The following is a 72,089-nucleotide window of genomic DNA, read 5'->3' as shown; positions in this document are numbered from 1 at the left end:
CAATAATTATTTATTTATCAACAATTATACATGAATTTGCAAAATTTTCAAGGCGGAAGTACCTCCTACACTAAAATTTTGCATGAAACAAGTTTGAAAGTTGTTAGTTTGAGCTATTTCTTGACATTGTATTTTACATTGTAATATTAAGGCGCAATTTTATTTCCTGCCATTATTTTGGCATATTTTTTAGGAGATTTCATTCGCTTATAGGTGTACCATACAAGAAAGTAACCGAAGAAACATCCTAGCCGCCCCACATTTTCATTTATTAGGCTCTCATCATAGAAATTATGTCAGATTTTTGCATTTCATAGGAAATTGATGAATTTTGGACAATTTTGTGATATTTGCAAATCCAAATCGCCATCGGTACAGTGATGTTGCAAGAAAATGGTCGAGTTTTTACCTCATTTTTAACCATTTTTTCAAATTAATCAATCTCATGTATTCTCGTATAATTTTTTATTTAATTAATTTTAAATGTCACACTTCAGTGATCATTTTGTGCAATATAATAAGGGTTTTTTCTTTCAATTAGTTACACGGATAATATTATTTCTTTGTTAGTTTTATTTCATCTCATAATAATTTTTTATATACAAAAATTTTTTACAATTTTGAGGATAATTGTTAAATTATAGTATCATTTAATAATTTTCCTGTATTATAATTGTCAAAAAATAAATTTCTCTTACGAGCGCATCGAACCGGCCGACACCCTTGGAAAAGGAGTTTCGCGCGGCTCGTTGGCTAAACTTAGGTGAAATAGAGAGCGAAAGAGAGGTCCGAGAAAAGTATATTCATCCCTCTCGTACTCATACCTCACCGGAGCTAACCGAACTTCAACGGCGAAAGCCGAGACACGCACGTATCGATGTAGCTGTGTGCGTGACCAGCGAGCGGCGACAGTAGTGGGGTTGGCTCACCGATGTACCGCTGGCACTGTGTGCGTGCTAGCTAGTGGCGGCGTGGTGGGGATACCGAATTCCCACAAGTTAACATCTCTGCACTTATTGAATAAGTGAATATTCACTTTTTCAAAAGTGAAGAATGCCTTCACTTATGGAATAAGTGAAATTTTCACTTATTCGGGTTTAGAGAGTATACAAATATTTTTAGCACTATTGCCGAATCTGATAATATAATAGCGATTAATAATATCGTAAGAAAATATTAATTATACAATTAAAAAACTCTTAAATATTTGCACTTACATATACAAAGTGAAAATAACACCCTTTAACTTCGCACGTAGAAAATACTTCTTTTATTGAAGATTGTATTGCGACTTCATAATCCGACATAAATTTTGCTGGTGACATTTGCGGGGCAAAATGCCGTTTTATCATTTCCAAAGTTTTCACGTACAATCTTCTCGTTTTTTTGGACATGATTGCCCATGCAACGGGTATAAGCTAGAAGAACCATTAATGATCAATGAAGAAATTTGTATGTCTACAATTATTAATTATTAATTAAAATATCAAGATTTGCCAAATAATATTTAATATTAATACAACAAATATGTATATAAAATAGTGTATTTGTTGCATTATGTAATTCAGCATTGTTTAAAACTATATATTATATTAAATACAAAAAATTTAAATCAGAATAATATTTTCAATATTAATTTAAAGTATATACCCTATCCCACAAAAAACAGACTTCGCCTGTATAAAAAGGCGGCAAGTACATAAACAATTTAGCATAAATAATATAGTAAAATTATCCAATTAAAAAAAGTAGTGAAATCCAAATATTAGGCAAGTGTATTTTTTCACCTTAGCAAAAGTTAAATTTTTGAAAAAAAAGGAACAACAAAATTACTTGCCGGGCCCGTAATGTCCATGCACAGTGAGAAATAGAATCGTCTGTGGTTCGGCTAACTTCACTCTGTATTTTAACATGAAATTTGGGTACATACTAGATTGTCCGAAAACTTTTGTAGAAGTGAGTCGACTACCTATATGACTAGTGAATATGGCCGAAATCTAGTAATATATTGCTATAATGTCGTAAGGCATTTATTGTAGTATTCATTTAGATATCAAGAATCAAGATGAGAAAAAGATAATTGAATAATCTTCAAGATAACGTCAATTTAAAGAAGCAGAAGAAAAAACTGCAAAATAAATGTAATTAAGAAAAACTATGGATCTTAGATAAGTAAAAACGTTTGAATAATTTAAAGTATTTATATATTGAATTTACTAGTGTTACTTTGTGGAAATATATTTTGTACAAATATGATTTAGGTGTTTGTGGCTTTCGCAAAGGATTAAAGAAATGCAGCATAAATGTTTATCAGAATAATAATGAGAGATGAGACAAAAATGACTGATAAGTGTAATTAAAATATTCATGCGTACTTTATTGACATATATGTCATCTGGTATAACTTTTACTGCTACGATGTTCATATTAATTATGATTTTATGATGAGAAACGCATGGGTCAAAGAAGGCAATACTTCTTACAAGGTAAATGTAAACAATTTGCAAATGTATTATACTTTCAATTTCAAATATAAAACTGTGTCTTAACTGTTTAGTTGATTAATTATTTAGATATTACTTTTATCGCTGGAATGATATCTTGCTCATATCTACGATGAGCAGAAATAAGAAGATATGAAGGACTTTCGACTAATCCCATCCATGTAAATTGCTTCTTTTGGCACAGAGTTTATGGTTAGTAATCGCAAGGTATATGTAATTTTTATTACAGTGTTTATTAATTCAAAGTTACTTTTAATTTGTTTAGCTTAATGAGTTTATATATTAAATATGGTCTGCTTTGGTTTTTCAGATATTACTGAGCGACTGAAGTGGAACTTTTATCAAATAACCTATTCAAGGATTATAATAAATATATAGAGTATGGATATATATATAATTATTAATAATCATACGCTGCAAGATTTGTACAGATGACAAGTGTCTTTATAACAGTGATTTTGCAATACTTAATTAGAACAAGTTCAAGCAAAGTTAAATTATACAAGTTAATATTGAAATTTTATCATTTTCACTATTATTAAATATATTTAATAGATATACAATATGCAGGGCGTACCACTTAAAATGCTCCAGAACATAGATACAAAAAGACGCGTACCTCTTCAACTATAAGAGATATTCAATGTTTGCACAGGACTTTTTCGAAACCTTTTGTTATTTGCTTCCAAAAGGGTCATATGAAAAAATTGAATATCTCTTATAATTAACGCAATACACGCTTTTTGTATCTATGCTCTGGGGCATTTAAGTGGTACGCCCTGCATATTGTATATCTATTAAATATATTTAATAATAGTGAAAATGATAAAATTTCAATATTAACTTGTATAATTTAACTTTGCTTGAACTTGTTCTAATTAAGTATTGCAAAATCACTGTTATAAAGACACTTGTCATCTGTACAAATCTTGCAGCGTATGATTATTAATAATTATATATATATCCATACTCTATATATTTATTATAATCCTTGAATAGGTTATTTGATAAAAGTTCCACTTCAGTCGCTCAGTAATATCTGAAAAACCAAAGCAGACCATATTTAATATATAAACTCATTAAGCTAAGCAAATTAAAAGTAACTTTGAATTAATAAACACTGTAATAAAAATTACATATACCTTGCGATTACTAACCATAAACTCTGTGCCAAAGGAAGCAATTTACATGGATGGGATTAGTCGAAAGTCCTTCATATCTTCTTATTTCTGCTCATCGTAGATATGAGCAAGATATCATTCCAGCGATAAAAGTAATATCTAAATAATTAATCAACTAAACAGTTAAGACACAGTTTTATATTTGAAATTGAAAGTATAATACATTTGCAAATTGTTTACATTTACCTTGTAAGAAGTATTGCCTTCTTTGACCCATGCGTTTCTCATCATAAAATCATAATTAATATGAACATTGTAGCAGTAAAAGTTATACCAGATGACATATATGTCAATAAAGTACGCATGAATATTTTAATTACACTTATCAGTCATTTTTGTCTCGTCTCTCATTATTATTCTGATAAACATTTATGCTGCATTTCTTTAATCCTTTGCGAAAGCCACAAACACCTAAATCATATTTGTACAAAATATATTTCCACAAAGTAACACTAGTAAATTCAATATATAAATACTTTAAATTATTCAAACGTTTTTACTTATCTAAGATCCATAGTTTTTCTTAATTACATTTATTTTGCAGTTTTTTCTTCTGCTTCTTTAAATTGACGTTATCTTGAAGATTATTCAATTATCTTTTTCTCATCTTGATATCTAAATGAATACTACAATAAATGCCTTACGACATTATAGCAATATATTACTAGATTTCGGCCATATTCACTAGTCATATAGGTAGTCGACTCACTTCTACAAAAGTTTTCGGACAATCTAGTATGTACCGAAATTTGCTGTACTACGCTATAGCTGAATCTCACACATGATTCAATTTCCCACTGTGCATGGACATTACGGGCCCGGTAAGTAATTTTGTTGTTCCTTTTTTTTCAAAAATTTAACTTTTGCTAAGGTGAAAAAATACACTTGCCTAATATTTGGATTTCACTACTTTTTTTAATTGGATAATTTTACTATATTATTTATGCTAAATGGTTTATGTACTTGCCGCCTTTTTATACAGGCGAAGTCTGTTTTTTGTGGGATTTCATAACGTTTTGTAAGAGTATAATATTTAAAAAATTAAATAATTCTTTTAATTTTTCTACAGAATTTAAAGAAAATTTCCACACTTCTCGTTTTTTGAAACAGCAGAGCTTAACTAATAAAATAATATATATTAATATTGAAAAAATATCACAGTCAACGCATTGAATTTATTGATATTTGTAATGCATTCTGCATAAATGAACTTCATAATTAATGCCCCGGCTACTTGTTTAATGTTTTCAGTTTCACTATAATAAAAGTTTGATTAAATTTTTCATAATCAATAAACATACTTTCAACATAAAAATAATTAAGTAAAATGTATGTTTTAATTCATTTACATTTTCTGTTTATCAACATTTGACTTTTACCACCATCTGACCTTGCTAGACTTCACTAGTTTCATCAACTACTTGAGTTGATACTGGGGCAAGACTAGACAAGCAATTCGCAAAGCTTTAAATAAGCTACAATCAAGCATATATTCAAAGCTGACTATGTCGTTTTGCATACCACGTTTCTTTTTAGCACCAGTTACTATCACATTTATGCTGCTAATTCTTGACAAAGGTGATATAGGAGATATATTAGCGAGTCGTCCTTATAACATTTCCTGTGCCAGAGTCCTCAAATGTGTGTTCGTTTCGCTAATTTCTATACACTGTTGAAACTGGTCGGATTTCTGGTGCTGCAAAATGGAGTGGAAACCATTAATTTTTGGACTGAGTTTCAATTGAGAATAAACGTGCATTTTTTCATCCATACCAATGACTAGTATACTGCCTTTGGCCTAGAATACTAGCATAGGTAACAGAGGAAAACAATCAACAGTTATTAACTCAATTTTACAGAATTTCATCCAATGAATCTCATCCTTAAATTATGGCTGAGCAATGGATGACGATTATCGGAATATTGGCTTATTCTTACTTTGCCAATCTTTCAATGCTTTCATCCTTGCCTGTTTCAAATACCAGAATGCAGGAATGAAAAGCCCAATGTTTGATTCAACTCCAATAGTCAGTATGTGAGCGAACCTTCTTCCTTGGTTTTCTAATTCAATTTTACCAAATGTATTTAAGTCAAAGCACAAGTATTACTATTTGCTATAATAAACTTGCACAGTGACTGTAAAATACTAAATGATAACACTATGCGTAAGCCTGAAATCAAATTCATCATTTAACAATCTTAATCTTCAAAGAAAATAAATATTTGAAGGAACATGAAACATCTCAGTTACTTACCAGTATTTGATTTTGCCCCATCTCCATTTTCTTTATTGCTTGTTGACCTAACTTCTGTAATATTTGGTTGTCTTCGCATCTTTTGTAAACATCTACTATCGTATAATTTGTTCAAATCCAAATACTGGTCAACTTTTATTTTACGTAAATAAAGATTTTTTGGAATGTTTCATATCTTTCAAATTAGCATTGCCATAATTTAATCTAAAATATTTGTTTATATATATATGATATAACCTATCGGATAATTACAATCAATATCAGTTTAAAGAAAACAAAAAGCAAAACATGTATTTGATTAATGATTTCAATACCTGAAAGTTTAGCATATGATTATTAAGTACCTTAACAATTTCTTTCAATTAATATCCTCCTGATAATGACCGATGCACATTATTGTTGAAAGTATATTTCTCATTGGCACAGACTTGTAAATATTAATTTTATTTAATCCAGTCAGCTCTATCCTCATCAATGAATATGAAAATATTCTGTCTTAATTTATCTGCAAAAAGAAATACCACAAAGTACCACAAAGTATATACTACATCCTGTATTGTAAAATATAATATTATACTTATCTAATTCGCGAATCCTTCAGTCACTGTTAATTGAATTATTTGTGATTGTAGAAATTAACAAATGCAATATCGCAACACGATGAATAACCTCACTGCATTAAATAAAAATAACCTCACATTACAATTTACACAGTTCAATATAGTCGCCGAATTGACAGTTCACAACCATACATAGTTTGATCGTTGAGTATATTATGTTGGAAGCGTTGTGAAAATGACGTCATTTTTCTTAGCGACCAACTTCAGCCCGAGACATACACTCTGGCTGGAGAAGAAGAAGATGACGGAAAGAAATTAAATTCGTTATATATATAGCTAACAGATTATGAGATCTCTGGATTGCGTGAACCAATTTTGATGTTTATGGGCTCAAATAAAAGCTTGTTCTAATCCATTTCAAGAAAAGCTTTACTGAAATCATGACAGTGTTTCATTTACGGAAAAAAATCGATTTAAAAATTGAGACGGCCAATCTTGCTGTATAAGATACAGTAGTGCCTGGACGGCGGTATAGACACGTCTATACCTACTTTTATGTACTTGCCGTCGAGACATTACCGTGTCTCTTGATAGAGCACCTAGAGACAAATACATCTTTTAGGTGTCTTTTAGTCAATTAGATGATGAAGACAAATTTCAGTAAAATGTACCACATGGAAAAGTTCAATTTTTTTAAAGTATGTGTGAAAATAATTTTATAATAAGTATAAAATAATAAAAATTATCTCTTATGATTTAAAACAATACGGCTTATGTTTTAAATACAATTTTTCTTTTTATATTAAATATAAAATGAAGCTTATTACCTTTTCATGGTAGGGGGTCAAGTGTCAGAAAAAATCTAGTAACAAAATGGCGGCAGTTGCACTTGTTTTCACAAGGTGTACACCCATCTATGACTATCGATGTTTTCTGTAAGAAAATTGAATGACGTAATTTCCGGTGAGTACAGTGTAGGAAACAAACGTCTGACAATTTTCAGGTTGTGAATTGATTTATCACACTTAGCCATTTGTCCGCATTCTGCTAGCAAATTGTGGCCAAGCTGAAGCAGACTCTGTACACAACTTGAATACAATAAATACGTCTGCATATGACTGCATATTTATTGACAAAGCCCGCGCAGCATTATCTGTAGTAGATTGAAACCAAACATAGAACAGAATCTGTCGAACATAATTCAGCAGCAATTATAATGCATAACACATAGAAAAGCCTAATTTACAGAATCTGTCAGCGGATTGCAGGGTATATAGAGAAATAAATCTGATGCACTACGCCTTTTTAAATTTCTTAATGACTTGATGCTATTGCATTAACATCTTTTATTTAATATTAATTAAATAACAATATACTGAATGAAAATCCATTTTATTAAACTTGTATAGAGTATTTATATATATATAATCTTTTCTATATTGAAACAAACAACGAAATTTTGCACAATATTATCGCTTGAATAATAAAGATCAACTGTAGCAAAGTAATACTTAATCTAGGCTTAGAAATAATAAAGATAATATAATATAATAAATATGATTATTTTACCACTATTTTTATGAATGTATTTTACGTCAAATATTGTACTCCATCATAACTTTTATTCAATGAGAACTTCGTGATATTTTTTATAAAACTCAATTCACTTCGTTCTGTAGAACATATGTATAATATTAATATGAATAAGAAGTATTTGCCATAATTTTTTCGTAGAGAGAGAATCCATCTAATAATACAGAAATGATTTTGTAATTGATGGTAACTAATTAGTTATAATATTCATTTACATGAAGTATTGCATCTGGTTGCCATTCCTTTATTTATATATCGCTTCTTTCGCATGCAGAAACTAAAAACACATTAAACAGGATTTATATTAGAAAACTCAAATTTTGATAACTGTTAAATTTGTAATAAAATATTAAGTACCTTCAATTTTAATGTTTGACTTAATTTGAATTTAATAATATATCCAAGGAATACATAAATTAAAATTTTTAATAGGGTTTCCAAATTGTTAAATGTTAAGCCGTCATTCTGTGAGTTATCCATCACAAAGAAAAAGAGATAACAGATCTGCATTCGCTAGCTGCTTTGCTTCAGTTTGCAATGGTGACCCACTGGAAAATTGAAATATTTCTTAAAACAAATTTTATATATTAATACTTAAGAAAAGGTCAGCCTATAAACAATAAAGAATAAGGAACAAAATATTTAATTTGTTGTTTCGAATTATGTTAAAAACATTAAAGATTGCAAATAACAAAGTGTGTATTACTATTTTTGGTTAAAGTGGGAAAATTTTGTCTTTCCCTAATGGATCTGATCGAGTCCACCTATATTTTGGTGTAATTACGGTTACAGTTTAGTGTATCCGCAATAATATCTGACGTTATACCAAAATTGCATGGTGTATTTGTAATCTTTTTGTACCAAAAACTAATACTTAATACACTTTAAATACACTAATATAAATCCAAGAAACACCCAAAGATGCATTATATATGTACTAGAAAAAATTTTCATCTTTACAATTAGTATAAATATATTGTAATATGAGTGTGAATTCGGTTTAGGTGCAATTACAGTATAAATAAGGACTAAATATCCCACAAATATACCTAATCGTGGGGTAATTTCAGTATAAAATCAGTATATAGACTCGAATTCGCGAGGGTAGATAAGAGAACGCTAAGCTTAAGTTCAATTTAAAGGTACGGGCATCAGATTACTATTAAAGAACCTTCAATAATATTACTGCGAAAATGTCTTACCTTAATTACTAAGAATCCATCGTCTGGTCTTTTACTAAGTCGTTCTTGATTTATAACTTTAAACGAGCTGATATCTGTAAAAAGCCATATAATATTTAATTGCAACATTTAATTATATTAAGTGAAAAGTGAAAATAAATATTTTCTCCAACTTTTCAACTACAAGTGTGAGTTAGCTTTCGTTTTCATCTTCATTTTTATATGAAGATTTAAGATGGTATAAATTTTAAGGTCTTAAATATGCATTTTATTTAGGAATAACCGTGGAAAAAAGTGGCAGCCGTAGCTTCATTACGGCATTTAATACAGACCAGTAAAGCAAAATAAAAGATAATTTTTGTTACCACACATTTCAATAAAATAATGGTATTATTCAGTATTTCTACCAAGATTTTTAATATTTAAAATATACAAAGAATGCTGCGTTTGTTTATACATTTGCAATAAAAGCCATAAGATATAAATACACGAACAATACTTCTTGCATATGTATTTGCATCTTAACAAGTTAAATTAGAATTTTAATAGTTTGGCAATATATGATTTCTTCATAAGATTTAGCCCTTCATAATAAATATCTACGTTAATTTCACTCCCGTCATCGAGAGTTCATTTAAATAGCAAGTTCTTTCCATAAGAAAACCAAAAATGTTAAAGATAACATTAAACAACTGCTTTACACATGATAAAAAATATCAATACACTAAACCCATGGTATGATAATTAAGTAGTTACATAACTAAAACGTGGCGATTATGTATTGAAACTGAAACAATGTTTCCATTCTATAAAGGTGGAATGGAAACTATATAATTTGTGCTTACCAATATTTTGAACAATTTTTTTAATTTGGTTCATAAAATTCCAATTTTTATACACGGCCATCGCCATAAATTCTATAATATCCTTTTCTCTCCTTTGCTCGTCAAATAATTTCCATCCTTCATTTAGCCATATATCATATTCAATGTCATACCTTCTCCGGTTGCACTGGGCTACTTTTAAATTATTTTCTACTTGTCTAATTTCTCTCGTAGAAACTTTTATCAATTCTTGTAAGTTTACTGAAACATAAATATATATATGAATTATATTATTATATGTTAGCGTTAGTAAGGGTAAAAAATAGTAATGTAAAGAAAAAAAAACGATAGAGACGATACTTACAAATAAATTTAAATAAAGTAGGTCTTTTACTTAGACATTTATTTAAACTTTTATGGTATCTTTCCTGACCATTATTTGTTTTGTTTTTCTCTTTAAAAACACTAACAGTTTTGCCATCAATTTTCTTCAGCCAAAAAGATTTTATATATTTTAAAAGCCTTTTAAACTGTTTTATATCTTTCAAACTACTATTATTAAACTCGTCCTCTATTATCGAAAATCCCCTTACAATCAAATCTGGTGGTAACAAGGGCAAATTGTATAATTTTCTTAAAATAACTAGTGCATTTATATAAGTTATCGGGTTATCATCTTTTATCATTTTAAATAGTTTCAATTTTCTTGCGTATTTTCTTATGCTCTGGAAAAAGGTGTTTTTATCATATACACTGTTTAGCAATAGGAATTGCGTAGTTTACTTAAAGCATTGGTTAGAGGATACAATTAAATGGAGTTAAAAATTATAACTTAAACAACCATCCTAATTTATACTCAGTATTTAAGTGATAAATCGCTCCAGCTCTTCAAATATGCATCAAAAGTATTGTACGAAGTATAGACATTTGTCACGTTACAAACATAAATATTTACTCTTGTGTTCATGATCTGAATTAATTTATCAGTTGTGACCCGCATTATAGTATTAAATGACGGAAATAACAATAAATACAGGGTTAGAGATTATAGAGTGACAACCCGAAAAATCTGAAAAGAGGAGACGATTTTAAGAAAAAAATTCAAATACAACTTTTAAATATGATTAATATTTACAGAGTTACATAACAATTTGTTTGGGCGAAGGGCTAGTATAAATTTTTATTCAGCTCGGAAAATATTAACAATACGAAGAAATTCCATTAAAATTTTTATAGAAGTAATAATAAGGAAGAAATAAGTCTAATAACTTTTTACTATATTATTGAAATTTTTTCAGTTATAGAGCAAAATGTTTGGATCTAAATTGGCTACTCAGATAAACTATATAAATTGTTATGTAACTCGTTAAAAATGAACAATTTCAAAAAATCTATAGAATAGCTTTTTTAAGATTTTGTAATTGGCAAGAAAAAACTCATTCGAAATCTTTTCGTATCATTACCACTTATCGAATTACTTAACAATATGTTTGGACTACATATACTGTTGTGTTACTCAATAAATATTAATAATACGAAAAAATTTCGTATGAGTTTTTTGTTGCAAATTACAATATCTTTAAAAAGGTATTCTATACATTTTTTGAAATTGTTTATTTTTAACGAGTTATATAACAATTTATGTAGTTTATCTGAGAAGCCAATTTAGATCCAAACATTTTGTTCTATAACTGGAAAAATGTCAATAATATAGTAAAAAGTTATTAGACTTATTTCTTCCTTATTATTACTTCTATAAAAAATTTTAATGAAATTTCTTCATATTGTTAATATTTTCCGAGCTGAATAAAAATTTATACTGCCCCTTCGCCCAAACAAATTGTTATGTAACTCTGTAAATATTAATCATATTAAAAAGTTGTATTTGAATTTTTTTCTTAAAATTGTCTCCTCTTTTCAAATTTTTCGGGTTGTCACCCTATAATCTCTAACCCTGAAGCAGCCTTTCAACTTCGAGTTTGGGTATACCAATTTAACCGCATTATGCAGTGCCAATTCAAAATCACACGTAATCTTTTCAACTATTAATTTTGACATTATTGACCCTTTGATAAATTTTAATATTTGAACGCACAAATGTTCTGTTTTGCCCGACATAAGAACCCAACAAAATGGATAAAACTGTAAAAAGAATTGATAAAGATTTATTTACACATGATAATTAAAAAGATAGTACTGCTAAAAATTAACACAATTTATAAAAAGTTTGGAATTTCTGAAAATTCGACAATGATGATGTCTTGTGCAAATTTGTTCATTGAATTTTAATCATATCCTAAATTGTTTTGTCTTTCAGATCTAGTTTCTAAGATATATTTGAGGTGTTAGGCGCAAAAGCTTGTTTTGATTATTATCAACGATCTACATTATTAACAGCATTAGTTGGGCAGCACATTCTATAATTTATCAAATAGTAAGAGCTTAGATGTTTACCCAACTATAGTATTCGGAGATATCATATCTCGTCGCTAGGATGCATCAATTTGATTGTTTAATATTCTAGAGCTATTATCAAACACGATAAAATATAAAAATTAAGAAAACCCCCCTGACCTAAAGTAGCATATTTAATGGGATATTGTCGTCTACCTTAACTATCTAAAGCATACCAATTCTGGAAACTGTGATCCAGTAGAGCAAACTGATCAATTCTGAAATTGATAGGCTGAAGTTAAAGACAATTATCGGTTCGTGTAATGGTAAATTTATATCATTTTCGGTTCTTATCGATACTGAACATTTACATTAAAATGACAATAATACGAGGCCAAATTTCGTATGCGAATATCTACTATTTATATTACATTCCTACAGATATGCGCATATATAAGATTTAGGGTTAGTTTTACCAAATCTACTTAAGTAAAATCTGACTTGAAGTGGTATAATACATGCAACAAGAACTATATTCGTTTACATCTGACTGCTTAAATCATAACTTGTTGAAACTTATCCTTAGGATTCCTAGAATTGGTATCCAAGTCACCGCACTTTAACCTTTTGAGTGCCGAAGGCCGATATATCGGCTCTTGCTGCACTGGCGAGTAGTGCCAGAGTCGATATATCAGCCCGCGCCTTGTAGCGCTTTACTATGTGGATTGCGGAAGAACTCTATTTCATCCATAATACGCAGCTTTTTGAATCATGTAAATATGGTTTCTCGTTTGGTTTTTACAAGCATTTTCCCGAATCCTTGTAAAACTGTGAAATTCGGCCGGTTTTTCTCGCATAGGCATCTCTATTTCGCCCGGCACTAAAAGGGTTAAACATCAAAAATCATAAAACTGATGATACTGTTTATTTATTATTCCACAGACGATAAGCTGGACTTTATAATTTTTGAAAGGCAATTACTTACAAAACACTCTTGAAATTTTGGTAACATTGAAGGCTTATATACACAATAATATCAACGGAAGCCTTTCGATACAGATTTGTTCTTACTATTATCATACTTTGACGGGAATGTTATTGGTTTCATTTTCCATTTTATAAATTCATATTGAAGCATCTTGGTGAAGAAAAATAACATCTTCATTAGTAAAATAGTTTTTCAATTTCTACATCAGCAGTATTAAGGAAACATTTGCGCTGCATAATTAATGCTACACTGTGTTACAACTATTGTGTAGATCACTACTCGAAAACTTTTGCAAGCGGGTTAGTTTACGAAGCGTTTCCTCCTCCCATCTATTTCACCCCTTTAAAACTACTATAGATTAATCCAGTTTCCGAAGGGTCTACCTATCTTATGCTTGATTTGTCTACAAGTGCCGTGGAGACGTGAAATTCATGGAAGGATAAAGAGCTTAAACATTTGATTCTTGTAAGCAGAAATTGCTGAGAATTGGTGCAGATCGTTAATATCATTAAAAGTAGCTTATTTATAACCTAATAACAGAAATATCGAGGAAACGGTTTCTGATACAGCAATTCTACAACATTATTCTGTTTCAGCCTGATAAATTAGGAAAGAAGCAATTGTAAAACACTAAGCAATAATAAATTTCTTAATAACATAATAAATGTTAAAAATATAACATTACTTTTTCTCCAACTCTACCCATTATCGTTAGCAGTTGGTAAACATCATCTATTTTCGGCATCGAATAATAGGTCGCATCTAAACTATAATCTTCAGTCTTTAAATGTTCTAATTGCATTAATAACTTCTTCTCATAAAATATAACTTGCACGGATGTTTCCACTTTCATTTCTCGAAGAGATATTTGGTGCACGCTGTTATTTATATGAAATTTTAATATTTCTTGCCACACTTCATGGTTAGAAAAGGGTTTAATTTGGCTTAAGGTTTTAGGCGAATATGCACATGATTTATTTTTTCGTCGTTTTAGTGTACTTTTTACATTTTGAAATGTAAGCAGCTCAACTGCTTCTTCGTGTCTGAAATTTGTATACATAACTGTATCTTAAATCTCGTTGTGATAACAAAAATACTAATCAAACTGCTTACTTATTAGCTATATGATCATACACATTTTTTAGGGACATTGGAGTACTTTCAACTGTATGAAGCAGCTCTTTTCTGAATGAAGCCATTTTTAAATATTGATCTTCTTTCTCATAATTCTGAATTTTTACATTTGTAAACCTTTCGTTGATTAATTTTGCTGTACCGCCGCATTCTTTCCGTTTACATTTCAAATATCTGCAACAAATTAACGCTATTATGCTTAAAGCATTAAAAAAGAGTTTACATCCTTCTATTTTCGTTAAATTCATAATACGTACGTTACTTGAAGACCAGCTTTATTTTTCTTGTTGGAACTTCTGTAATAACAAAAGCCATCATCGTAAATGATTTTCGTGCTATTTATAAAGTTCATGGTGTTTTTTTCTCGTAACGCGAATAAATTAATACAGGAAACTTTCTACCAGTATTCAGAGAGAAATTACGAAGAGAAAGAGAGAGAGAAAGGTTATGATATAAAAAATAAAATACGTGTTAACGGGTAACAATAATAATCTTAGCAGGTGTATTATACGGCTATTTTCAAATTGCTTGACATCGAATGGTACCAATTCTCTAATTTATCTAAGAAATTTCAAATATTTTATATATTTTTTTTAATATTTCACACTGTACGTGAATAAAAACCCATAAACCTCAAAATGTATAAAAATTAAATGTATAATGGTTTTTGTTACTATAAATGTTCCAAGGAAAGAAATAAGCTTGGAATTAAAGCAAATACATATTTGAAGAATCAAACGGATAATTTTGATTACTTTTTCAATTTTATAAGAATAATGTTATTAATTTGGTGCATATATCATAAGTGAAAACAAACCAAGTATTGGCACATCTAAATTACACGAAAAACTTAAATGCCAAAATACAAAATCGAGATAAACAAAGAAATATTTTTAAAAGGATTCAGTGACATAAAAAGTTGCTTCATATGTAAAAAAAATTGCAATGTTCTGAAAAACCATTTCGATCATGAATAAAATAAGTTGCTACACTTTATTTTTCTTCTCGTTAAAATTGACGCTAATGAGTAAGTAACAATATTTAAAACTGGTGTCACCTCAAAACAGACCAGCCTCATGTACAACATAACAAACAAAAATCTGAAAGATCAATCTTAATTGGCAGTTTTTCATATTATTGCATATATCGTACATGAGGCTTGATTAATTTAAGGTGATGTCAGCCATTAGTATCATATCTTTCTAACTATTACTTGCTATACTAATAATTCTAATGGAAAACTTTATGATTTTAAAAAAGGTTTATGTAAAACATAACTATCTATCTCTAAAATTTTCGAAGTTTTGGTTTTTTCTTTCATTGCTATCACCTATTAAAACTGGATTAATAATATTTATAACCAGCTTTCACCACAAATTTTCCATAATTATCAACTGCTCTGTTTATCAGGAAACATATATAGATTAACTGTTACTTTGGTACAGTTGACTTTTATCATCCAAGGAATAATATGATACAAAATTTCGTTGTTTGTTTCAATATAGAAAAGATTATATATATATATAAATACTCTATACAAGTTTAATAAAATGGATTTTCATTCAGTATATTGTTATTTAATTAATATTAAATAAAAGATGTTAATGCAATAGCATCAAGTCATTAAGAAATTTAAAAAGGCGTAGTGCATCAGATTTATTTCTCTATATACCCTGCAATCCGCTGACAGGTTCTGTAAATTAGGCTTTTCTATATGTTAGGCATTATAATTGCTGCTGAATTATGTTCGACAGATTCTGTGCTATGTTTGGTTTCAGTCTACTACAGATAATGCTGCGCGGTCTTTGTCAATAAATATGCAGTCATATGCAGACGTATTTATTGTATACAAGTTGTGTACAGAGTCTGCTTCAGCTTGGCCACAATTTGCTAGCAGAATGCGGACAAATGGCTAAGTGTGATAAATCAATTCACAACCTGAAAATTGTCAGACGTTTGTTTCCTACACTGTACTCACCGGAAATTACGTCATTCAATTTTCTTACAGAAAACATCGATTGTCATAGATGGGTGTACACCGTTGTGAAAACAAGTGCAACTGCCGCCATTTTGTTATTAGATTTTTTCTGACACTTGACCCCCTACCCTTTTCATAGCATTTGGTCATGACTGTCAGCAACTGATAAGCATCATCTACTTGTGGCTTCGTCTTATATGTTGCATCAATAAAGAAGCACGTTGCATCCTCTAAAATATGCTCATTGAATTTTTTGGAGCCAAATATAATTTCATTGAATGATAAATATTGCATTTCATTCTGAAAGCTGAAATACAAAAAGGATATAGTTATTATGCGATGGATCAATTAAAAGAACATACTGATTATGCGATGGCTCAATTCTACAGAGGTATGTATTTCTTGCGGTATACATTGTAACCTATCGCGGATATTCACTAAGGGAAAGGCGAGTGAACGCCAGACAGGCACAATGCACACGGACTTTATAATTTAATACTTTTAAATTTTTGGGCGCCAGGCCTATTTTATTATAGACCAGTCCGCGGCCTTCCCGGCTTGAGTTCTCTTAGATTTGAGTCCTGCCCACGCATTTAACAAGTACAATTCTATTAGAGTAAATATTAAATTCCAACTTTTACTATCTATTATACAGTTCCTTTATATTCAAATTACAGTCCCCTCTCAAGCATACTACTTTACACTAATAAGGCTAGTTATAATCATTATATACATTTGAACATCTTACAACTTCCCATTTTATGGATCACTAATAGATCCTTAACATTCATATAATTACTCTAGAGGCCTAATTTACATGAGGCTAAATTATAAAATTCTATACTAAGAGCTTAAAGAGACTGATTGTATGCTCAATGTCCTCCAGGACATTATAGTTAATTTAGGCTGGTGGTTTAGCCTCATCAGAGTCCTAAAAGATTCGTCGCAGTCTATTTTCCTCTTCGCACTGCCCTTTTATCCTTTGGTAGGCACTGCGTAAGCCCTCCAATGCTCATTCCTCTGATGGGTATCCCTTTCGACTAATGCTCCTGTGGTATATTTTCCTTACTACTGACTGGCTTGTCAGTTAATACTATTTCTTATACTGGATTATTTGCACATAATCTTTCAAGACCTGCTGGGAAGAATATTTGGGCTTCGCTTGCCCCAGGTACTTGACTTGTACCTCTCTTTTCCTTTGCCTGACAGGCTACGTAGCCTATTGCTGATGGGAGAGGGTCCCACTAGGTGATTATTTCCTATAGCATGCTAGCTAATTCACTGCCAGATTTCTCAATCATAATTCACCTTCACTAAATAGGCATCAGCAGCATGAATTCATATTTTACCATCTATATGGTTCACATGCTACTCTGCACCCCCAACAAAACCTCTCTGCCATCAGCAACAGCCCTCACCATGCCCCGCCAAGAGAAGAGGTTTTCATATAAATTACAGAAAAGCAAACAAGCCAAAGGAGTAATCCTGGCGCCTATAGGTTAGGTTATAAATACACGTGTTATCACTTACCTTGGCTTTTCTCCTTTGTCCTTTATTTCTATTTATCCTTTTATTTCCTTCTCTATTTCCTTTATTTTACCCCTTTTTCCTTTTGTCTCTTTCCTCTATTTATTCCTTGCCTGGACCTACTGGCATATTTCAATGAGTGAAGTGTCAAAATGTGCAACTTAACCTCTGTAATTTGTATTAATTTATTAAAATAACTTGTAAGTGATGAACTTTTAATAAAATCATATTAAGTGTTATAAATTTGTATAAAAAATATGTATTTTAGTTTTAACCTATTATTGTGTAACATATGGTGTATAAAAATAACTGAAAATATATATTTTAAATTAAATTTATGTTGTTGATATTTTGTCAAGAATAACACATCATTAACTTTTATATTAATAATAAGGAGCTATATTCTTGAGTCGTAAAGTCCATTGGAGCTTGCAAGTCAACTATGGATCCCAAGCTTACAGCAATAAGATTCTACGAATAAAGAAGATGCAATTCATTATTAAAATAGATAATCGTTAACTCAGATTTTTTTGCAGAAACCTAATATCAATAGTGACAAGCTTTCGTATCTATTTCCAATTGATGATGCTGGAAGAGAACCTCTGAGAGCTCCTGACAGCTCAACTGCCACAGGTCCAAGAAACAGCTATTTACGTAAATCTGTCCAGTGTCATGCAATACATTATCCAGAAGCCATTCTGCTATTATCCAGCTAATGTTTCTACGCAATATAATTAATTTCTTATTAATTTTCAAATATACTAAATATGTAAAGAAGAAAAAGCCAATATATTAAAATCCATTTACTTACACTACATCTCATTACGTAACCATGAGTGAATATTGTTGAATGGTGACAGAACAGTTTATAGTTGCAGAATCAGAATACATTCCTGTTGTGGGTAATGTTGCTGGGTCCTTTTGTTCTTTCGCAGTATCCAAAAGCAGCAAATTTGCAATGATTTTACAATTATAGCCTATATTCGAAGAAAACTTTAATACTTAAACTTAAATTGAAGAATATTCAAATGATTAATAGTAACTCCTTACGGATTAAGATATCTTGCATTATTTTCAATTTCTGCTACCAGTGCGTATAGGCAAATTCAGTGGTAAATTGTTATTCTCATCACTTAGAGCTTGTTAATCCTGTAAGTTACGTAGCACTTTAAAGTGGGCAAACAAATCCTTACGCTGCATTATATTAGTCTTCTCTTCCTTCGCTAACTTTTGAAAATTCATATATTACTGTTATCCACGAGTATATTTACCCAGTGGCTGAAAAATATTAGAAAGAGTATGAAAATTCATTCTTAAAAGTAAGCATAAATTATTTCCATATTCATAAAGTTATACATACCTATTCTATTATTTAGCTGGATGTTAGCTGCCACGAAGACATCCATATGCAATGTGCCTGCCCTCCTTCCTTTTTAATCCAGTGTATTATCCTAATAGTTTGCTGCAGGACAGTCTTAAGTCAGAAATAGATTGAAGTGTGATAATTCGGTTCTACTTTCTCTTTACCCTGGCCTACCATGAGGAGATACTCTTTTTTATCTTGATTTTTCATAACGTAAATGATAAATAATTATTCCTGAAATAAAAACGTGCACACACACATATATATATTTATATATATATATTATTGTCTTTTCAGATTATATACTGTATTTTTTATCTTATATAATTTATTTTTTTTTTCTTTTTTTCAGTACTCCGAAAATTGATTTACGTTAAATAATATTGGTGGCCCTAAAAAGGGCCGATTTTTGGATCCGACACGTGGCAGAGCACATTCCTTTTTTATACCATGCAATCCGATCCATCTAAAAAAATACCCATTCGAAACCAACAACAGTAAAGCTCATTCAATAATCCGTCCAGTAGCCATTCCGCTCGATCACTTGATTAAGTCGATTAGGTATCGAGTTAGTCAAGTTAGCTAAGACCTCTGGGTCAGACCTAAGGCCTTCCCAGATATTCTTCGCTTGATCAAGAATCGCTGCCCTCGTCCTCGCGCCTGGCTCTATCCATCGTCTGGACATCAATGCCCAGCCGTTCTCAATTAAATTGAGATCCGGTGATCGAGCGGGCCAATCCACCACTTCCAACTCCGGGTGTCGCGCAAACCACGCTCGCGTTTCGCGTGAGGTATGGATCGCTGAATTGTCCTGCATAAATCGGATCACCGGTACTTCATCCGCGGGATATACATTACGCACGCTTGGGAGAAAAATTTCTTCCAAGATGCGAATGTATTCCCGGGAATTCATACGTGGAGAAATCTCCACAAGATCACCGATATGTTCACCGGAAATCCAGCCCCATACGCCACACGATACGCGTCCAGACCGATGAGTCTGGAAGACGTGGTTTGGCTGCAACCGGGTATCGTTCGGGCGCCACACGTGCAAGGCCTGAGCCTGAGAGGGCAACGATATGAAAACCTTTTCATCGGTCCAAATCGTAGCCTTCCAATCTGCACGGCTCCGCGAAAGATTCGCGAGGGCATAGCCAACTCTCTGCTCACGGTGAGCAGGAGTTAATGGGATTTTACGCGCTGGACGACGGCAGTGATTACCTGCAGAGTGTAAACGCCGCAGGCCGGTGGTCACTGAAGCTGGATAATCTATCTCCTCCACTATGTCGCTGACACTAGCGAAGGGATCTTCTTCTATCCTGCTCAGCAGCTGCTGGTCATCGATCTCCGAAGTCCTTTTCTGCCCTCTGTTCTCCGCTCTCCGGTCACGCAGTGCGTGGTCTCCGCCTTCGCGGTACCGACGTATCCAGTGCCTGACGGTGGTCTCGTGTGCCCCGCAGAGTACAGCGATCTCACTCGCGCTTTTCCCGCACTCAAAATAGCCAATGGCTCTTCCTCTGGTAGCCTCACTATGCTGTGACATCGTCGACGTATCCAATAGATATGAATGTTATAACAAATTAACGTTATTATAGATAAAAGTGAATAATGCCTCGATTATTGAATTAGAAGTATCGATAATAACGTTAATTTGTTATAACATTCATATCTATTGGATACGTCGACGATGTCACAGCATAGTGAGGCTACCAGAGGAAGAGCCATTGGCTATTTTGAGTGCGGGAAAAGCGCGAGTGAGATCGCTGTACTCTGCGGGGCACACGAGACCACCGTCAGGCGCTGGATACGTTGGTACCGCGAAGGCGGAGACCACGCACTGCGTGACCGAAGAGCGGAGAACAGAGGGCAGAAAAGGACTTCGGAGATCGATGACCAGCAGCTGCTGAGCAGGATCGAAGAAGATCCCTTCGCTAGTTTCAGCGACATAGTGGAGGAGATAGATTATCCAGCTTCAGTGACCACCGGCCTGCGGCGTTTACACTCTGCAGGTATTCACTGCCGTCGTCCAGCGCGTAAAATCCCACTAACTCCTGCTCACCGTGAGCAGAGAGTTGGCTATGCCCTCGCGAATCTTTCGCGGAGCCGTGCAGATAGGAAGGCTACGATATGGACCGATGAAAAGGTTTTCATATCGTTGCCCTCTCAGGCTCAGGCCTTGCACGTGTGGCGCCCGAACGATACCCGGTTGCAGCCAAACCACGTCTTCCAGACTCATCGGTCTGGACGCGTATCGTGTGGCGTATGGGGCTGGATTTCCGGTGAACATATCGGTGATCTTGTGGAGATTTCTCCACGTATGAATCCCCGGGAATACATTCGCATCTTGGAAGAAATTTTTCTCCCAAGCGTGCGTAATGTATATCCCGCGGATGAAGTACCGGTAATCCGATTTGTGCAGGACAATTCAGCGATCCATACCTCACGCGAAACGCGAGCGTGGTTTGCGCGACACCCGGAGTTGAAAGTGGTGGATTGGCCCGCTCGATTACCGGATCTCAATTTAATTGAGAACGTCTGGGCATTGATGTCCAGACGATGGATAGAGCCAGGCGCGAGGACGAGGGCAGCGATTCTCGATCAAGCGAAGAATATCTGGGAAGGCCTTAGGTCTGACACAGAGTTCTTAGCTAACTTGACTAATTCGATACCTAATCGACTTAATCAAGTGATCGAGCGGAATGGCTACTGGACGGATTATTGAATGAGCTTTATTGTTGTTGGTTTCGAATGGGTATTTTTTTAGATGGATCGGATTGCATGGTATAAAAAAGGAATGTGCTCTGCCACGTGTCGGATTCAAAAATCGGCCCTTTTCAGGGCCACCAATATTATTTAACGTAAATCAATTTTCGGAGCACTGAAAAAAAGAAAAAAAAATTATATAAGATAAAAAATACAGTATATAATCTCAAAAGACAATAATATATATATATTGTTATGGCTGCGGCGTTGAAATTTGTATAGTCGCTGCCACCAGTTAATTTTTCATAAAATTAACAAAATTTAATGATTGAGGTTAGTGGAGGTTGATAGCTCGAGGCATTCTGGACACGAACCCACTGGTCGAACAACGGAAAATTCCTCTCTGCAGTGTAGACACTTACTTTTGTTTACGGAGCTGGAAGGTACGGGAGCGTGAAGCTGGAACATGGTGAACTCCTCTTGATCAGAACCGGATAATAAATCGTAACACAGGTCGCAAATTTCTAGTCCTTCTGGACCCAGGAAATAAAAGGTACGTACGCAGACTATTTGGTCACTCATTATTCCTTTTATAATTTTATTTGTTTAACTCTCAATTATTTGAAGGTTTTCACCGACTGTTTATCATCAGTTGCAGCTGAAGATTCATCTGGTATGGAATAACTCATGGTAACATGATGAGTCCCTTTTAGGTCAACTACTGATGTAATCTTGGGTAAAAGATGTGGTTTTCCCATCTTTAGGCGTTCGAGAGTCTTCTTCGGCTGGGGAAATGATAGGCTGGGAGTGAAAATGGAAGGAAAATCAACTTCCGGCGAGAACACTGCGTTACTGGTTATGTTACTTATTTATTGTATGACAAAATGACAGTATTCAATAGAAATAGTAAGTTAATATAGAACATGTTTTTAAACATGAATAAGGTATGTGATATAACAAGATAATAATATTCAAAATTTATACAGAATGTGTAATTGAGTATCTAATTACAAAAACAACTAATAATTGGAATATAAACTTATTGAGACAGATTAATCTTAATTGAGGATTTATTAATCCTATAAAACAAGAATATATATATATTTGTGTTAATATATCAAATTCAGAACTGAAATAACAAAAGGTGAGTTAATTAACGAAGAATATATATTCTTATTTCAAAACTTAATAATTCGAATAAATGTAACATCGCATTTTACACGAATGGTTAATATAAATTTATTCGCATAATTACGAAATCGACGCTTTAACAATAACAATAATTGTTAATTTTACCTAAGAAGGCCTATAGAACGTTATTCCGTTAATTATGCGAATCGAGAAACTAACGCTAAAAATAAGGTTAATAAGATTTCTATTAATACATAATACTTTTACAAAATTTAGTACCCGATAATTAGACTCGGTTAATTTGATCACGCTACTTACTCACGTGAATCCTACAGGGATCCTATTCTAACCTATCTAAGGACCTAACCCAATACAGAGCTCAGAAGCTACAATGCACGGGTCATACTGCTTCGTAGCAGAGTCCCTAACCTAACCCTAACCTCTACCCTATGTCCCTCCTTTTCCTATAGGGAACCGAGCTCAGAAGCTAGCAGGTTCCTTAGGACTGCTCCAGAGCAGTCCGAGAGACAACTGAGCTCCTCCGGGCCGTGCAGCTACCTAAATAGGCAGTCTAGTTACATTTTTGGCCGCTAGAGGCGCTGTGACCTTAAGGCGGGTTTACAAGATTTGGACAAATTTTCATGATACTTTGACCTTTTGGGTTTTTGTTGTAATATATTACTGTTTTAGCCTTGTTTAATTGTATTTTAAATGTTTTATTAATTAATTATTATAATTAATGAAATTTTATCCAATAGTCTGGACAAATTCTTAGATTTGTCCAGCCTTAAGCTTGGTCCACAAGAATTGGACAAATTCTTAGATTTGTCCACCCTTAAGCCCAATTCACAATAATTGGACAAGTGTCTGAATTAGTCCAGCCTTAAGCTTGGTTCACAATAATTGGACAAGTTTCTGAGTTTGTCCAGCCTTAAGCCTGGTTCACAAGAATTGGACAAGTTTTTAATATCTACATTTCGATTTCATCGAGAATTGGAACTTAAGCTTATTTTAGCATAAACAATCCCTTTTTATAGAGATTTAACAATTATAATTAAGGAAGTTTTGAATTTGTCCAATTCGCATGAATTGGACAAGTTTTTAATATTTACATCTCGATTTCATCGAGAATTGGAAAGTAAGCTTATTTTAAGCAGAAACAATCTCTTTTATAGAGATTTAACAATTATAATTAAGGAAGTTTTGGATTTGTCCAATCTAAGGCACGTTCGCATGAATTGGACAAGTTTTGGATTTGTCCAGCTCTAAGAGTCTGGACAAATTTCGCATGATTTAGCTTAATGTTCTTTAGAAAGGCAAAAATTTGCTCCGAATTTTGGTGGGGTCATAACAATATATATATATGTGTGTGTGTGCACGTTTTTATTTCAGGAATAATTATTTATCATTTACGTTATGAAAAATCAAGATAAAAAAGAGTATCTCCTCATGGTAGGCCAGGGTAAAGAGAAAGTAGAACCGAATTATCACACTTCAATCTATTTCTGACTTAAGACTGTCCTGCAGCAAACTATTAGGATAATACACTGGATTAAAAAGGAAGGAGGGCAGGCACATTGCATATGGATGTCTTCGTGGCAGCTAACATCCAGCTAAATAATAGAATAGGTATGTATAACTTTATGAATATGGAAATAATTTATGCTTACTTTTAAGAATGAATTTTCATACTCTTTCTAATATTTTTCAGCCACTGGGTAAATATACTCGTGGATAACAGTAATATATGAATTTTCAAAAGTTAGCGAAGGAAGAGAAGACTAATATAATGCAGCGTAAGGATTTGTTTGCCCACTTTAAAGTGCTACGTAACTTACAGGATTAACAAGCTCTAAGTGATGAGAATAACAATTTACCACTGAATTTGCCTATACGCACTGGTAGCAGAAATTGAAAATAATGCAAGATATCTTAATCCGTAAGGAGTTACTATTAATCATTTGAATATTCTTCAATTTAAGTTTAAGTATTAAAGTTTTCTTCGAATATAGGCTATAATTGTAAAATCATTGCAAATTTGCTGCTTTTGGATACTGCGAAAGAACAAAAGGACCCAGCAACATTACCCACAACAGGAATGTATTCTGATTCTGCAACTATAAACTGTTCTGTCACCATTCAACAATATTCACTCATGGTTACGTAATGAGATGTAGTGTAAGTAAATGGATTTTAATATATTGGCTTTTTCTTCTTTACATATTTAGTATATTTGAAAATTAATAAGAAATTAATTATATTGCGTAGAAACATTAGCTGGATAATAGCAGAATGGCTTCTGGATAATGTATTGCATGACACTGGACAGATTTACGTAAATAGCTGTTTCTTGGACCTGTGGCAGTTGAGCTGTCAGGAGCTCTCAGAGGTTCTCTTCCAGCATCATCAATTGGAAATAGATACGAAAGCTTGTCACTATTGATATTAGGTTTCTGCAAAAAAATCTGAGTTAACGATTATCTATTTTAATAATGAATTGCATCTTCTTTATTCGTAGAATCTTATTGCTGTAAGCTTGGGATCCATAGTTGACTTGCAAGCTCCAATGGACTTTACGACTCAAGAATATAGCTCCTTATTATTAATGTAAAAGTTAATGATGTGTTATTCTTGACAAAATATCAACAACATAAATTTAATTTAAAATATATATTTTCAGTTATTTTTATACACCATATGTTACACAATAATAGGTTAAAACTAAAATACATATTTTTTATACAAATTTATAACACTTAATATGATTTTATTAAAAGTTCATCACTTACAAGTTATTTTAATAAATTAATACAAATTACAGAAGTTAAGTTGCACATTTTGACACTTCACTCATTGGAATATGCCCTCTTCTTTTTATTGATCTGTCGTTTGATTACTATATTATTACCGCTTCTATCAGTATACCAAAATTCCTATCACTATACCAAAAACGTGCTCGAGCAGAATCAATGGGCGCACATGGGGTATCATATGTCTTTCTCTCTCACTCTTATGCTATTAGACAAAGAAAGAAGAAAATTCTTACTATACCATTTTATCCCGAGATGATATACTTTTGACAAAAGTAAGACGATCAACCGCTACACTCGAGTATATGCAATTTACCAGATTCTCCTTATTCTCCCCACCACGACTCCTATACGTCATCGTGACGTCATCTGACGTCACCGTGACGTTTTACGCTTTGGTGAGAACTAGAGACCTGAAGCTGTCCAGCTAGTTACAAATCTAGTAGGCCATTCTTCACGAGCAGATTCGATGAATGTCAGTGTACGATTTTCAATTAATAGTTGTTTGCTTATAACATTATCGATTAACAGATGAAAAGCGAACGTTAATATAAAGCAACAACTTGAATGATATCAAGGCTACGTTCGTTTATTAACTGCGAGTACTCAAATTCTACAATGCATGTCACGTAAAATATTGGTTTTCAGTACTGGCAGTATATAAACGAACGCAGCCCAAGTAACAGCGAAACCATTAATTACGTAATTTGTTATGACATTTCTATAACTTTAAGCTGAAAGTGTTCAAAATCAAGACTTAAAATGTCAAAAAGAGGAAAACTGACTTTCAATGACTATTCCACGCAGCGTTGCCAAGTCCGCCATGTTGGAAGATACTACGCTGTATAGTTTGTTGGCGAGAATTGAATATACCACGCAAAATGTATAGTAAGTGTGATTCACAGAGAAGAAACGAAGTATAGTGTTTTAGGTATAATAAGCTCTCAAGTCTCAGTGCTTTCGGATGTGTTTTGGCCATTAATCTTGCGTCGCGGCGTTGTGTAGTTAGAATCAGAGGGGCGAGGGGATTTTTAGGGAGTTTGTACGTAGCTGTTAAATGGCGCGATTAACCCTCAATTTTGTATCATCAACAAAAATAATATTTGCGGAAAACGATTGTGGAAAAGAAGGAAGGATTTTAATAAATAACAAAGAAGACAAAATATATCAGATGAGTATAAATTAATAAAAAAAATGAAAATTATTGTGAATTTTTAAGAAAATATACTTTGTGGTTATTTTATTTTTGTTACAGTTGAAATCCGGTTATGATGACTTTCAATTAAGGAAAAAAGTAATTATAGACTAATAAATGAAAAAGTATTAAAACATGAAGCACTTCTCTGTATGGCCCAGTCATTTCAATAATTGTGACTTAATGTTATAATAGTGAATGTGTAAGCGATTAGTGCATATACAACAAACTCTTATTGTAAATTTAATAATCTTGTATGACAATGTTTTAATTGCTATTATTTTAAATTAAAGCTAGTTTAATTAACATATTTTTATTTCATCCCTTTCTCAAAATTCTAAACACAAATGGTAATTACCTATTCTTGTAGTAGTCATATATTCGTTAAATTACATACAAAATTACAACTGTTTTATATTTGTAAAGCATAGCTGTTTGTTGCAATGATTTTTATTATTCAATGTGAGACAAATCGCATTTTGTTTAGGCAAATGTCTTATTTATCCGCCACATCCTTCCATATCTTATGTAACATTTATTTGCCTTGTTAGTTCTTTCTTTTAGTTTTCAAAATATACGATTAATTTTTTGCTATTTTTATATACACTCAGATATAGCTATTCTATTGACTAATTAATCTTATAAATGTCAAGATGATTGGTAAACCATTGTTCTATTAAAGTTGAAGAATGGACACTTGAATTATTTTACTTATAATGTTTGGCATCTCTTCCATAGGATATCTTCTATTTAAATTTGAGAGGATGTTGTTCTCCAATACATTTAAAGATACTGCTAAATTTATCTTGCTTTTAGCTTCAAATAATTCACATTTGGATATCCTTCCTCAATATATAATACATATTTTGTTAGTCCTATTTGTTTGTGAAATTTATCTGTTCTAAAACCTTAATTAATCCAGTTACTAGATATATAATATATCATTTTCAAAGAAATGATATCTTTCTATCAATCTTAACAATATCATAATAGATGTAATGAAATATGTATTCTATATTCAAAATAGATATCCATGCGTGTAGTTGGAAAACTATTTAAAGCTGAAAACAAGATGAACTCAGCAGTATACATATACCTTTTAAAGAACTTTATCTTCACAAATATTATCAGAACATATCTCGCAGAAAAGTTGCCAAATTTTAATAGCATCATTCAAATGTCCATTTTACAAATTAAACAAGATAATGGTTTAACAATCATTTCAACAATTACAAAAATAATTGCAGATCAGCAGTATTATTAGATCTGTGTGTATGTATAAATGATTAGAAAATTAATGTTATATGATATAGACTGGAAGAAAATAGTGCAACGGAGCCAAATAAATGTCGCATAAGATATGGAAGGATGTGGCGGATAAATAAGACATTTGCCTAAACAAAATGCGATTTGTCTCACATTGAATAATAAAAATCATTGCAACAAACAGCTATGCTTTACAAATATAAAACAGTTGTAATTTTGTATGTAATTTAACGAATATATGACTACTACAAGAATAGGTAATTACCATGTGTGTTTAGAATTTTGAGAAAGGGATGAAATAAAAATATGTTAATTAAACTAGCTTTAATTTAAAATAATAGCAATTAAAACATTGTCATACAAGATTATTAAATTTACAATAAGAGTTTGTTGTATATGCACTAATCGCTTACACATTCACTATTATAACATTAAGTCACAATTATTGAAATGACTGGGCCATACAGAGAAGTGCTTCATGTTTTAATACTTTTTCATTTATTAGTCTATAATTACTTTTTTCCTTAATTGAAAGTCATCATAACCGGATTTCAACTGTAACAAAAATAAAATAACCACAAAGTATATTTTCTTAAAAATTCACAATAATTTTCATTTTTTTTATTAATTTATACTCATCTGATATATTTTGTCTTCTCTGTTATTTATTAAAATCCTTCCTTCTTTTCCACAATCGTTTTCCGCAAATATTATTTTTGTTGATGATATAAAATTGAGGGTTAATCGCGCCATTTGACAGCTACGGACAAACTCCCTAAATATCCCCTCGCCCCTCTGATTCTAACTTCCCCTCGTCAAGACTCAAGATTAATGGCCAAAACGTAGTATCCCGCAAGGACAGAAACTGTAGCGTAGGATCCCGCAGTGAACAGAAACTATAGCGTAGGATCCCGCAGGGAACAGAAACTGTAGCGTAGTATCCTAAGGATACTACGCTATAGGAAAATTATACTACGGTAGTATAATTATACTACACTTGGCAACGCTGATTCCACGGTCTCAAAGAAAAAAATATATAAAATGTACAAAGTGAGTACATTTAATTACATTAAAATTTAAGCAATTTAATAATTTGGTTAGAAATAGTCACGTTGCATTTGGCTTAAATAAATTTGGTTTAGCAGCAATGTATTTCTCACTTGGCATGCATTCTTAAATGATCAGTTTTTTTCGATAAAAGCATATGAATTACGACGATTGTATTTGCATTTGCTACGTATATAAAAGTATGTCAGACTTCACGCTCATATTATTTTAAAAGCCAATATCTGACAACAAATTCAGTGAAATGATACTTTAACATAGTATATTTGAAACTTCTTGAAAAAGTTTAACCCTTTAACTGCCAGCATAAAAGATTTTTGCCTTTGAATTTGGTTAAATCTTTGAAGTCAGTAGTTAACAGATTTTAATGAATATGAAATAGGTTTCTTTATTATAAAACAAACAATAACCCTTAAGTAATCTTCAAAACATTCACCACGAGAAAACAAACTGCTATTCCAATATCTAAACCCAAGTAAATTATTAAATTGCTCTACTTAGAAATAACTAACTATAACAGAATAATAAATTGATTTTATATTATTAAACAAAAAACAGGAAGAAAATAATGAAAACGACAGAAGTGCAAATATACAAAAAGATGTAAATAATAGAATAGAAGAAACACACGAAGAAAATATTCATGAGAGAGACGCAAATGATATATATAATATAAATGATGGAAATGATGTAAATATAGTAGAAGGAATAGATGAGAGAAACAATGCAGCAATGAATAAAGAAATTATTTATGATCAAAATGGAGAAGGTGTTTGTGAAAAGTTTTTAATAATAATTTAAAATTAGCATAAATACACACTTTTTTATTCATTAAAATTGAATTTAGAAATAACGATGCAGCGCTCGTGATGCGTCAAAAAACGTTGCTTTATTCCCGAATACATACGAATATTTTCTGTATTGCATCGATATACAGTGATCGCCAGGTATGGCTTTCCTTAATTTTTCGATGCATTTAGGATCTGCTCTGAAAAGACGACAGCGCACTTCACTTCGCCAACCTATCAGCAAATATCCCCGCTTACATTGCGGTAAAGATGGGAGTAGCTGCTAAAAATGACCGCCAGCTGTCTCCTCATGGTGCTAGAAATTAGAGACCCTGCCAAGGTTGCCAAGTCCGCCATCTTGAATAGTACTACGCTCTATAGTAAGTGAATTTTGATATAAGGAATGCAGACTGCACAAAGTATACTGCCAGCGGAAATACATCAGTAGCCATCTTAAATGCAGAACGTAATATATCAAAAATTATATATAGTATATTCACAGCCTGTCACCGTGAACGGCGTGAACGAAGACAAATGTTAGTATACGGAAAAATAAAGTGTAATAAAGAAATAAGGAGTAGTGACAGCTTTGATCTATCTGACAGCTGATGTACTTATGGTATAAGTGAATAAATAAAATAAAAATGCTTTTCCTAAATTGATTTTTAATTTTGATAAAATGGTCAAATGTAGCCATTAATTAATTAGATTTGGTAATAAATACAAAAAATGCGTTTTATTATAACAAATGAGTTGAGGTAAAATAAACTCAATGTTTTTATATTAATCTGTTAACAAATGCATTTTTTTATTTATTATTGAGTCCAATAAATTAATGGTTATTAAAAAAAAAATTCCTTGTAATGAAAAAAAAAATGAAAAAATTTTAAACTTCACCAAGACTCGAACACGAGCCCACCGCATGACAAACGGCAACCTTACCGCCTGCGCTACAGCGCTCACCTGATGTACCAAGAGCAAAACAGCCTTTTAAAGACTGACTACAATTCTTTCACTAACTCGTCATAAACGATCAAGAATTAGCTGTAATAATAAATACATTTATCTACATAGCATTATTGTACTAAATTTATTGTTTTTAATTTGAAGCATACATTTTGCATGAAGATATGATAATTTAAGGGTAACCATTCAGTACTCTATATACAAAACTATTCATATGCTCAACTATCATAAATTAATTAATATTATAATATTTGTTATATGTAGTCGAATAACTATGATAAACCAGCATATGAATAGTTTTGTATTTAGAGTATTGCATGAACACCCTTAAAGTATCGTATCTTCATGTAAAATGTATGCTTCAAATTAAAAACATAATAAATTTAGTGCAATAATGCTGTGGAGATAAATGTATTTATTATTGCAGCTAATTTTTGATCGTTTATGACGAGTTAGTGAAAGAATTGTAGTCAGTCTTTAAAAGGCTGTTTTGCTCTTGGTACATCAGGTGAGCGCTGTAGCGCAGGCGGTAAGGTTGCCGTTTGTCATTCGGTGGGCTCGTGTTCGAGTCTTGGTGAAGTTTAAAATTTTTTCATTTTTTTTTCAATACAAGTAATTTTTTTTTTAATAACCATTAATTTATTGGACTCAATAATAAATAAAAAAATGCATTTGTTAACAGATTAATATAAAAACATTGAGTTTATTTTACCTCAACTCATTTGTTATAATAAAACGCATTTTCTGTATTTATTACCAAATCTAATTAATTAATGGCTACATTTGACCATTTTATCGATATTAAAAATCAATTTAGGAAAAGCATTTTTATTTGCTTTGAGTTTTTAGGTAAACGCAGCACCACTTCACTCGGATGACACGTAAAAATGTCACGGTTACCGGTAGTCGCTCTTCTTCTGACGCCAATGTTGCCTGAAGTCCAAATCACACCTATGCTCTCCAGGCATAGTTGTGTTTGTACCGCTTCCCTTTAAATTTTCTATACTGCTGCTGGCTAGCGCTTATCTTCATTTTTGTTGCTAAAAGCTTGATTCTGGCATCACTGCCGTGTGGAACTATTAGTTTGATAATAAAAGCAGAGGCTTAATTTTAAGAGATTGCAACATATAGTAATTAATATAGATACAATTGTAAAAAGAAAACAAAAATTTTATTTTACATATATTAACTTTAAATAAAATCCCACAAAGTACTGTAAAATATCTAACATGTTATATTATATATCTAATCTGTCAGCTTCTTTATTTTAATATTCATCTCAATTATCACAGTTTGATCCTCAGCGATGACACAGTAACCACATTATGGTGAATCTATTCTTTTTTTTTAATGTTCGATCCACATAGCTTCATCCTCAGCAGTGATACAGTAAACACACGTACATTACTATAATTTAATCTGAAACAAAATCCCACAAAGTACTATAAAACATCTTACATTTTATATTATATATCTATTCTGTCATTTTCTTTATTTATTATTGCATTTACCTAAATTGCTGACTTATTTATTTTAATATCTGTCTCAATTAACACAGTTTGATCCTCATCAGCGATGACACAGAAATAACATTATGGTGAATCTATTCTTTTTGTTTTAATGTTCAATCCACATAGCTCCATTCTCAGCATTGACATAGTAAACACTTTACAATAATTTAATCTGAAACAAAATCCCAAAAAGTACTATATAAAATCTTACATTTGAAATTACAAATGTAATCTGTCAGCTTCTTTATTTGTATCGTATTTACCCAATGTGTTGACTTGTTTATTTTAATATTCATCTCAATTAACACAGTTTGATCCTCAGCGATGACACAGTAACCATAATATGGTGAATCTATTCCTTTCATTTTAATGTTCAATCCACATAGCTCCATCCTCAGTAGTGACATAGTAAACACATTACTATAATTTAATCTGAAATAAAATCCCAGAAAGTACTATAAAATATCTTACATTTATATTATATATCTAATTTGTCAGCTTCTTTATTTATTATTGTATTTACCCAGTTTTTTCACTCATTTATTTTATTATCCGTCTCAATTAACATAGTTTGAATCTCAACGATGACACAATAACCACATTATGTTTAGTCTATTCCTTTATTTTAATTTTGAAAATCCGCACAGCTCCATCCTCAGCACAGTGACATAGTAAACACATTACTATAATTTAATCTGAAATAAAATCCCACAAAGTACCACAAAATATTTATATCTTACATTTTATATTATAAACTTTATTGTTATACTTATCTAAAATGTTCAGTCCTTTATATACTTTTAAAAATTATTTTTTTGTACATTTTACAAATTTCGTCACTTTATTTATTCACTTATACCATCAGTATATCAGCTGTCAGTAAGATTAAAACTGTCACTTTATTTCTTTATATTACTTTATAACTTGCGGTATGTATATTGTATGTACGATACAATAATACCAGAGATGAAACGGGAGATTGCTCATGCGAGGTCCCGAGGCAATCCCTACCGGTAGGCGGCGCTGGTGTTGGCAAACGCGTGTCTCAGGTCCATCTAACCCCTAACGCCATCTATCGGAAGAGACCACGAAGCACGAGCGTTAAGCTTAGAATAGGGTAAAACATATATGCATTGTTGCCAGAAAGCAGAATAAAGAGAGAGCGGAGATATTTTCTCGGACCTCTCTGTCTTTCTCGCTGTTAGCTTCTAGCAGAAGAGTCGAGGCAAAATCTTTCCGTTTCGCTTTGCCGAAAATCTACCAATATTCGATGTCATTTATATTTGCAGGCCAATGCCTTTATACATGATTTTTTCAGCATATTTATTTATCAGCATTGACTTATTTAAATCAATAATAAATTAAGGAAATGCGTATTTGATATATAATAATTATTTTAACTATAATTTCATCGTTATATTTCGCCTATTTCCGTAAAATCTGCATTTCTTTAGTTTATTATTGATTATTGTAAGTCAATGGCAATTTAAAAAAATTTAATCTTAAAAAAAAAAGAAAAGTACCGATCAGGAATCGAACCCGGAACCACGAATCGCCACGCGATTACCTTACCGCCTAGTCCACGAGGCTTCTTCAGTGCACTGTAAAGAGATAGTCTTTTTAAGGGCTTGAAATCTTCTATTGAACCATATAAATAAACGAAGAACCGACATCTTTATTCATTATTATTCTATCATAATGGTACACAAATTAAAGAATAATTATATAATGTAGATTTTCAAAAGCTTTTCCAATAACCAAGAACGGAAACTGCGAGCGTTGATTATTTATCTTCGTTCTTGGCTATTGGAAAAGCTTTTGAAAACTATTCAAAATATAATTATTCCTTAATTTGTGTACCATTATGACAGAATAATAATGAATAAAGCTGTCGGTTGCTCGTTTATTTATATGGTTTAAAAGAAGATTTCAAGCCCTTAAAAAGACTATCTGTTTACGGTGCACTGAAGAAGCCTCGTGGTGTAGGCGGTAAGGTAATAGCGTGGCGATTTGTGGGTCCGGGTTCGATTCCTGAACGGTACTTTTCTTTTTTTTTTTAAGATTAAATTTTTTTTAATGGCCATTGACTTACAATAATCAATAATAAACTAAAGAAATTCAGATTTTACGGAAATAAGCGAAATATAACGATGAAATTATAGTTAAAATAATTATTATATATCAAATACGCATTTCCTTAATTTATTATTGATTTAAATAAATCAATGCTGATAAATAAATATGCTGAAAAAATCATGTATAAAGGCATTGGCCTGCAAATATAAATGACATCGAATATTGGTAGATTTTCGGCAAAGCGAAACGGAAAGATTTTGCCTCGACTCTTCTGTTAGAAGCTAACAGCGAGAAAGACAGAGAGGTCCGAGAAAATATCTCCGCTCTCTCTTTATTCCGCTTTCTGGCAACAATGCATATATGTTTTACCCTATTCTAAGCTTAACGCTCGTGCTTCGTGGTCTCTTCCGATAGATGGCGTTAGGGGTTAGATGGACCTGAGACACGCGTTTGCCAACACCAGCGCCGCCTACCGGTAGGGATTGCCTCGGGACCTCGCATGAGCAATCTCCCGTTTCATCTCTGATAATACTAACATTTGTCTTGGCTCACGGACCATGCATTATGTATTTTGAAATTAGTAATTAGAAATATCTATATTGCGGTCCCTCTACAGTCTCTACCCTCTGACGTATTTCCGCCGACCAGTAGTATCAGCAGCGACTATAGCGTAGTACCCAAAATAGTACTACGCTATAGGATATGTCGCTTTTGGGTACTACGGTAGTACCGAAAGTACTACACTTGGCAACCTTGGACCCTGCAACAGAGTCTGGCCAAGCGATAGCCAGTTCTGATTGGTCCGCCATTGTTTGTCAATTGCCGCTCATTTTCAAAATAATAATTTAATCAGTACGACTCTAGTATAGCTTATATTGATTACAAAAATTTCTTTTTTTATTATGTTTATCACTAAAACTCATTAAACAAATTTATAAATTTAGAAATCATGCATTTTATTTGAAAATTATAATAAAACTTACACATGTATTAAAGTTAAGTAAAATAAACTGAAAGGAAACCAAACAGTTACGAAAATGCAGCATGCATTGCCATTGATTTGCTATCATATTTTTTAAACATTTTTCTTTCCTTTTTATTAAAAATTTTCAACCGAAAGGTTGCAAATCTTCTTAAAATTTTAGAATATAAATTGTGGCAATTCAAAATATCTTCAGAACTTATATTTTTAAACTGATTTATTAAGTATAAATGTAAATCAAAATTATTCATTTTGTTAAAGTACTTCGAATAGTGCCTAAACATCATTTCAAGCTCTATAAATAATTTAAAAGTAGTACTATTTACGAAAAATAATGCATTTTGTTTAAAACATTTTAATTGTACATATCTAGAAAATTTACTACGAAGCGGCTCTGAACATTTAATACTATTAATACAATTGCAGCATGTTTTACAAGTTTTTCTTATAGAAGTAATAATATATCCAGCAATATTATATAATGAGTTTAACTCTATATTTGATAATTTTGTCGTGACAATAGTTTTATTATACTTTGGTATTTGAATTTCATTTTGGTTATTATCTATATTAATAATACATTTTTTGTCCCTTTTTTGTAGTAAATATTCTAAAAATCCAGTTAAGTATAATTGATTATTACAGTCGTAGCTGCTGGTAGAAATTTCTTTCACATACATTGATATGGAAATTAACTTTAAATCATTTGCAAATTGCAATGCGTTTGGGACAACATTTTTTTGTCTAATTTGAGAAAAAATATTTTCCAGACAATCTTGCGTAAACCTTGATGTTAAAACATATTCAAATTTACATTTAATAATTAGAAATTCAGTTAAATTTATGACTGATTTTGTGCTGATCATGATTCCTCTTTGTACTGGCTTAAATACGCCTTTTCCAATTTCTAGAGTTGAGATTATATTTATTACCTCTTGTAAAAATTCAATTTTTTCTGTGTACAAGTTTTCATTCTTTTTTCCTAGAGCAAGTTTCATATAGCGCGAGGTCATAAGAGAAAACCATTGCATAATTATTTTTACAAACCACGCAGTTGTCTTATACTTTGGATCATTTTTTTCCTCTGCCAATAATTCGAAAGAGCAACTAACTTCATGAGAAAAAACATTTTTAGCACGATTAACTTTCATCTTATTGAAATTGTTACAAATTAAATCGTCTTTGCATAATTTCGGAACCAAAAGTAATTCACAATCTTCCTGCAGATTAATTAAATCAAAAAAATGCCTTAAATACACCTTATTTGAAGGTAATTTATATTTTAAAACAACACTTTCATCAATGGTAATAGTTTCATTACTAATGAAAGTTTGCTTCAAATTCTTAAAAATATGCGGAACATCAGCTATTACGTATAAATTTCGTTCAGGATCTAACGGATGGACTATACTATTTTTTATTTCACTATATCTACCAGTACTTATATTTAAAAGTCTCCATAGTGCAGTATTTCCCGGACCCATATCAGATGTAAAAAAATTTATACGTAGTCCTAATTCCTCAACTTGGTGTACTATCTGAAATATTATGTTTCTTAACCCATTAACGTCCAAAATGTCAAAAATTTCTTGCACGTTTTCAAAGTGATTTTTTCCTATGTAATTGGCGTTGAAAAAATTCTTGAACCACATATTCTGATGTAAAATTGCATGCTCTTTCAGAATCCGTTGCCAGAATCATGATAAAACTCACAGGAAAAGAGATATGCTCGATTGAAACATAAAAAACACTTAAATTTTCGAAAAAAAAAATTTTTAGGATTTTTTTTCGAAGTGTTACGGTGAAGATATCACCTTGCGACCGTGATCAAAGGTGATCATGGGAGTTGAAGTTTAACAGGGAATTTTTTTGTTGACCTTGAACCATCGCTTCTTTACACAATGGCGGAAAAAACGAATTTTTTTTTTTCAATTTTCATCAACTTTTTTCTCGAAATCTATGGTCTTTAGAAAAAAATTCATAAAAACAAAAATGCCTTAGAATCGCTCGAGGAACATTCTCAACTTTTTTCAGAATTTTTTGAGACAATTTTTTATTTTCCGGGAAACTTGTGAAATGGAATTTTCAAAAATGTCTCCAAAAATTCTGAAAACATTTTAGGATGTTTCTCGAGTGCTTCTAAGACATTTTTGTTCTTATGAATTTTTTTCTAAAGTCCATAGATTTCGAGAAAAAAATTGATAAAGTTGAAAAAATAAAAATTCGTTTCGGCCGATGTTTTGAAAACCTATTGGTAAAAAAACGTTCTGTCTACGAAAACTCGGAAAAAATTTTACAATATTGCTCGAATGATTCTAACTTATTTTCATTCTTTTTTCAAAGACTTATAGATTCCGACAAAAATTTCATCCTTTATTTCCATTTCATTTCGGCAGATAAGCGTAATTTTTGGTCTCATGTATTCATGAATATTCGTCTTTTTTTGTTCTCTTCTTTCGTATTTTTGTACATACGGATGAGTGATAAATAAACGAAATCATTAATTTCATACATTATGTCGCGGAAACGTGTAAGATCTTCTGAATATAAATCAGATTCTTCAGATAGTGATTCAGAACGCAACGTATTGATTCCGAATCCTGACTATTCAGGTTCCGATGATTCTGGTTCCGATTTTGATTCAGATTGCGAACATGAAATACCCAATATCACTTACAACAAAGCTCGTGCAAATTATTCTGAAAAACAAGATAAACTTGAAAAAGGTCATGAATTTACTTGGATTGAGGGTGAAAAGTTACACCCTGATTCTTGTGAAGATAAAGTATTATTGTCCGAATCGCAAAAAAAGAAAATACGTAGGAGCGAACCTTTTCAATTGTTTGAAACCTTTTTTTCTATTGAAATGAAAAAATATATTATCGATGCGTGTAAAGACAATGGTTATGATCTGAAATTGAAAGATCTTGATACTTTTATTGGAATAGTTATTTTTTCTACATTCAATCCCAGAAAATCACAGAGAGATTACTGGTCATCTGATCCGTATTTATCTAATGAAGTAGTTTCTTCTGCAATGTCTCGCCAACAACTTGAAATCACAAAATCTAAATTGAAGTTTTCAAAAAACAAAGACAAAGATTCAAATGATCGAGGATGGCGCGTTCGTTCTCTACTGAAACTTTTTCAAAATAACATCATGAAATTCGGAATATGGAGAACTGCTCTATCCGTTGATGAGATGATGGCCAAATCCTATGCAAAAACTGTTTTGAAACAATTTATTCGAGGAAAACCGATAAGATTTGGTTTGAAATTTTGGGGCTTGTGTACTTCGGACGGCTATCTACTGAATTTGGATCTTTATTGCGGCAAGAATTCTCAAATTGGAGATAAGTTATCTAAATGTGCTTTAGGTTCACGAGTAGTATTATATTTATTACAACCATTTTTTCAAATAATAAGTTATAACAAAATTTCTCAATTTCATCTGTACTTTGACAACTTCTTCACGAACATGGATTTGGTATTACATTTGAAGAAATTGCGTTTGAAATGCACTGGTACTATCAGAGATAATCGAGTCATAGAAAAAAATGTGCTTGATAAGAAAGCTCCAAGAGGGACATATGTGGTGAAGCACGACGTAAACAGTGGCATAAATTTCATTACTATCATGGATTCGAATCCCGTCTCAATAGCTTCAACTGCAGCAGGTGTCAATCCTCTATCTATTTCAAAAAGATACAGCGCAGAGGCTAAATCTAAAATTGAAATACCTTTTCCGCAAGCTTTTCACCTATATAACAAATTCATGGGAGGTGTTGACCTGCATGACGGACATTGCAATGACATACTCCCAAGTATACGATCAAAAAAATGGACATGGGTAGTTTTTATGAGACTTATACAGGCGTCTATTACTAATTCTCTTGTAATTTTCAATGCTGCTAACGATGGAAAGAAAAAAGTTGGAATAAAAGAGTTCACTATTTCGATTGCCAAATACTACTTACAAAAAAGTAGTCGCAAAAGTAAAGCACATGGACGATCTAATAGTGACAAATTGAGGATTTGTTCGAATGGAAACTGTCCAATAAGAACAAGAATTTTCTGCAAAACATGTAATTTAAATATTTGCAATAAATGTTGGCTAAAAAAGCACACCTAAAAGTATGAATAAGTGAGAGGCAAGGGGACTCACGGAAAACAAGCACTCCGAGACGTGAGAGGCAAGGGGACTCACGGGAAAAAAGCACCCCAAAGGAGACAGAATTTTACCACGTCCACGCCGTAGTCTCTGGGTAACGCTAAGAGTAAAAAAATCTTCCTAAAATTTGCACAGAAATCGTTTTTTACCACTAGGTTTTTAGAACATAGCGGCCGAAACGAATTTTTATTTTTTCAAATTTATCAATTTTTTTCTCGAAATCTATGGACTTTAGAAATAAATTCATAAGAACAAAAATGTCTTAGAAGCACTCGAGAAACATCCTAAAATTTTTTCAGAATTTTTGGAGACATTTTTGAAAATTCCATTTCACAAGTTTCCCGGAAAATCGAAAATTGTCTCAAAAACTTCTGAAAAAATTTGAGAATGTTCCTCGAGCGATTCTAAGGCATTTTTGTTTTTATGAATTTTTTTCTAAAGACCATAGATTTCGAGAAAAAAGTTGATGAAGATTGAAAAAAAAAATTCGTTTTTTCCGCCATTGTGTAAAGAAGCGATGGTTCAAGGTCAACAAAAAAATTCCCTGTTAAACTTCAACTCCCATGATCACCTTTGATCACGGTCGCAAGGTGATATCTTCACCGTAACACTTCGAAAAAAAATCCTAAAAATTTTTTTTTTCGAAAATTTAGGTGTTTTTTATGTTTCAATCGAGCATATCTCTTTTCCTGTGAGTTTTATCATGATTCTGGCAACGGATTCTGAAAGAGCATGCAATTTTACATCAGAATATGTGGTTCAAGAATTTTTTCAACGCCAATTACATAGGAAAAAATCACTTTGAAAACGTGCAAGAAATTTTGACATTTTGGACGTTAATGGGTTAATGAAAGGCTTTTAAAACTATTTCCAGTAAAATGATAGCAAATAACATGCTTCCACCTACTAAATATTCCCACAATCAAAAAAACGAGAGCATGCGTTGCTGTACCTGTTTCGCCAGGAAATGTAATATCGCCTAACAATGATCCACTAGCTGGATTATAAGATTTTTTTGATATTATACTTATTTCATCGAATATTAAGCCACACTGCTTACTTCTTTCGTCAGTGAAAGAAGAGATTTTATATTTTAAGAACTCCAACATATCTTTAGAGACTCCAGGTTCAAATGTTAAACTTTTAATTTTTCTACGCAGTATCCTTAAACTCGGAAGTGGCATTCCTTGAGAGAGTAATTCTTGATATCCATTTACTCCACAAGTTAGTCGTAATTTTAATGCTTTTCTAATTGTTACGTTAGACCATTTTTATATTCTACATTTATTTGAAAGTCTTTTTATTTGATCTTTATTAAAAAGAATGCTTAAACCTCTTCTTTCATTAATATTGTTTTGTTCAATTGAGATTGATTTAATTTTACTTCTATAGGCTTTTAATTTTTTCCTTAGAAGAAAAAGTTGTAACTGTTGCTTTTTCAATAATTCTTTGTATCGGGAATTTCCTTCTACATCAACTTTATCTATTATTGCTTCTGTACTTGTTTGTGTAATTGATTTCGTTGCTGACTGCCAATTAGGTTCTACTGTAGAATTCTTAAAATTTTCACGTGGACTTTCTTGCTGATTTACAGTATCCTGAAAAACAGTACTTTAAACAATTTATATTTTATTTAATTTTGAAAATAAACTTACCATTTTATTGCAATTATCATTGTTTATATCTTCAACTTCAATAATATTTTGATTGCTTGATAGTGTACTTTTATCAATAGTTGACTGAGAGAGAGAATGTATGCTTTGTTCTGTATTAAAATTGCTAGAATTGTTATCTAGAAATTCTTGCCTATTTGCAATAACCTAAAAAAGAATACTATTAACTACTAATTTAAACTATTTTCTAAACTTTTATAATGATCGTACTGCATTATTATCAACATCGTTAACTGATTCTTTGGTTTGATTATTGTCATCATAATTTTCTTGACTAGTATTTACTCTTGGTTTCTTAAGGAAAAATCCAAAAATTGTAGGTATAGCATCTTTTCTCAATTTTCCTGAACAGTTTTGTTCCCACATTTCTGCAGTAAAGTGTATCTGTTTGAAAAAGTTAATAAAGTCTAAATATAGCTCTAGAATACAAACCGTAATTTATAGAAAACTATACATAATATATAATGATTGTAAATTATTTTAAATGAAAATATATATTTGAATAGAAATTTTTTACTGACCTCGCAAAGAAATGAATTTCTTGTCGGTGACCAATTTTCTCGAGGAACATTTTTAACCCATAATGCACGACGAATTGGATCGCGAGAGAAAATTTTCATTAAATATCCCTTACTTGAGGAATTATTACAAAATGGAGCTGAACAACCGCCCATTTTGCACTAATATCTTATAAATTATAAATCATTTATAAGTTGCAATTTCATAACTAAAATTTAACCTGCAGCTTAACCAAACTTAACCACGACAATTCACTAAAAGTCCATTCTCAGCCGTGCAAGCAGAATTGCGTTTCCTATGCACGCTGTACGCGCAGTCAAATAGGGTTAGGTTAGGCGCGTTACATTGGGAACAAAGATAGAAAGAGAGAAGTTGCTAGGATGTATTTCTTTCTCTCTCGTAGGATTTTGACAAAATTCTTTGTTGGCCAGACTCTGGTGTAGGGTCTCTACTAGAAATCATTCATTTTTTTTAGGGCAGATCCAGACTAGAGTATTCGTTCACCCACAAACGCTCTATTCGCGTACTAATATTCCAGAATTCTTTTGCTTTTTATGCATAAAATACTTGTAAAGACTAGAGTATTATTGCACGATTGATGTTCGTGCGCGCACAAATGCTCTAGTCTGGATCCACCCTAATATAACTTAATAATTATTGACACCATGAAGAGACAGCTGTCTGTCATTTTTGACAGCTACCCCTTCTTTTCTACCACGAGGTAAGCGAGGATAAGTTATGATAGGCGCGCAAAGTAAGCGCTGACATTTTTTTCAGAGCGGTTCTTAAATGCATCGAAAAATTACGCAATGCATACCTGGCGATCATTGCAAAATAATAGAACAACGACTTGTGATACGTCGCAAGCGCTGTATCGTTGTGCACTCTAAAAAATGTGGGTAAAATTACATGCATAATAATTGTAAATTTTAGGAAATTTACAATTATTGATAATGTAAAATAGGAAGTTTACTTTTTCTTGTAAAATTACTATTATTTTAGATGGAATAATACAAAATTTTGTAAAAAGCTTTGTAAATTTACTATTTTACATAGAAATTGTAAGTTTACAATGAAAATATTAGTAAAATTACAAGTTGAAATCGTATAGTTACGAAAAAAAAGTACTTTTACTATTCCATTTCTTAAATTTTTCAATATTATGTGTAAATTTACGTATTCTCATCAGAATAATACAAAATCATATGAAATTTTTCTATTTTTCATTAAAATTACATTTTTTAAGTGAAAAATTACAAAATTTAAAAAAAAGCTTTGTAAATTTACTACTTCACATAGAAATTGTAAGTTTACAATGAAAATATTAGTAAAATTACAAGTTGAAATCGTATAGTTACGGAAAAAAAGTATTTTTACTATTCCATTTCTTAAATTTTTCAATATTATGTGTTGTAACGGTACATACTAGATTGTCCGAAAACTTTTGTAGAAGTGAGTCGACTACCTATATGACTAGTGAATATGGCCGAAATCTAGTAATATATTGCTATAATGTCGTAAGGCATTTATTGTAGTATTCATTTAGATATCAAGATGAGAAAAAGATAATTGAATAATCTTCAAGATAACGTCAATTTAAAGAAGCAGAAGAAAAAACTGCAAAATAAATGTAATTAAGAAAAACTATGGATCTTAGATAAGTAAAAACGTTTGAATAATTTAAAGTATTTATATATTGAATTTACTAGTGTTACTTTGTGGAAATATATTTTGTACAAATATGATTTAGGTGTTTGTGGCTTTCGCAAAGGATTAAAGAAATGCAGCATAAATGTTTATCAGAATAATAATGAGAGACGAGACAAAAATGACTGATAAGTGTAATTAAAATATTCATGCGTACTTTATTGACATATATGTCATCTGGTATAACTTTTACTGCTACGATGTTCATATTAATTATGATTTTATGATGAGAAACGCATGGGTCAAAGAAGGCAATACTTCTTACAAGGTAAATGTAAACAATTTGCAAATGTATTATACTTTCAATTTCAAATATAAAACTGTGTCTTAACTGTTTAGTTGATTAATTATTTAGATATTACTTTTATCGCTGGAATGATATCTTGCTCATATCTACGATGAGCAGAAATAAGAAGATATGAAGGACTTTCGACTAATCCCATCCATGTAAATTGCTTCCTTTGGCACAGAGTTTATGGTTAGTAATCGCAAGGTATATGTAATTTTTATTACAGTGTTTATTAATTCAAAGTTACTTTTAATTTGCTTAGCTTAATGAGTTTATATATTAAATATGGTCTGCTTTGGTTTTTCAGATATTACTGAGCGACTGAAGTGGAACTTTTATCAAATAACCTATTCAAGGATTATAATAAATATATAGAGTATGGATATATATATAATTATTAATAATCATACGCTGCAAGATTTGTACAGATGACAAGTGTCTTTATAACAGTGATTTTGCAATACTTAATTAGAACAAGTTCAAGCAAAGTTAAATTATACAAGTTAATATTGAAATTATATCATTTTCACTATTATTAAATATATTTAATAGATATACAATATGCAGGGCGTACCACTTAAATGCCCCAGAGCATAGATACAAAAAGCGTGTATTGCGTTAATTATAAGAGATATTCAATTTTTTCATATGACCCTTTTGGAAGCAAATAACAAAAGGTTTCGAAAAAGTCCTGTGCAAACATTGAATATCTCTTATAGTTGAAGAGGTACGCGTCTTTTTGTATCTATGTTCTGGAGCATTTTAAGTGGTACGCCCTGCATATTGTATATCTATTAAATATATTTAATAATAGTGAAAATGATAAAATTTCAATATTAACTTGTATAATTTAACTTTGCTTGAACTTGTTCTAATTAAGTATTGCAAAATCACTGTTATAAAGACACTTGTCATCTGTACAAATCTTGCAGCGTATGATTATTAATAATTATATATATATCCATACTCTATATATTTATTATAATCCTTGAATAGGTTATTTGATAAAAGTTCCACTTCAGTCGCTCAGTAATATCTGAAAAACCAAAGCAGACCATATTTAATATATAAACTCATTAAGCTAAGCAAATTAAAAGTAACTTTGAATTAATAAACACTGTAATAAAAATTACATATACCTTGCGATTACTAACCATAAACTCTGTGCCAAAGGAAGCAATTTACATGGATGGGATTAGTCGAAAGTCCTTCATATCTTCTTATTTCTGCTCATCGTAGATATGAGCAAGATATCATTCCAGTGATAAAAGTAATATCTAAATAATTAATCAACTAAACAGTTAAGACACAGTTTTATATTTGAAATTGAAAGTATAATACATTTGCAAATTGTTTACATTTACCTTGTAAGAAGTATTGCCTTCTTTGACCCATGCGTTTCTCATCATAAAATCATAATTAATATGAACATCGTAGCAGTAAAAGTTATACCAGATGACATATATGTCAATAAAGTACGCATGAATATTTTAATTACACTTATCAGTCATTTTTGTCTCGTCTCTCATTATTATTCTGATAAACATTTATGCTGCATTTCTTTAATCCTTTGCGAAAGCCACAAACACCTAAATCATATTTGTACAAAATATATTTCCACAAAGTAACACTAGTAAATTCAATATATAAATACTTTAAATTATTCAAACGTTTTTACTTATCTAAGATCCATAGTTTTTCTTAATTACATTTATTTTGCAGTTTTTTCTTCTGCTTCTTTAAATTGACGTTATCTTGAAGATTATTCAATTATCTTTTTCTCATCTTGATATCTAAATGAATACTACAATAAATGCCTTACGACATTATAGCAATATATTACTAGATTTCGGCCATATTCACTAGTCATATAGGTAGTCGACTCACTTCTACAAAAGTTTTCGGACAATCTAGTATGTACCGTTGTAACGTTGCGTTCTCGCAACGTTACTATAGCTGCCATCTAGCGCTTTGCTAATCTCAAGCGCTAGATAGGCGGGTCGCGTACGAACTAGGGAGTTATCAACCGATAAGTATTGATCTATGATCAATAACTTGTCGGCTCCCTAGTGCCGCGCGATGGGTGTAGCGGGGCAGCGGCGGGACAGGCGCAGGGCCTTACCTGCTTCCGCGGACTGCCCCGACACACGTAGTTTGGATGTCAAAGGTGACACTGATAGTGCCTCATAGTGCCCCGCCGCCGATATAGTGCGACCCCACCGACAGCCGCCCCACAAAGCAGAAAAAAATAAGAAGGTGCAGCGACTGCCAGGGAGCCGCGAACCCATATCGGACGACGGGACTCCCTAGCCCTTCGGGCCAGCCACCAAGGGCGAGAGCGATAGAGAGAGAGAGAGAGATAGAAGAAGAGAGACGAGAGAGAAAAGAAGAGAGCCAGCCCTAGAAAGCTGAAGTAAGGGTGATTATTCGTTTTGTATCATAGTCCTGTGACGTCCCGGGGTGTGCTAGGGCTTTAGGGCTCGTAGCACCGAACGGTTTTATAGGGAACCGCTGGCCCGGCTCACCTGTCAAGGGTAAGCGGGCAACTTAGCGGAGTGGTCATTCCGTCGGACCTGTACCACCTGTCATATTGTGTAGAATCGCGAATTAGCCAGAGTGTTCGCGATTACATTGACTCGTTGTGAGTTCGACCGTTGACAGGGACGTTCCCTTCAGTCATTTCAAGGCCGCGGACTTAGTATCATTATCGTGAGGACTCGCGACCTTAGGCTTACGGAAGTAAACACTCCGGGTCGTTGTTGTGTTTAAATACGCGGGAACGGAGTGAGTGCGAATAACCGTCGCGGAACGCGCACGCGCGGAAAGAGGGATTTATCCGCGTAGCGCCGAGTAGTAGTTGACCTAGGGATCCGCCGGTGGCGCGCGAGTACCGCGCGACTTGGTGGGGCCGCCGCGGACGCCGACTAGTGGCTCGAGCGCGAGGCTAGCTAGTACGTCATCGGGACTTCAGCCGCGTTCACACCACTTAGGCCGCGTCCACCCGTAGGACCTAGCGTAACTCACCAAGACCGTGTAGCGCGAAACGGAGATTGTATTGAGCATTTCTTTTATAATAAAGAGAATTTAACCGAGATTAGCGAGTTATTGTATTAGCACCCCATCCCCAATAGTCGCGTACGAGGGTTAGAACCCCCTCTGTATAAATAAATATTCGGGTATTAATAAAAGTACTTCGAAGGCGCCCGGGTCTTGTAGGAAGTCGCCTATTGGGACGTGAACGCGGTCGGTGAGGGATCACTCCTCCCTCCCCTTATATACTATTCCCAAGGATAGCCAGTAGCGTCACAGTGTAAATTTACGTATTCTCATCGGAATACTACAAAATCATATGAAAATTTTCTATTTTTCATTAAAATTACATTTTTTAAGTGAAAAATTACAAAATTTAAAAAAAAGCTTTGTAAATTTACTATTTTACATTAAAATAGTAATTTTACAATAATAAAATTAGTAACATTACAAGTTGAAATCGTATAGTTACGAAAAAAAAGTACTTTTACTATTCCATTTCTTAAATTTTTCAATATTATGTGTAAATTTACGTATTCTCATCGAAATAATACAAAATCATATGAAATTTTTCATCAAAATTTCATTTTTTAGCTGAATAAAAAACAAATTTTAAAAAAAGCTTTGTAAATTTACTGTTTTATATATAAATTATTATTTTACAATTATAGTTGCATTAAACTTATTAATGGAAATCGTACAGTTACGAAAAAAAGTACTTTTACAATTCCATTTCTTAAACTTACTCGAAACAATGAATATTTCACTTTTTGATATGGCAAAACGTACTTCACCTAAAATTCTCTAAAAAATTTTCAAATTATCTGCTCAAACTTACATGTATTTTTAAAAAATGCAACATTTTACAACGAAAATATATTAAAGTAATGAAATTTTAAGTCAAACTGTTTTACGAACAAATTACGCCACGTGTGAACAGTCCTTTAAACTTTGTTTAATTCGGCGGTAGTCTGGCTGCTATGCGCCGCTGCGCCATCTATTTCTACGTTAAACGGAGGAAGGCGCACAAGGCCTCTCATTCCACCATCTTGTTCAAACCGTCGTTGAGGAAGGACCTCATTCAATCATTTAGAAAGTTAAATGCAATCGAGTGTTTATGTCTTGTAAAAGCACTTACATACATCTTTGGTAAGAATTAGTTACTCTAATAGTTGAAAGTGGATATTTAAATAATAGTTAAAGTGAAATATACTGGTTTTTCACGAATTAAAGGAAAACCGTTAAAAGAGGTCTCTAGAAGGATCCATAGTCAAAGTGAATTTAAGAAGCAAGAGGGAGGCCACATATTCAATTTGTCTGAAATTCCGTTTCTTGAGTTTTTTCTTCACATCGGTAATTAGAAGTCGTGAAAATCTAATTCTGTAAGTACTACAATTATTATTTTTTCTGAAAACTGTACAGGGGGGTATTACGTCTCTGAGAAAAGTTTGAAAAAGACCTACGACGCAGAAATTTAAACGTTCGTTAATGGAGTTTCATCATGTGGGGACTAAGAATAAATTCAGCATTCGTACTTTATGTTCTTTACAGAAGTGAAAAGTTAAATAACTGTAATGTGATACATGTTAAGTTTATTAAACATACTGTTGATTATAATCCTTAATTAATAATGAAGAATATTAAAGAGGATTTATACTAATTAGATGGCAAAGAAGAACATGTGCAAAAACTGTTAATAGCTTGGCTATTGTGGGGTAACCCTTAACATTTATTTTGCTTCGTACAAAACATATGCCACTTCAAACTTCAATTATTAGTGATCGATGAGTAAATGTTACTACTTATCAGAGACTAAACTTATAGGATATGCATTATATACACGGAGAGAAAAATTACTAGTACTTTTAACTATTTGTACTCAACTATGAATATTTTAGGTTGGTGTTACTATATTATAGTAAACATAACTATATCGATACTTTTAATTATACTATTTTTTCTATACCATTAAATATGATTTAGAAAAACTATGAAAATGTACTTGTGAATACTACATAAGAAGTAGTTTCTTTAATTTCTTAAATAATGAAAAATATTAATATATATAAAGAGGTTAAATAAACCATTCACTAATATTTAGAAATAAATGTTAATTTCTTTAAATAAAAATAGTAAAAAAAACTATATTATAGTGTTCAATGAAACTACATTTTTTCTATTAAAAGAAACTGCGGTTTAATAATTAGTCAAACTATTTTTTGTAGACATAAATAGCCTCAACTATTTTATTGAATTTAAATTTAATACACTTTTTTCTTAAATACAACGCAGCATGTTAATTAAAGAAAACTAACCAAAAAGAAGTTAACGTTATTAGAAAAATATAATTGTTTCAAGCATTCCATTAGGAAAAAATATGGAGTTTAATAATTTATTCTATAAATAGTAAGAAGTATTAAGAAAACGTTGTTTAGTTCAATATTTTATAATAATTAAATATACTATACATATGAACACAAAGTTCAATATTGAAATAACTACTTTTTGAAATAAATAGAATTACAATTATTAGTTATTCGTACCGTAGTTATTGTTCGAGATCGGGAGGAGCAAAAATGCTGAGAAGTAGATTCCACATTTTCTGCGATATCTCCCTATCTCTATTGCGTTCACAGGGGACGGCTATACCAACAGCGTATAGCCGCTACCTCTATCTCACTCTATCTCTCACCGCGGCGCGCTTGCGCGTCTACTGGCCCTGGCGCGTCGCGGCCGCGGCACAGCTTGCGCGCCTGGCCACTAGGTGGCCAGCGCCACGAGCAGCTCTCTCGCTGGCAAGTTTCGTGCCGCGGAACTATATAGATGGGTCCTTGATAAGGACTCATCGCACCTCAGCCTTGCTCGACCGCTGCTACCCGCAGCAACAGCAGCACCTTTTTTTTGAGCCTTTCGGCACCACCGCCTCCACGGCATTTTTGAAGCCTCCACCAGGCCAGCCAACGAGCGCCTCCACCGGCGAACTCTACGGGTCGACTACTTTGGTAAGTATCACCCACCACCCACTGCCAACCAAGAGGGGACTACCCCTCTGCGGCATTTCCTCCCTCCTAAGGGAAATTTCTCCGGGGACTGCCCGGGAGAAGTCCACCCTCTCCTTCCCCTCCACACTGCCTCCGAGGACTACCTCGGACCCAGTGTTCCGACCCTCAAATCCAGGGCTCTCGACGAGTCGGGTAGTGGGAGGGGTAGATTCACCCTAGGGGTTGGGGTGGCTCGGAGCCACCATAGCTCTGGGAGAAGGGGGCTGAGGGGTAAGGGGACTTCCCCTTCCCTAAATCCACCTCTCCTACTTCGCTTCCTCCCGTGGTTGGGGATATTACTAGGAAATACCCTAGGAAAAATTGTCCAGTCAGGGAGTTTCTAAGTCCGCGTTCCCTCCTGGGGAATTTTGAGTCTTGGGGTTCTAGGGAATCTTCTGCGAAAAGAAATTCCCTAGAATTTAACGGCAGCAAATTCCCTAGGCTTTCGCCATTGTAAATATCGCGGTTTTTCTTGTACATAAAAATACTTTGTAAACGTTTGTATATTTTTTATTTATTTGAATAAAAAACACTTTTACCTATTACCTCTGCCTTGAATATTTTATTCTAGAATAAGACCTTCCTTTCTGACCACAGGTTCGGAGCCAACTTGGGGCACTGTTTCGCACAAATTTTTGGTCCTTCGAGCCGGATTTCCGGCAAAAAACGTTCGAAGTGCATCAGTGTTTTTAAGTTGGAGATTCTGACTGGGTTAAGATTGTGGTTTGTTCTGGAATAGAGATTCAAGATGACTACGCCTAGCTCAGGGGAATTACTAGAAGCGATCAATTACGTGCCCATGATTCGGGATGAATTCGTTCGGTTGGTCGTTAACATTAAGAAACGTGGAGTACGCAACTTCACCCTCCCTTTCTTGGAGGATAGGCTTGCGGCCGTCGAGAAGTGGCTTAAGGTGTTGCATAAAACTCACGTTAAGATCACTACTCATACTAAACCGGCTGAATTAGCTAAAATGGATTACGTAACCGAAAGCTGGTATGAAGCGGCCCTTGATGCCCATAGTAACGCGGAAGAATTCATCCTAGGACATTTAGATGAACTTCGCTCCAATCAGGTGATGCCAGCATCAGGTCCCACGGCGCCTTCAGGCGAAATAAACCACATTAGGCTTCCAATTATCGATTTGCCGAAGTTTTCCGGGGATTATTTAGAATGGAACAACTTTTATGAAACATTCAGTTCCATTGTTCATGAAAAGGCATATGTCTCCGGGCGAGACAAGTTCCTCTATCTAAAATCTTGCTTGCAAGGTGAAGCGGCTACGGTCATTAAATCTTTAGCGATCACCTCCGAGAACTATGAGATAGCATGGGACACTCTAGTAGCTAGGTATACTGACAGACGAATGATCACGGATACGTTCTTAGACCAGATCTCGCAAGTACCCACGCTTCGGGGTGACAATTTTAAAGTTCTCAAGGAAGTTAGGGACTATGTCACGGTTGCTCTCAACGCCCTCAAAACTATGGGTTACGGCGTCGATCATTGGGATCCCATCATTGTTCATTCACTGAAGAACAAACTGGATGACACCCTCCGCTTGGCCTGGGAGATGTATCTGGGAAGCAGCAAGGATTATCCCACCTTTCTTCAATTTTCGGAGTTTCTAACGCGTCATATTAACTCTTTGCAATCATTAAGCAACAAACCTAAGACTTCCAAAAAGGAATCGGGGAAATCCTTGAAGTCACACGCTGCGAGTGTGAATAGTACCGGTTGTGCTCACTGTGGTAGTAACCATCTCTTGTATCAGTGCAAGGACTACCTTGCATTGACCCCTCAGGCTCGATCAAAGTTTGCATTTTCACAGAACCTCTGCATCAACTGCCTGAGGCCAGGGCATAGTTGCTCCAATTGTTCTTCTTCGTCACGATGCAGGAAATGTAGTAAAATGCATCATACGTTGTTGCATTTTGACAAATCTGGCACCGGGGGGAGCAAGTCACGGGGGACTACCCCTGCGACAAACTCCGCTTCCGAGCCTGAACCCTCTAGCTCGCATTCTACAACGCATCTTAGCGTTACCGATACACGATCAGTCCTATTGGCCACGTTCTCTGCCAGGATTGATGCTCATGACGGTTCTCGTGTTATAGTCCGCGGTTTAGTTGACCCGGGTTCAGAAACTTCCTTTATCTCAGAAAAGTTAGCTCAGCAGTTACGAGTACCGCGACAACGTATCAACGCTACCATCCATGGAGTGAATTCGGCTCAAATCGTTTGAGCGGAGGCACAGATTACCCTTCATTCTCTCAAACGACACGGTGCTTCATTGGATGTAACCGCAATAATCTTATCAAAGATTACTCCATATCTACCTCCGTCTTATTCTCCGTCAACTATTCCAGTACTAAACGGAATTGAGCTCGCAGATACTTTCGCTTCTACCAAGGTTCCAATTGATGTGCTCCTTGGTGCAGATTATCTTGCTGAGGTGGTAGAAGGTCCGTACATTCGTTGTCCTGATCATTCAGTACTTGCTCAGCAGACGATTTTCGGGTGGATCGTAGCCGGAGTCTTATCCAAGGCTGGTCGCTCTCATAGTTACACGGTTCATCATTGCTTTGACTTCGAAAACACTCTTCGCGATTTCTGGGAACTGGAAGAAGTTCCTGAGGTCAAACCCATGTCCACAGAGGACTCCCTCTGTGAACAACATTTCGTGGATACGGTATCACGCACCCCTTCGGGTCGTTTTGTCGTTGCCTTACCTTTTCGATCCGACATCGAAAGGCATAGTCTAGGTTCTTCTTCTCGGGTAGCAGAGAGAACCTTATCAAGAATACTTCGGCGATTGGATACTTCTCCAGAACAGGCTGAAAGTTATTCTCAATTCTTACAGGAGTATCTTATGTTGGGACATATGTCTCCTGTTCCTAGGAACTCTGATTTTCGCGTCTTCCTGCCTCATCATGCAGTATTCAAGACCGAGAATCAGAAGACCAAGATTCGCGTTGTATTCAACGCATCTTCTAAAACTTCTACTGGCGTCTCGCTTAACGATACGTTATTCATTGGACCCAAGCTCCAACAGGACATCACGCGGATCCTAATGAATTGGCGTTCCTTTCGATATGTAGGCGTCACTGACATTGTTAAAATGTTCAGACAGATTCTTGTGCGTTTTGAGGACCGCAAGTATCAGAACATTTTATGGAAGTCTGATTCCGGTGAGCTTCAGGCCTTCGAACTCAACACGGTGACCTACGGTACTGGACCGGCACCTTTCCTATCCTCGCGAGTTTTGCGCGAATTAGCTTACACGGACGGAGCTAACTTCCCTCTCGCGCAGGATGTGTTGTTAAATTCTACTTATGTAGACGATATACTTTTTGGGGCCCATGACTTACAGCAACTTAGTTCGGTCAGGGAACAACTCATCGCTCTACTGGCAAAAGGGGGCTTCTCCTTAAGCAAATGGGCATTCAATCAACCGGGGTCTTCCCCGCTTGAACCTACCGAGCTGCATTCTTCCTTTGAGGATCCTGCTGGATCAAGTAAAGTCTTGGGCATATATTGGGATCACGGGGATGATAGCTTCCGCTTCCGTGTTTCTCCTTCACACATTGGTGTACTAACCAAACGCATCCTCTTATCAGAGAATGCTAAGATCTTCGATCCATTGGGATGGATTTCTCCAATAGTCATCACTCTAAAGCAGTTAATGCAATCCACCTGGTTGCTTAAACTCTCTTGGGATGAAGAAATTCCTGAGCCTATTCAGTCAAAATGGCTCAAGTGCTATGAGCATCTCCGAGACTTACAGACTTTACGGATTCCACGGTGGACCGGACAATCACTTACTACTGGAAAACGCGAATTAATTGGATTTTGTGACGCCTCAGAACTTGCGTACGGCGCAGTCGTTTATGAACGCCTCACTGATGAGGACGGTAAACTCTCGGTACATTTAGTAATGTCCAAAACAAAGGTCGCTCCGATCAAGACCACTTCAATCTCTCGTCTGGAGTTGGTCGCAGCTGCCCTTCTAGTCAAGTTATTGGTTCACGTCAAGGGAAGCTTGGTCGGGAGTTGTGATGCGATTCGTTGCTATTCGGATTCGCAAGTCGCTTTAGCCTGGATAGCAAAGCAACCTGTGCATTGGAAGACGTTTGTGGCTAATCGCGTTTCATATATCCAAACGCATTTATCGGAAGCCAGCTGGCATCATGTACCCACTAAGTTGAATCCTGCAGACTTGTGCTCAAGAGGAACCAGTGCTCAACAGTTATCAGAGGACTCACTTTGGTGGCATGGGCCTGCTTTTCTCCGTGAGCACACCGCAAATCCCGTTCAGGTCTTTGAAACCGCGGAAGAAAGTCGGAAGGTAGCGTTAACCGCTCAATTCGACACAACTGAGTGTTGGTTTTTTGATCAGTTTTCGTCTTGGTCTAAACTGGTCCGAGTTATGGCTTATGTTCTTCGATTTGTCCAGCGGACCAGGAAAACCGGCCAATGGGAGGACTTCCTCCTGTCTGCATCGGAAATTCGCAGTTCGATTGAAGCCTTGATAAAGGTTGTTCAACGAACACACTTCGCGAGCGAAATCTCAGCCTTGAATCATGGGTTACGTTTACCGTCGCGGTCAAAGCTTCTTTCCTTACATCCGGTCATTGATTCACAAGGAATTTTAAGAATAGGGGGGCGGCTTTGGAATGCCGAAATTTCTGAACACTTGAAACACCCCATTATTCTTCCGGATTGCCACTTAACGGCCATACTCATTAGGCAAACGCACCTAGATACACTTCACGGGGGGCTCCAACTAACTTTGTCCACGTTGCGACAAAAGTTTTGGGTCGTGAATGCGCGAAATCTAGTAAAATCATGCGTTCACAAATGCGTCACGTGTGTTCGCGAACGCGCTAAACTCGGTAGCCAGCTTATGGGATCACTCCCTGCCGCTAGGGTTTCGCGAAGCTTCACTTTTGAACACACCGGAGTAGACTATGCTGGGCCTTGGTTAAATTGCATCACGGTCGTAACGCAAAATCCATGAAATGTTACGTGGCAGTGTTCGTATGTCTATCTACCCGTGCTGTTCACTTGGAACTCGTTTCTCGATTGGATACCGAGGCCTTCCTCGCCGCGCTGTCTCGATTCATTTCTCGTCGTGGAAAACCCGCCGTTATGTACTCAGACAACGGCCTTAATTTTCAAGGAGCGGACGCGGAACTAAAACGCGCCTACCGATGTGCCTTAGAAGCCGCCCGCGCTCAACCCACCGAGTCCATCCGTGAAATCGAGTGGAAATTCATTCCGGTCGCTACTCCCCACTGGGGCGGTCTTTGGGAAAGTGCTGTAAAAAGTATGAAACACCACCTGAAGCGCTCCCTCGGAGTTTTCGTGCCTAATTTCGAGGAAATGACCACACTACTGACTAAGATTGAGGCCTGCCTAAATTCACGACCTATATCGCGGTTACATGATGATCCAGAGTCTTTGGACGTACTCACTCCGGGGCATTTCTTGTCAGGACGGGCGTTAAATTCCCCCCCTGAACTTTCCACCTTGGATTTACGCGAATCATCATTAAACCGTTGGCAAACCATGAATCGAATCACCGAGACATTTTGGAAGAAGTGGTCTTCCGAATACTTACATACTCTGCAGCATAGGCCGAAATGGCAAAATTCTAACTCGGAATTTGGTGAAGGAGATCTAGTTCTTGCCAAAGTACCTAACAATCCCCCGCGCATGTGGAACTTGGGGCGGATTCTCAAACTAGTTCCTGGAGTAGACGGGGTAGCTCGCGTAGCGATAGTTAAAACCGCGAGAAAAGAGATTCAACGGAGTCTCTCGCAACTCTGTAAACTCCCTTCTTAACCCTCGCTTTGGGTCGTATCAGGGTCTATCTTTACCCTGCTTTCCGGCATCCTGGGACTCTTCAGGTTGTCATCTTTCCTTTTCAAGCTTCCTGGGACCCTTCAGGTCGCTTAACTTTCTCCTTCTGGGCTTCCTGGGACTCTTCAGGTTGTCTATTCTCTTTCCCGGTTTCCTGGGGCTCTTCAGGTTACCATCTCCCCTCTCGGGCGTCCTGGGACTCTTCAGGTCGTCCTGTTTCCTGTTCCAAACCTTCGGAACACCTATGATTTCCGCCATGTCTTTTATTCCAAAAATTCCAAAAGTACTTACTGAGTCTTCGTACTCATCATCTACCGTTTTGGTGCAGCAATCTGATCATGGCGGACAATCCGTGGGCCCACCTCTTGGGCGTAGGCTACGAGTGGGAGGAGGAGGAAGACGTTCTACAGTTTCACGCTCCTCAAGTGGAGCTAGATTTCCTTAAGGGGCTTGTCCCCCATAACAATATTTTGGTGGAGAAGAAGGAGGAAGCGGCCCCAGCGCTACCACCACCACCATCCAAACCGCGGGTCAGACGGCAGAGGCCCGTTATGGCCTCACAGAAGCGCATTGCCTCAGTGAACTGGGCTGGGAAAACCCTGGATGATCCCAGTGCCAGGGAGCTTGAGCGCAATGCGCAAAAAATCACAGTACGCGCATTCGGGCAAACCATAGAGGTGCCCCTTTATACGGCCCTTAAGTTACGCCGCTGGAAGGCCTGGGCCCCACAGGGCAAGATCACCCTACGGTGGTCCCCCGCTTTGGAGCTTCACTCCGCAAAGCTTCAAATGAACCCAAAAAATAGTCGTCTCGTCCCTATCTGTTTTGTATATTTTTATTTTTATTTTATTTTTGTAAATAAAATCGTTAAACTCAGTTAATTTTATTCTTCCTTCTTGACGCCATCGCGTCAACGGGGGGAGTTTGTTCGAGATCGGGAGGAGCAAAAATGCTGAGAAGTAGATTCCACATTTTCTGCGATATCTCCCTATCTCTATTGCGTTCACAGGGGACGGCTATACCAACAGCGTATAGCCGCTACCTCTATCTCACTCTATCTCTCACCGCGGCGCGCTTGCGCGTCTACTGGCCCTGGCGCGTCGCGGCCGCGGCACAGCTTGCCCGCCTGGCCACTAGGTGGCCAGCGCCACGAGCAGCTCTCTCGCTGGCAAGTTTCGTGCCGCGGAACTATATAGATGGGTCCTTGATAAGGACTCATCGCACCTCAGCCTTGCTCGACCGCTGCTACCCGCAGCAACAGCAGCACCTTTTTTTTGAGCCTTTCGGCACCACAGCCTCCACGGCATTTTTGAAGCCTCCACCAGGCCAGCCAACGAGCGCCTCCACCGGCGAACTCTACGGGTCGACTACTTTGGTAAGTATCACCCACCACCCACTGCCAACCAAGAGGGGACTACCCCTCTGCGGCATTTCCTCCCTCCTAAGGGAAATTTCTCCGGGGACTGCCCGGGAGAAGTCCACCCTCTCCTTCCCCTCCACACTGCCTCCGAGGACTACCTCGGACCCAGTGTTCCGACCCTCAAATCCAGGGCTCTCGACGAGTCGGGTAGTGGGAGGGGTAGATTCACCCTAGGGGTTGGGGTGGCTCGGAGCCACCATAGCTCTGGGAGAAGGGGGCTGAGGGGTAAGGGGACTTCCCCTTCCCTAAATCCACCTCTCCTACTTCGCTTCCTCCCGTGGTTGGGGATATTACTAGGGAATACCCTAGGAAAAATTGTCCAGTCAGGAAGTTTCTAAGTCCGCGTTCCCTCCTGGGGAATTTTGAGTCTTGGGGTTCTAGGGAATCTTCTGCGAAAAGAAATTCCCTAGAATTTAACGGCAGCAAATTCCCTAGGCCTTCGCCATTGTAAATATCGCTGTTTTTCTTGTACATAAAAATACTTTGTAAACGTTTGTATATTTTTTATTTATTTGAATAAAAAACACTTTTACCTATTACCTCTGCCTTGAATATTTTATTCTAGAATAAGACCTTCCTTTCTGACCACAGGTTCGGAGCCAACTTGGGGCACTGTTTCGCACAAATTTTTGGTCCTTCGAGCCGGATTTCCGGCAAAAAACGTTCGAAGTGCATCAGTGTTTTTAAGTTGGAGATTCTGACTGGGTTAAGATTGTGGTTTGTTCTGGAATAGAGATTCAAGATGACTACGCCTAGCTCAGGGGAATTACTAGAAGCGATCAATTACGTGCCCATGATTCGGGATGAATTCGTTCGGTTGGTCGTTAACATTAAGAAACGTGGAGTACGCAACTTCACCCTCCCTTTCTTGGAGGATAGGCTTGCGGCCGTCGAGAAGTGGCTTAAGGTGTTGCATAAAACTCACGTTAAGATCACTACTCATACTAAACCGGCTGAATTAGCTAAAATGGATTACGTAACCGAAAGCTGGTATGAAGCGGCCCTTGATGCCCATAGTAACGCGGAAGAATTCATCCTAGGACATTTAGATGAACTTCGCTCCAATCAGGTGATGCCAGCATCAGGTCCCACGGCGCCTTCAGGCGAAATAAACCACATTAGGCTTCCAATTATCGATTTGCCGAAGTTTTCCGGGGATTATTTAGAATGGAACAACTTTTATGAAACATTCAGTTCCATTGTTCATGAAAAGGCATATGTCTCCGGGCGAGACAAGTTCCTCTATCTAAAATCTTGCTTGCAAGGTGAAGCGGCTACGGTCATTAAATCTTTAGCGATCACCTCCGAGAACTATGAGATAGCATGGGACACTCTAGTAGCTAGGTATACTGACAGACGAATGATCACGGATACGTTCTTAGACCAGATCTCGCAAGTACCCACGCTTCGGGGTGACAATTTTAAAGTTCTCAAGGAAGTTAGGGACTATGTCACGGTTGCTCTCAACGCCCTCAAAACTATGGGTTACGGCGTCGATCATTGGGATCCCATCATTGTTCATTCACTGAAGAACAAACTGGATGACACCCTCCGCTTGGCCTGGGAGATGTATCTGGGAAGCAGCAAGGATTATCCCACCTTTCTTCAATTTTCGGAGTTTCTAACGCGTCATATTAACTCTTTGCAATCATTAAGCAACAAACCTAAGACTTCCAAAAAGGAATCGGGGAAATCCTTGAAGTCACACGCTGCGAGTGTGAATAGTACCGGTTGTGCTCACTGTGGTAGTAACCATCTCTTGTATCAGTGCAAGGACTACCTTGCATTGACCCCTCAGGCTCGATCAAAGTTTGCATTTTCACAGAACCTCTGCATCAACTGCCTGAGGCCAGGGCATAGTTGCTCCAATTGTTCTTCTTCGTCACGATGCAGGAAATGTAGTAAAATGCATCATACGTTGTTGCATTTTGACAAATCTGGCACCGGGGGGAGCAAGTCACGGGGGACTACCCCTGCGACAAACTCCGCTTCCGAGCCTGAACCCTCTAGCTCGCATTCTACAACGCATCTTAGCGTTACCGATACACGATCAGTCCTATTGGCCACGTTCTCTGCCAGGATTGATGCTCATGACGGTTCTCGTGTTATAGTCCGCGGTTTAGTTGACCCGGGTTCAGAAACTTCCTTTATCTCAGAAAAGTTAGCTCAGCAGTTACGAGTACCGCGACAACGTATCAACGCTACCATCCATGGAGTGAATTCGGCTCAAATCGTTTGAGCGGAGGCACAGATTACCCTTCATTCTCTCAAACGACACGGTGCTTCATTGGATGTAACCGCAATAATCTTATCAAAGATTACTCCATATCTACCTCCGTCTTATTCTCCGTCAACTATTCCAGTACTAAACGGAATTGAGCTCGCAGATACTTTCGCTTCTACCAAGGTTCCAATTGATGTGCTCCTTGGTGCAGATTATCTTGCTGAGGTGGTAGAAGGTCCGTACATTCGTTGTCCTGATCATTCAGTACTTGCTCAGCAGACGATTTTCGGGTGGATCGTAGCCGGAGTCTTATCCAAGGCTGGTCGCTCTCATAGTTACACGGTTCATCATTGCTTTGACTTCGAAAACACTCTTCGCGATTTCTGGGAACTGGAAGAAGTTCCTGAGGTCAAACCCATGTCCACAGAGGACTCCCTCTGTGAACAACATTTCGTGGATACGGTATCACGCACCCCTTCGGGTCGTTTTGTCGTTGCCTTACCTTTTCGATCCGACATCGAAAGGCATAGTCTAGGTTCTTCTTCTCGGGTAGCAGAGAGAACCTTATCAAGAATACTTCGGCGATTGGATACTTCTCCAGAACAGGCTGAAAGTTATTCTCAATTCTTACAGGAGTATCTTATGTTGGGACATATGTCTCCTGTTCCTAGGAACTCTGATTTTCGCGTCTTCCTGCCTCATCATGCAGTATTCAAGACCGAGAATCAGAAGACCAAGATTCGCGTTGTATTCAACGCATCTTCTAAAACTTCTACTGGCGTCTCGCTTAACGATACGTTATTCATTGGACCCAAGCTCCAACAGGACATCACGCGGATCCTAATGAATTGGCGTTCCTTTCGATATGTAGGCGTCACTGACATTGTTAAAATGTTCAGACAGATTCTTGTGCGTTTTGAGGACCGCAAGTATCAGAACATTTTATGGAAGTCTGATTCCGGTGAGCTTCAGGCCTTCGAACTCAACACGGTGACCTACGGTACTGGACCGGCACCTTTCCTATCCTCGCGAGTTTTGCGCGAATTAGCTTACACGGACGGAGCTAACTTCCCTCTCGCGCAGGATGTGTTGTTAAATTCTACTTATGTAGACGATATACTTTTTGGGGCCCATGACTTACAGCAACTTAGTTCGGTCAGGGAACAACTCATCGCTCTACTGGCAAAAGGGGGCTTCTCCTTAAGCAAATGGGCATTCAATCAACCGGGGTCTTCCCCGCTTGAACCTACCGAGCTGCATTCTTCCTTTGAGGATCCTGCTGGATCAAGTAAAGTCTTGGGCATATATTGGGATCACGGGGATGATAGCTTCCGCTTCCGTGTTTCTCCTTCACACATTGGTGTACTAACCAAACGCATCCTCTTATCAGAGAATGCTAAGATCTTCGATCCATTGGGATGGATTTCTCCAATAGTCATCACTCTAAAGCAGTTAATGCAATCCACCTGGTTGCTTAAACTCTCTTGGGATGAAGAAATTCCTGAGCCTATTCAGTCAAAATGGCTCAAGTGCTATGAGCATCTCCGAGACTTACAGACTTTACGGATTCCACGGTGGACCGGACAATCACTTACTACTGGAAAACGCGAATTAATTGGATTTTGTGACGCCTCAGAACTTGCGTACGGCGCAGTCGTTTATGAACGCCTCACTGATGAGGACGGTAAACTCTCGGTACATTTAGTAATGTCCAAAACAAAGGTCGCTCCGATCAAGACCACTTCAATCTCTCGTCTGGAGTTGGTCGCAGCTGCCCTTCTAGTCAAGTTATTGGTTCACGTCAAGGGAAGCTTGGTCGGGAGTTGTGATGCGATTCGTTGCTATTCGGATTCGCAAGTCGCTTTAGCCTGGATAGCAAAGCAACCTGTGCATTGGAAGACGTTTGTGGCTAATCGCGTTTCATATATCCAAACGCATTTATCGGAAGCCAGCTGGCATCATGTACCCACTAAGTTGAATCCTGCAGACTTGTGCTCAAGAGGAACCAGTGCTCAACAGTTATCAGAGGACTCACTTTGGTGGCATGGGCCTGCTTTTCTCCGTGAGCACACCGCAAATCCCGTTCAGGTCTTTGAAACCGCGGAAGAAAGTCGGAAGGTAGCGTTAACCGCTCAATTCGACACAACTGAGTGTTGGTTTTTTGATCAGTTTTCGTCTTGGTCTAAACTGGTCCGAGTTATGGCTTATGTTCTTCGATTTGTCCAGCGGACCAGGAAAACCGGCCAATGGGAGGACTTCCTCCTGTCTGCATCGGAAATTCGCAGTTCGATTGAAGCCTTGATAAAGGTTGTTCAACGAACACACTTCGCGAGCGAAATCTCAGCCTTGAATCATGGGTTACGTTTACCGTCGCGGTCAAAGCTTCTTTCCTTACATCCGGTCATTGATTCACAAGGAATTTTAAGAATAGGGGGGCGGCTTTGGAATGCCGAAATTTCTGAACACTTGAAACACCCCATTATTCTTCCGGATTGCCACTTAACGGCCATACTCATTAGGCAAACGCACCTAGATACACTTCACGGGGGGCTCCAACTAACTTTGTCCACGTTGCGACAAAAGTTTTGGGTCGTGAATGCGCGAAATCTAGTAAAATCATGCGTTCACAAATGCGTCACGTGTGTTCGCGAACGCGCTAAACTCGGTAGCCAGCTTATGGGATCACTCCCTGCCGCTAGGGTTTCGCGAAGCTTCACTTTTGAACACACCGGAGTAGACTATGCTGGGCCTTGGTTAAATTGCATCACGGTCGTAACGCAAAATCCATGAAATGTTACGTGGCAGTGTTCGTATGTCTATCTACCCGTGCTGTTCACTTGGAACTCGTTTCTCGATTGGATACCGAGGCCTTCCTCGCCGCGCTGTCTCGATTCATTTCTCGTCGTGGAAAACCCGCCGTTATGTACTCAGACAACGGCCTTAATTTTCAAGGAGCGGACGCGGAACTAAAACGCGCCTACCGATGTGCCTTAGAAGCCGCCCGCGCTCAACCCACCGAGTCCATCCGTGAAATCGAGTGGAAATTCATTCCGGTCGCTACTCCCCACTGGGGCGGTCTTTGGGAAAGTGCTGTAAAAAGTATGAAACACCACCTGAAGCGCTCCCTCGGAGTTTTCGTGCCTAATTTCGAGGAAATGACCACACTACTGACTAAGATTGAGGCCTGCCTAAATTCACGACCTATATCGCGGTTACATGATGATCCAGAGTCTTTGGACGTACTCACTCCGGGGCATTTCTTGTCAGGACGGGCGTTAAATTCCCCCCCTGAACTTTCCACCTTGGATTTACGCGAATCATCATTAAACCGTTGGCAAACCATGAATCGAATCACCGAGACATTTTGGAAGAAGTGGTCTTCCGAATACTTACATACTCTGCAGCATAGGCCGAAATGGCAAAATTCTAACTCGGAATTTGGTGAAGGAGATCTAGTTCTTGCCAAAGTACCTAACAATCCCCCGCGCATGTGGAACTTGGGGCGGATTCTCAAACTAGTTCCTGGAGTAGACGGGGTAGCTCGCGTAGCGATAGTTAAAACCGCGAGAAAAGAGATTCAACGGAGTCTCTCGCAACTCTGTAAACTCCCTTCTTAACCCTCGCTTTGGGTCGTATCAGGGTCTATCTTTACCCTGCTTTCCGGCATCCTGGGACTCTTCAGGTTGTCATCTTTCCTTTTCAAGCTTCCTGGGACCCTTCAGGTCGCTTAACTTTCTCCTTCTGGGCTTCCTGGGACTCTTCAGGTTGTCTATTCTCTTTCCCGGTTTCCTGGGGCTCTTCAGGTTACCATCTCCCCTCTCGGGCGTCCTGGGACTCTTCAGGTCGTCCTGTTTCCTGTTCCAAACCTTCGGAACACCTATGATTTCCGCCATGTCTTTTATTCCAAAAATTCCAAAAGTACTTACTGAGTCTTCGTACTCATCATCTACCGTTTTGGTGCAGCAATCTGATCATGGCGGACAATCCGTGGGCCCACCTCTTGGGCGTAGGCTACGAGTGGGAGGAGGAGGAAGACGTTCTACAGTTTCACGCTCCTCAAGTGGAGCTAGATTTCCTTAAGGGGCTTGTCCCCCATAACAATATTTTGGTGGAGAAGAAGGAGGAAGCGGCCCCAGCGCTACCACCACCACCATCCAAACCGCGGGTCAGACGGCAGAGGCCCGTTATGGCCTCACAGAAGCGCATTGCCTCAGTGAACTGGGCTGGGAAAACCCTGGATGATCCCAGTGCCAGGGAGCTTGAGCGCAATGCGCAAAAAATCACAGTACGCGCATTCGGGCAAACCATAGAGGTGCCCCTTTATACGGCCCTTAAGTTACGCCGCTGGAAGGCCTGGGCCCCACAGGGCAAGATCACCCTACGGTGGTCCCCCGCTTTGGAGCTTCACTCCGCAAAGCTTCAAATGAACCCAAAAAATAGTCGTCTCGTCCCTATCTGTTTTGTATATTTTTATTTTTATTTTATTTTTGTAAATAAAATCGTTAAACTCAGTTAATTTTATTCTTCCTTCTTGACGCCATCGCGTCAACGGGGGGAGTTTGTTCGAGATCGGGAGGAGCAAAAATGCTGAGAAGTAGATTCCACATTTTCTGCGATATCTCCCTATCTCTATTGCGTTCACAGGGGACGGCTATACCAACAGCGTATAGCCGCTACCTCTATCTCACTCTATCTCTCACCGCGGCGCGCTTGCGCGTCTACTGGCCCTGGCGCGTCGCGGCCGCGGCACAGCTTGCCCGCCTGGCCACTAGGTGGCCAGCGCCACGAGCAGCTCTCTCGCTGGCAAGTTTCGTGCCGCGGAACTATATAGATGGGTCCTTGATAAGGACTCATCGCACCTCAGCCTTGCTCGACCGCTGCTACCCGCAGCAACAGCAGCACCTTTTTTTTGAGCCTTTCGGCACCACAGCCTCCACGGCATTTTTGAAGCCTCCACCAGGCCAGCCAACGAGCGCCTCCACCGGCGAACTCTACGGGTCGACTACTTTGGTAAGTATCACCCACCACCCACTGCCAACCAAGAGGGGACTACCCCTCTGCGGCATTTCCTCCCTCCTAAGGGAAATTTCTCCGGGGACTGCCCGGGAGAAGTCCACCCTCTCCTTCCCCTCCACACTGCCTCCGAGGACTACCTCGGACCCAGTGTTCCGACCCTCAAATCCAGGGCTCTCGACGAGTCGGGTAGTGGGAGGGGTAGATTCACCCTAGGGGTTGGGGTGGCTCGGAGCCACCATAGCTCTGGGAGAAGGGGGCTGAGGGGTAAGGGGACTTCCCCTTCCCTAAATCCACCTCTCCTACTTCGCTTCCTCCCGTGGTTGGGGATATTACTAGGGAATACCCTAGGAAAAATTGTCCAGTCAGGAAGTTTCTAAGTCCGCGTTCCCTCCTGGGGAATTTTGAGTCTTGGGGTTCTAGGGAATCTTCTGCGAAAAGAAATTCCCTAGAATTTAACGGCAGCAAATTCCCTAGGCCTTCGCCATTGTAAATATCGCTGTTTTTCTTGTACATAAAAATACTTTGTAAACGTTTGTATATTTTTTATTTATTTGAATAAAAAACACTTTTACCTATTACCTCTGCCTTGAATATTTTATTCTAGAATAAGACCTTCCTTTCTGACCACAGGTTCGGAGCCAACTTGGGGCACTGTTTCGCACAGTTATGATAAATTGATTCATCTAAAATCAAAATAGTTAACATTATTTAAAAATATAGTTTATTTTATTATATCATTTATGGGTGTGTATGAGAAAGATACAATTTAACTGTTGAATCTAAATATATAGTAATAGCTACTAAGAGATCTTAGTATAGCACACTATTTTTTTATATTTCCATATACTGTATATATAAGGCAAGTAAATAGTATATTGATGCAATAACTTCTTCAAATAAATGTTACATTTGTTGGTTAATTTAAATGTAATATAATAATTACATTAAACGGGATCGAGGTAATTTATATTATTAAAAAATATACAGTATATAAAAATTATGAGAATGTAATGAGAGGAGAATTATTCAAATCAGATTTGGCTTGATCTTCGACATTAAAAACGTTACATTTTCTTAAATGACAAATAACACTTATTTTGTAACTTCACGAAACAAGTGTTATTTGAGTATATGCTTTCATATAGTTCTTAGTGTTATTCATTACTTTTTTTATAGAGAAAAAACATTCGTAAACACGCGAATCGACTGCCTTCGTAACACGTCACTCCTGTTCGGTAATTTTCGGTTGCTGTTGCTACCGGTAAGCGAACAGGCGACGCTCTTTTCTCCCCCCTCCACTACTACTTATAATCTGTTCTACGGAGACAGTGGACTGTGGAGTGAGTGATGGACATAATATACGCGATTGAACTTAGTAATTACAACGAAATGTTTTCGATGTGGAAATAGTGAGAAATATAAAGATACTCTGATAGTGTTCTAAGCTTGGAATTAACTAGTGAAGGTATTGAATATAAATATTGAGGAAGGATTTTTGCTAAATAGTAGCTTCGAATTCGCCATTGTAAATCGTCGGATGTTCTTTTTGGTAAGTAATCTGATTCTCATTGTTTAACATAAACCCCTAATTTTTGTATACGATTTCCTATTTCCTTCCATTATATAATTTTCTTTACTTCTAATTTGTAGTTGATTTCATACAGCCAAAAGTATTGAAAAAATAAAAACGATCTGGGATTATAGATAAAAAAGATTATATATATTATATATATTTTTAAGACGCCGTTCTTTCTAATACATTTGAAGTTTAAATATATATAAATATATATATATATAATATCATAGTATGGCTAATAAAGGAGTCACTTCAAAAGAAAAAAAATTTTCAAATATTGAAACCACATCAGACAAAACCTGCCTAACATCTGATACATCACAAAATTCTAGTTCCTCACAAAAATATGTATCTGGCAATGCTGAAATTTTAAATAATATTGTCAAACAGAAATTATGTGAGTGGGGCCTTTCTGAATATTTGACAGTCTTCGAAGGTAACAGGAAACTTAATTATAATAAAAATAATTAAACTAGCATTCTTTTATATACATGAATTATAAAATAAAGTGATTTATAATTTTGTTTGTATCTGTAATGAGGCTAATATCAGTTTATTTGATAATTGTTTGATAACATTTGTTTCAGTATTTTCTTATTGAGCATGTGCGAGACAGTGCCCACGTAGGTTCCAGTCCTGTGGTCAGAAGGGAAGGTTATATCTGGGAATAAAAGTTCGAAGACAAATGTAAGAGGTAAAAGAGTCTTTATTCAAATAAATAAAAATTATACAAAATTTTACAATATTTACAAAAAGAACCGCTTAGACTAAGATGATCGACTTTTCTAGGGAATTTGTCGTCGTCAGATTCTAGGGAATTTCGATAGACGAAGATTCCTAATAACCGTAGAGACTCGAATTCCCCAGAAAGGAACGCGGACTTAGAAACTCCCTGACTGGACAATTTTTCCTAGGGTATTCCCTAGTAAAATCCCCAGCCACGGGAGGAAGCGAAGTTGGAGAAGTGGTTTTAGGGAAGGGGAAGTCCCCTTACCCTTCGGCCGCCTTCTCCAAGAGCTCTAGTGGCTCCGAGCCACCCCAACCCTTAGGGTGATTCTACCCCTCCCACTACCCGACTCGTCGAGAGCCCTGGATTTGAGGGTCGGAACACTGGGTCCGAGGTAGTCCTCGGAGGCAGTGTGGAGGGGAAGGAGAGGGTTTTAACTTCTCCCGGGAAGTCCCCGGAGAAATCTCCCTTAGGAGGGAGGAAATGCCGCAGAGGGGTAGTCCCCTCTTGGTAGGCAGTGGGTGGTGGGTGATACTTACCAAAGTATTTGCCCGATGAATTCGCCGGTGGAGGCGCTCTTCAAGATGCCGTTGAGGCTAAAAAGGCTGCTTCGTTGCTGCGGTTGCTGCTGCTACGCAGTCGGTTGATCAAGGCTGAGGTGCGATGGGTCCTTATCAAGGACCCATCTATATAATTACGCGACACTAATCTTGCCAGCGAGAGAGCTGCTGCGGGCGCTGGCCACCTAGTGGCCAAGCGCGCAAGTAGTGTCGCTTCGCGGCCGCGACGCGCCAGGGCCAGAAGACGCGCAAGCGCGCCGCGGAGAGAGGGACAGATAGAGCGGCTAGACGCTGTCGGTCTATCCGTCTATTGTGAGCGCAATAGAGATGGGAGATATAACAGAGAAATGCGGAATCTACTTCGCAACATTTTCTGCTCCTCCCAATCTCGAACAGAGCAAATTTATACTAAGCGTCAATACATTTAATCATATAATGGAAAGTGTCAGTGATCATATTGTTAAAAACTGATTTATTATAATTGTATGAGAGAGAGTAACTGAAGAGATTTTTTTAAAAATGCCTGATAACGCTGTGGGAAAATTAATAAAGCCATTGGGCCATTTATACAAGTTTCTTTTAGAAAGAGAAAAACTAAAAAGTGAAATAGTTAGTATTGCCACCTGTAATATATTACCTGTACAAATTTTAATTCAGATATTCATATGAATCTAATATTTCTATTGTAATTTCCTATATCTTTAGGATTTATCCCAAAGAAAGAGTAATGAATATGGTGGATCAGGAAAGGTAGCTTATTGATATCCATTTAATAGTTCTGGTTTACAGCTTTCACAATTTCAACTTTTCGCATCTAATATAATATATTGAACATTTCAGAAATTAAAAGATTTATTACAACTATCCGTTAAGGGTAAACTTATATTAGAACAGGAAAATTCTATTTTGCAGTATTCAAAAGACCTCACGCAAATTATAATAGATCATATGTTTTTTGTAAACAATAAACTGAAGTAAATATGTTTTTCATACTAAATGTATTAATTAACAAATCTATAACATTTATCTTTTACATTGAAATATATATCTCAACTGTTATTTTTAAAAAATCTTAATATTAAAAGTATATATTCATATTACAGGATATCGAAACATGATTTTATTGACTGGTCAAATGAAATAATTAAGATTTGGCCAAAAGAAGACATTAACTAAATGGTATAAACCATCTAGCAATGGAAAACCCGCTTCAGGAAAATTGTACTTCTATTATACAAATCAATGTAAGCGACTGAAACCATTGAAAAGTAATATATGTGAATCAATAGATGTTGAAGAAGAAAATTTAGATCCACAACATGAAAGCATTGATGAAAAATATTTAGCTGAGTTAGCTAATACTTCTCTAGATGACATTGACAAAATTATAAGTTTGTGGCAAAAAACCTTTCAACATCGTCGGAAAAGCAGCGATACTATAGATGAATACTATAAAAAATATCCACAGTTACAGACACCTTTGGGAAAACGATTAATACAGTTAGACTTGCAGTGTTTAGGAATAGGGGAAATAGATTGCTTGCAGAAAAAATGGCCTATTTTAGCTCCCAAAATACTAAAGATAGCTGAGAGAAAAAGTCTAGCACAAAAATTGCTAGAGAAGTGGAAGGAATTGGAAATATTACACTTGGCTTGGCGTATATTTCCTTATTTATTTAAACCAACTATAATAAAAAGTGGCAAAGAAAAAAAAAATTATAGAAACCATCGGCTGATGAACAATCAAGAGCATTTATTATTTGGATTAACGTGCGTTGATTGGCCAGTATAATAAGTCACATCAATATGTACTTTTCATTTCTTAATTTTAAAATTTACTTTACAGGTTATCTTGGATTTGGAAGAAGTTATATCTAAGCAAAGAGAGTTAGCAAAGGAACATAAATATACTCTTCAACCATTTATTGTTGCAGTTCTTGGTACGAATAAAGTCGAAGTTGCATATGTAATAATTAACGATAATCGCTATAAATTTGAAGAGGTGACAAGTGCAGTGGCATTTTGTTTCGGAAGCTTCTTCGCCTTGAACGCAGAGTATCCCTTAGTATGTAAACAAATTTGGACATACATCGAAGAAGATATTTATAATCATAAGGATAAGTCTAGTAACCACAACTACCAAAGTATTAAATGGGTTAGAGATAATTTACGTAATATTATAGACTAAAGTGTTAACGCTAAGAAATTCTTTAACACTTCATTACCATAAAACGCTGTTCTTTCTAAAATTATGTATTAAATATTTGTATTGTTTTGAGCGCTATTGGAAATAATGATTTTTAACGAAATTAACTTATGCCATTATTATGAATAGAAACAGAAAATGTAATGTTATTTTATCATTTTTATTTCAACATTAATATAAGACGCCAATCTTTCTGAAATATTGATAAAATTGACATTATTTCTGTTATGCTGGTTTAAACTGTGAATTTTGAATGAAATCAATTATGTTTTAATTATATAAACATTTTAATTACAATTAAAATTAATAATGGAAGCTCGTTGTGTGCAATGTTCAAAACTGATACGAGGAAACTTATTGAAATATCATTCAAAATATATTCACAAAACCGAGGTTTTTAATTATTCTTGTGCTTATAGCTCATGCAGTAGAACATTCAATACATGGAAAAGTTTACAACAGCATAACAAAAAAATGCATTCCACTTTATTTGAGGAAAACGAATTACAAATTGAGAGCAGTAATCAAATACAATTAGAAAATGTTACCAATAACAACATACAACAATTACTTACAGATAATATCATTCAACCTTCTTCATATAACATTAATGCAAATGAGAAATTATTAGATTCTAATTTTGCGTTAAAGATAGCTGTAAAATTATACGGTGATGTAAAATTAAGTCGAAAACATGCTACTAAAATATTTAAATTATTTGAGGCCACTGTGAATTCTGACATCTTTAATTCTTTGCACTCATTAATTAGTCAGTTTACGAACAATTCCCAAGTACATGATATGTTACAGAAGTTTATTGATTTGCAATCGAGCTTTTCGCAATTAAATAGTGAATATAAAGTTTTGAAGAAATTACGGGAAATGAATTTGTTAATCGATCCTGAATGTATAACTTTTGGTTTTAGACAAGAAAATAGTTATAAATCTATTAATCACATAAAAAGTACAGGATCTTTTATTTCATTAACAAAAACTTTGAAACTTTTTTTGGAAAAACCTACTATCCTTGAACAAACAATTAGTTATATAGAAAATTTACAACATGAGGAAAAAATATCAAACATTATGCAAACCCAATTTAGGAAATTGAAATCATCAAAACATAATAAATTTGTTTTACCTTTGTTCTTGTACGAAGATGATTTTGAATGTGGCAACGCTTTAGGCTCACATGCTGGTGTATATAAAATGTCAGGAATTTATATATCTCTTCCCTTCTTACCACCAGTTTTCCGATCACAATTACAGAATATATTTCTTCTCCAAATAGCTCATTCTGATGATATAAAACAATATTCATCTAAAATCGTATATAGACGTATTATCGAAGAGTTAAATAGTTTAGCTACGAATGGTGTATTAATTGAAACCAACGGGAACACATTACACATTCTATTTCAACTCACTTTAATTGTAGGTGACAATTTAGGATTAAATTCTATTCTTGGATTTACAAAAAGTTTTAATTCTAATTATTTTTGCAGATTTTGTACGGAAACAAAAGTGAATTCAACTAAATCTTGTAAAGTAAATAGTTCCTTATTACGCAACAAAATTAAATATGAAATCGATATTAGAAAAAATGATATTAGTCAAACAGGAATTAAGGAAAGATGTGTGTTTAATGATGTTAATAATTTTCACGTTACGGAAAATTATTGTGCAGATATAATGCATGATTTATTTGAGGGAGTTTGTTCATATGACATTGGCTTAATTTTACATCACATTATTTTCATACAAAAATTGTTTACGTTAAATACTGCTAATTTTAGAATAAAGCATTTTGATTATGGGAACGAGAAAAATAAACCACCACTTTTGACAGAAATTAATTTGAAAGCTTGTCATATTAAAATGTCTGCTGCAGAAATGAAATGCTTCATTTTAAATGTATCTTTGTTGTTTGGGGATCTTATCCCACAGAATTCACACTTTTGGAAATTATATATATTACTTAGACAAATTGTTTGTATTGCGTTACAATCTACCATTTCTGAAAGTGATATAACACTAATTGATAAACTTATTACACAGCATCATATATTATATGTAAAACTGTTTAAGGA

General features: G+C 35.5%; 3 protein-coding genes and 2 long non-coding RNA genes across 5 annotated transcripts in view; 4 read left to right on the top strand and 1 right to left on the bottom strand.

The window, feature by feature from the left end:
• Positions 1-18,474: 18,474 nt before the first annotated feature.
• Positions 18,475-19,038, bottom strand: LOC136774240 (uncharacterized). The gene is made up of 3 exons (XR_010822758.1): positions 18,931-19,038; positions 18,660-18,840; positions 18,475-18,590 (listed from the first exon to the last, which is right to left on the bottom strand). It is a non-coding gene; the product is annotated as an uncharacterized lncRNA (long non-coding RNA).
• A 6,348-nt stretch (positions 19,039-25,386) lies between these two features.
• On the top strand, positions 25,387-25,901 carry LOC136774258 (uncharacterized). The gene is made up of 3 exons (XR_010822764.1): positions 25,387-25,494; positions 25,585-25,765; positions 25,835-25,901. It is a non-coding gene; the product is annotated as an uncharacterized lncRNA (long non-coding RNA).
• A 25,477-nt stretch (positions 25,902-51,378) lies between these two features.
• On the top strand, positions 51,379-56,252 carry LOC136772541 (uncharacterized). Its single transcript, XM_066725589.1, has 4 exons — positions 51,379-51,676; positions 51,794-52,590; positions 52,663-53,382; positions 56,040-56,252. The coding sequence occupies exons 1-4, from the start codon at positions 51,379-51,381 to the stop codon at positions 56,250-56,252; spliced, it is 2,028 nt and encodes a 675-aa protein (XP_066581686.1).
• A 2,405-nt stretch (positions 56,253-58,657) lies between these two features.
• Positions 58,658-63,531, top strand: LOC136772532 (uncharacterized). The gene is made up of 4 exons (XM_066725578.1): positions 58,658-58,955; positions 59,073-59,869; positions 59,942-60,661; positions 63,319-63,531. Exons 1-4 carry the CDS (start codon positions 58,658-58,660, stop codon positions 63,529-63,531), a joined length of 2,028 nt encoding a protein of 675 aa, XP_066581675.1.
• A 6,777-nt stretch (positions 63,532-70,308) lies between these two features.
• Positions 70,309-72,089, top strand: part of LOC136772522 (uncharacterized) — a 2,409-nt gene continuing 628 nt past the window's right edge. Inside the window, exon 1 of the mRNA XM_066725568.1 lies at positions 70,309-72,089. This exon is cut by the window's right edge and continues 628 nt beyond it. Coding sequence (XP_066581665.1) covers positions 70,309-72,089 — 1,781 coding nt within the window.

This window comes from Prorops nasuta, unplaced genomic scaffold, assembly GCF_024137725.1.
Source record: "Prorops nasuta isolate Cenicafe-Biocafe unplaced genomic scaffold, Cenicafe_Pnas_1.2 PNAS00001, whole genome shotgun sequence".
Taxonomy (NCBI): domain Eukaryota; kingdom Metazoa; phylum Arthropoda; class Insecta; order Hymenoptera; family Bethylidae; genus Prorops; species Prorops nasuta.
This window is presented reverse-complemented; position numbering and strand designations above follow the sequence as displayed.

Excerpts from the sequence above, each read along its gene's own strand:
- LOC136772541 (XM_066725589.1), top strand. The coding sequence starts at position 51,379 with ATGGATTACGTAACCGAAAGCTGGTATGAAGCGGCCCTTGATGCCCAT. Across the intron at positions 52,591-52,662 it reads AGTTAGCTCAGCAGTTACGA|ATTACCCTTCATTCTCTCAA; the intron begins GTACCGCGACAA and ends GCGGAGGCACAG. Across the intron at positions 53,383-56,039 it reads AGAAGACCAAGATTCGCGTT|CATAGGCCGAAATGGCAAAA; the intron begins GTATTCAACGCA and ends CATACTCTGCAG.
- LOC136772532 (XM_066725578.1), top strand. The coding sequence starts at position 58,658 with ATGGATTACGTAACCGAAAGCTGGTATGAAGCGGCCCTTGATGCCCAT. Across the intron at positions 59,870-59,941 it reads AGTTAGCTCAGCAGTTACGA|ATTACCCTTCATTCTCTCAA; the intron begins GTACCGCGACAA and ends GCGGAGGCACAG. Across the intron at positions 60,662-63,318 it reads AGAAGACCAAGATTCGCGTT|CATAGGCCGAAATGGCAAAA; the intron begins GTATTCAACGCA and ends CATACTCTGCAG.